We start from the raw sequence: 72089 nt of genomic DNA, 5'->3' as shown, positions 1-72089 counted from the left end.
CTCATTTTTGGAAGAGTTTCCAACAATCTTTGGGCACACGTTTGAACTTTAGTACGGCTTACCATCCTCAGACAGACGGTCAGAGTGAGCGTACTATTCAAACGTTAAAAGACATGCTGCGGGCATGTGCTATCGATTTAGGTGGTAGTTGGGATAAGAACCTACCACTGATCGAGTTCTCCTACAACAATAGCTACCATACCAGCATAAAGGTTGCGCCTTTCGAGGCATTATACGGTAGGAAGTGTAGATCGCCTGTTTGTTGGGCGGAAGTGGGAGAGGTCCAATTATCAGGACCAGAGATAGTTTTCAAAACAACGGACAAGATTGTCCAGATTCGAGAGCGTCTCAAAGCTGCACGTGATAGGCAGAAAAGTTACGCTGATCCGAAGCGTAAGGATTTTCACTTCGAGGTAGGTGAAAAAGTGTTACTAAAAGTATCACCCTGGAAGGGGGTGATGCGCCTCGGTAAGAAGGGCAAGCTGAGCCCGAGATACATAGGACCTTTCGAGGTTATCGAACGGGTCGGGTCAGTTGCCTATAAATTGAACTTACCAGAAGAGCTCAATGGAATTCACAATGTATTCCACATCTGCAATCTAAAGAAGTGCTTCGCTGATGAATCATTGGTGATCCCACACACAGATGTGCATATAGATGAGAGCTTGAAGTTTGTGGAGAAGCCCTTGTCGATTGAAGACCGACAGGTGAAAAAGCTTCGAAGAAAGCATGTACCGATAGTAAAGGTCAAATCGGATGCCCGGAGAGGTCCCGAATTCACGTGGGAAGTTGAATCCACGATGAAAGAGAAATACCCTTATTTGTTCGAGTAAATCTCGGGTCGAGATTTATTTTAAGGGGGTGAGGATGTAACACCTCGAAATTTTGTGTCCAATAATGTATTGATACGTGTCTTGGTTTACACGTGGCATTTAATATTAAATAAAGGACTAAAGTTGACAAACCTTGAAAGTATGTAAAATTCAAGGGTTATAAATGTCAAACAAGGGTAAGTATACTGTATAGTAACCCTAAACGATGCTCGTACCTTCAAACGAATAAATCATGGGTCGTACGGAAGCGAAACGCGGAAGAAAGTGAGAGATTACAAGCTACAGGGGGTTAACTGTGTCAACATGTTTAATTATACCTCTGAGTGACCCTTTGACGTACCCGAGGCTTTGTAACCGTAAAATACGCTCACTAGAATGTACTGTATAAATTCCGCGAAGTTCCGTTTTAAAACGAGAAAGATATGATCAATTTCGTATAAGAGGGGTTAAAGGCGTCAACAATGAAAGTTAAGGCTTTCCGAATAATTAACAAACTAACCGGGGACTTAACAGTGCGGGTAAATAACACGAGGCCCTTAGTTGTAAATAATCGAGGGCCAAATCGCAAAGTTACCCCTTCAAACCCGAAAGGTCAGGTTAATAATTACCAAAGATTTCGTTATTAATTACAAAGATTTAGTCATGATTATAAAAGATTCAAAGAACAGAAAAATTAGACCTAACGCGGGCCGCGTAAAGGTCTTGGGTTAGTTGAAGCGGGCCGCGAGCCTTCTGTTTGCACGCGTCTGGTTTGAAGATCCAGGCGGCCCGCGAACAAGTTGCATGATTCCTTCATGCGGGCCGCGTGAACCGCCCAGATGCAGAAAGTTTGGACTAACTTGCTTTTTGAGCTAGTGAATGACCAAAAGTGCAATAAATGAGGCATGGGTGCCCTCTACTTGCCTCCTAGCACTCTGGGCCACCTGCTGAACATCCATGATGCTTGGTAGGCTGAGTTGTGATGATCCCATGCCAAGTTTTGCACTATAAATAGGCCTATTGTGTGCATAAGTTCACCACACCTCAAAACACATTCTCTTGATCATCTCTGGAGCTTCCAAGCTTTATTCTATCATCCTAAATCGTGCTCAAGCTTCTGTAAGTTGTTTAAATCCTTTGTGGTTTAGTTTTACTTAGTTAAATAGCTAAAAATCAAACCGTCGTAACTACGGTTTGACTTCGAGATAAGTCCTTAATGGCTCAGTCATATCTCGAATCAAAAGTAGTTATAAGTTGGTATTTGTATGGGTAATAAACCCCTAAAAGGGTTCCCTCTGATCACCACTCTAACTAGTTCAAATGTCGAGTCAAACGTATACTTAAAAAGTCAACAGAAAGCCATTTTTGCGATTCTTGCATAATCTGTAATATAGATGATATGAAACCTGTTTGAAAACTTATAAAACATGATATTAAGTATATAAACTTGTCTAAGCTCGTTTGATTCGGCCATTTGACTATATCGACCCGGTTCGGAGCCGAATGTCGCAAAAGTTTGACTTTTGCTTTGACTTCAGTTCTGACCCGTTTTAGTACAATGTAGATATGCCTTAGGACTCTCTTAGGACCAGGTCACGTGATGGTATCACCCTCTGTGACCGGTTCGTTGTTTGTCCGAGTCTTTTACGCATTTCCGTTAATTGCTTAAAAGTTGACCGTAACGCCCTTTTCGAAATAAAACGAGTATTTCGGACGCGTGAAGGGACCATAACCTTGCTTACTAAATTCTAAGCATGTCCCTAAAGTTTCACGCCAATCCGGGGTCTAGAATAGGAGTTATGCTAAATAGCGCAATTAAAAGAAACTTTTGTAATAGACGACGCGATTAGCATAACGCCTACCTAAACCAAGATTTCGACACCAAACCTTTTACTCACTGTTGTAAAATAATATTTTGAGATTTTTAAAGATTTTTAATTAATTTTAACCTGCTCATAACCTACGGTTATGGCTACGGTTCGGTAAATACCGAATATGCCCTTTTCGGCCAAAACTTGAGTTCTATAAGGTCTTTTGACCCGATTCCAGTTGCTACTGATTTTAAATAATAAATAAAGTATTTTGGACTTTATAAACTGAACGGGAAACTCAGATTTCCTGTAGAACTCTAAAACCCTTTTAAAAAGTCTTTAAAATGACCGGAAAACCCCTACGGGGCGTATAATAAACTTAAACTCGTTACGGGCATCACGAAAGGTATCCTACTGATACCACAACCTCTTTAAGGCATATTGACTTAGGAAACAAGTGTAGGACTCTTACGGTTACCCGTTGCGCCTTTTGCGCGCGCGGTTCGGCTTATGTAACTAGTTTACATAAATTAGCCGATACGGGTCAAACCATGTTATTTTGACCCCAAAATCCAGAGTGTGAATATTAAACCCATATAAAACAAGTCTTCGAACTTGTTGGGTCAGAATCACATTCCATTCTCGGTTTTCGCCTTTCACGCGATTAAACCGTATCTATCCCTTGAAACTGACCGGTCTAGGCTACGGCTAATATAAAGACCCGTTAGGATTCTAATAGGTTATTTTAAAACCTTCGTTCCAGAATAGGAGCCCCAGTAAAAGATATCTGTGATTTAATCAATTAAGGACAATACTTGCAAAGGTAAATACTTTTAACTTATATTCCGTATTACGGGCTTGGGTTACGGTATATTAAATACCGCTTGATTGAGCATCAAATCTTCCATCGTTTAGGTGGTTAATTGAATAATTTGATCGGCTCATTTAAACAGTCTTGTTACTTAAAAGCCTTTGGGGGGTTAATGACCATGTCCCGGATATCCTAGGCATCATTTTACGAAGTGGCCACGACCTCGACATCCGGGTGTAGGCGTACACCCGGCATTATGTCTATATTAATAAAAGACGTAACCGTTGGTTTACCCACCTCGGTTTTACGCATTGTGGTGTGTCTATTGATCTTTAACCCGGACTAGATCCGGGCTACTGAACGCAAAGAAGGAACATGTAATTCGTTCACAAGATTATAATATTAAATAATTCTCCCAAGTTATAAAAGAGTTTGTGTCTTGTGCATTCAAATCAATTTTAATAAACATTTTACAAAAGTGTCGGTTGAATGTATTTACCAGTGTAAACTGACGTATTTTCCCAAAAAGATTAAGTGCATGTAACGCCCCAAAACTCGAGTCTAAATATTTTATTTTGACATTTTATTAGGTTGGCATGAGTAAGTAGGATTTATTGTTCAAGTGGGTTATTTCACTAACAACCAAGTTATCTAACTTGGTTTGATAGTGTTGGCCATAGATTGAGAGTGGAAAAACAATGGGGCCAACTATGTTTAATTTACAATCATAAGGGACTAATGTGGGTTAAAAGGGAAGTTGGGATATTATAAGAAAATATCAACACCCACAAACACACATTCGTGTGTGTTCTACGTCGATCAGAAGCTCCCAAAGGAGCCAAACCCTAGCTCAAGCTTATTTGCTCAAATTGAAAGGGGAATTCAACCCAAATCTAATGCATGTACCCGAATTCTTAGTCATCTAGCCCTAAAGATCACTTGGTAAGTTGTAATTTTTGATTTGGTGATTTTGATATGAAGTGGGTTTTGATCAACCCGCGAATTTGTATGAAATTGAGCATGAGAATGTATTAATATCATGATATAAAGCATAGATTACACGTGGTTTAGGTTAATTATATGATTAGAGATGAAAACCCACTTGTGGTAGTGAAGATGATGTTATGGATAATCATGTATGCTTAATCGTTGTGTAAAGTTTATGTATGATATTGTATGTAATGAGTAATTGTTAGTTAATTTGGGTATATTATGAGAATTATATGATTCAAGTGAAATTTGATGATGTTGATATGAACTAGTAAGAATATGCAATGAATGCTTGTACATAATGTTTTGTTAGTAGTACACCCGCCAAGTGTTCGATGAAATGCCTAAGAGAGCAAAATTGTGAAATTATATGAAAGTTGTGGGTAAGTATGTATAGAAGGTGCTTAAGGTGGAGTCCATATGAGAATTCGGATTTGAATGTATGGTTTGGTAAAATTATGCATTAAGAACTTGTACCTTATGCTTCAATGGTGTGATGCTCGCCATGTAATTGATGCGCTTGATTTATGGTGATTAAGAGTGAATGTGTACGAATGTGAAATGAATAGTTTATTGATAAGTGATAATGTTGGAGTTATGTCGTGTACGTATGTAAGATGATAATTTTGATTAAGTGAATGTTGAACAATGCGGTTGTCGAATGTAGAGTTATGAAAACATAAGTATGTGTATATTGTGTATGTGACTTGGTGATCATGTAGTTGTATGTGTTATACAACATTATGTATGAAATTAATATAATGTCACTAATATGGTCTATTATATCAACATAAATGCGTGTTCGAAATTGGAAGTTATATGCTAGAAGGTTGACTTTCTGAAAGTCAACAGAGAATCCATAGCATGGTTAGGCATTTTGACACAAATATAAGAATCGAGAGATCATGGAATATGTGTTAGATCAATTATGTGTTATGTGTGATAACGAATTTAGATTTCAATGATATTGAAACTATGTGGTTGACCAATCATGTCGTATGCGTGTTAGTGAAAGTCAATGTAGATAAGAGTTGGAAAATGTGTGTTAATATGAATGAGCATGAATACTAACATTAATATGGCATGACGGCATGAAAGAATAGGAACTACACTAGCATGGACCAAGCATGGAAGGCTAACGGGTCAAGATGAGGCAAGCAAGCGGGTATGAACACGGATGCACAAGGTAAGTGATTTTCGTAATCACTTCTTAGTTTGTTTAAGTAATATAATGTTTTAATTAATTAAACATGATGTTGAGATCAAATATGTGATGAAGTCCTTCGTCGTAAATGATGAGAATAAAGTTGAACAAAACGCCCTTGATGGGTATATTGGGCAAACGATCTTAAAAGTAGTTTAGAAACAAGCTAATCGATTGGTGTAATGTTTTGGTCAAGTATGAAAGTGAGGAGTATAGGGTTTTGTATGTCGTAGACCTTTTTATGCACGAATACCCATAACGTGTAACACCCCAAAAATAAAAGAATATGTAGTAATATGGTACCTAAATGTGGGATCCTAAAGAATATGTAGTAATATGGTACCTAAATGTGGGATCCTAAAGAATATGTAGTAATATGGTACCTAAATGTGGGATCCTAAAGAATATGTAGTAATATGGTACCTAAATGTGGGATCCTAAAGAATATGTAGTAATATGGTACCTAAATGTGGGATCCTAAAGAATATGTAGTAATATGGTACCTAAATGTGGGATCCTAAAGAATATGTAGTAATATGGTACCTAAATGTGGGATCCTAAAGAATATGTAGTAATATGGTACCTAAATGTGGGATCCTAAAGAATATGTAGTAATATGGTACCTAAATGTGGGATCCTAAAGAATATGTAGTAATATGGTACCTAAATGTGGGATCCTAAAGAATATGTAGTAATATGGTACCTAAATGTGGGATCCTAAAGAATATGTAGTAATATGGTACCTAAATGTGGGATTCTAAGTTAAGAATGTACTTAATCCGGAGGTAGGATTTTAAGTTAATATGATAGAATGTGAATTTACAAGCATGTAGGAAGAAACGAGAGGTTAAACGGATAAACGGTTCAAAAGTTATGCGCGTTTTAGCGCGTACGAACGACAAAACAACATCAGTTTTGCCAGACGCCTTATTTAGCTGTTTACGGGTGTTTCTGGCTACGGGTAAAGGCAAGGCCCGTCGCCGACGCCTCTAGGGCCGTCGCCGACGGCCTCCCCATGTCTCAAAAGCTGAAATCTTGTTATTTAAGTTGATTTATGTATCGTAGGCTTCGGTTTGTTACCCGTGGACTACGGCGGGTTTTCTAAACATGATTTGATCGTTCCTTAGATGTTTATGGGCTATAAATCAAAGTCTAAGTCCCATGTAAATATTGTATGATTATGTAAAGATGTAGGAAAGGTATGTACGTATGTAGTTGTGTATGTATGTATGTGTAAAGATATATATGAGGGTATGCACGTAAGTAAAGTTGTAGGAAAGGCATGTGTGTATGTAGATGTGTATGTATGTTTGTATGTAAGTACGTATGCATGCATGAATTGATATGTTTGAATTTTAACGTTACTAATTATGCGTTTGAGGTCGGTATGTAATGCAGGAATGAGTACATCGGATTCTTATGAAATTTAAGCCCAACCCGGAATAAGAGGATGAGTAAGGATAGTTGGATGAACTAAAGTTAAATTGTCAAACGTTATTCAATCCTTAATTATATGAGTTTTAATGTTATATGATGTTTTCGTTGACTAATGGCTAAGTTGTATGTGACGCCCATAGGTGATACACGGACTTCTTCTGCTACTTAAGAGGTGAAGCGGACGTAAATCGAGTCAAGAGCAAGGATTACACGGATAGATCGACCATATAGTTGAAATATGTAACGTCTAGAAATGTGAAATTTTAGTATGAATGTTGTGAATTCTTTTATAGAACGTTTAACATTTTAGCTTTTGGAACCTTCTCGAAAGTAATGTCGTTAATAAGGAAGGAAATTTTTAAAGCTCTTTTCCGCTGCGTCATTTTTAAGGTAAAACGTGTTAGGGCGTAACAGTGCAGGTACTACACGTAATCGGCTGGTTATAGCTCCTTAGCATCTTAAGAAGTCTCACAAGCTTGATGCCTTGTCTGTTGAACAATATTTTTATTATTATTTTGATCCCCTGTGGATACCATTCGACTATTTGTGATACATTCGATATTACAATCAAAGGTTGAATTATATTTATCTTTATGCTTCCGCTGTGCATTCATATAATTGTGTGGTTTGACTATATTGTTGCCAACTACGTCACGGTAATCCCCCACCGGGCCCACCGGTGATACACGTGGAAATCGGGGTGTGACAGGGTCTCAGGCGAAAATGGTGACGACCTTGTGGTTTAAAGATGGAAATGGACGACCAGTAGTGAAGATGACGAAGATGTTGGACGAGGAAATCCTAACTATGAACTCCAGCAACGGCTGATAGGGTTCCGGCGACATGATTTAAGCTTCGAAGAGAGTGGTGTGGTGGTTGTTATTTTAGGGTGTACATTTTGATCGAAGGGCTTGAAGAGAGTGACGGTGGCGGCCGGAGCTGGTGGTTATGGTTGTTTATATGATTTAACAATGGTTGCAGATATTGAAGTATCTTATTATTGTGGTGGTGATGATGGTGATTCGGTGGTAGACTAGTAGCAGTGGGTGGAAGATGCAAAAGAAGAGTCAGATTGGGGGAGATTGATGATGGTGAGTTAGAGAGAGAGTTTAATACTGTATATTTTTTTTTATTTTTAAGTTTGGTATAAATAGTCCTTAAATATATATATATATTTTTTTTTTTGCAAAATAGCCCTGGAAATGTGCAATGATAAAAATGCCTTCATGTGCAAGGCACATGACCATACTTAACCAAAAAATCTATCTAGGTTTAGCCTAAAGGACATAACGTGCATGATTTTGAAACGTTAAGGACAAACTCGTCAAATTTAAAGGTAAAAGGCACCGCCTGCAAGTTGGTACAAACATAAAGGACAAAACTTGTAATTTAATCTTTGAGTAAAATGCACTTATAGTCCCTATGGTTTTGTAAAATAACACCTATAGTCCCCAACTTTTGGAAATTACACCGGTGCTCCCTGTGGTTTGATAATTTGTTACTCGGATGGTCCCTGGAGTGGATGGGGGTTAGTTTTCCCAGTTACGTCCATCTGAAATTACTTATTAACCCTTCTCTTAAAAAAACAAATAACCCCAAACTTAATAATTTAATACCCATCATCATCATCTTTAATACCCAGTCACCATTGTCAAGAACTTCATAACTATACCCATCATCATCATCTTTAATACTCATCTTCATCATTACACACCCCAAACTCAATAAACACTTCGTATCTTTCTCTCTAAAACAAAACAAACCCTAATTCATAAACTTCAACCGCCAACACCTGCAAATCTAAACCCTAATTCATGTTCTTACTAATGCAAATCGATTCATGGCGTCAATATTGAAGTCCGATTTCGAACTTGACATCAATTTCACAGAAAAAATTGTAGAAAATAACGACTTAGATTTTATGTATACTTTGTAGAATGAAATTGGTTGTAAATCTTGTTATCATAAAAAATAAAGAAGGGGCTGACGATTACAAATCGTCGGAGATGAAAAGGCTGTGGTGGCGACTCGCCGGAGACGAAGAGATAGAGATATAACTTGCCGGAGAAGAAGAGGCAACAATTATATGAAGCGCAGAAAGGGTTTTTATTTTTCCTGCAAACGACAATCCTCATTGATCCGTAATCACAAACCTGAAAACTACAATAAACAAATATCTCTGGCCAACAATTTGCAGATCCCGTCTGAAATCTCTGGTCAACAAACAACCTGCAATTCGCGTCTGCACATCGCCGGAGAGGGTTCTTGTGGTGGTGGCTCGGAGTGAACGGCGGGGTGGTTCGGAGTGAACGTTGGTGATGGTGCGGTTTGTGTTTGAGATCAGAGAAAGAGGGATATGATGTATGGGTTAACAGAGTATGTGTGGGGTTTTTGTGTATTTTTAATATTTTATAAAAGCAAGGGGCAAATAAGTAATTTCAGATGGACTTAACTGAGAAAACTAAACCCCATCCACTCTAGGGACCATCCGAGTAACAAACTGTCAAACCACAGGGAGCACCGGTGTAATTTCCAAAAGTTGGGGACGACAGATGTTATTTTACAAAACCACAAAGTCTATCCGTGCATTTTACTCTTAATCTTAATCTTTAGAATGCTATGTCACTAAGGTTGAATCAGATTTAATTGGACAAAACTACAAATAATAAAGTTCTGAATGCAATGATCCAAAGTTGTAAATGCATAATCTTCTAGAAAGATGGCCCTACTTATAATTAATTAATTATAAATTATTAATGGACCTATTTGTTGACGTCTCAGTGTTGTCTTGTTTCTGGAATCGAACTTTAAGAAAACACAACGTAAATAACATCATTTAATTTGATTAAAGAAGGTTAAAACTTGAAAAAGCTATAAGGGCATACGGAGTGGATGCGGCAAAGGGGCGGTAAAGGAGTTTGCCGCGCGGCAAACACCGCCGCCGACAAACTTTGATCGCGGCAAAAGAACAAGATCGGTGATGGATTACCGATTCAAGAAGCATGAGAGAGAGGGTAGTGAGAGAGAGAGAGGGGTATTGTGGGTGGGGTCCATTCCTATCTCAACCAATCACACCTTTTTCCTTTTTTTTTAAAAAATAGTTTACCACTTCACCAAGTGTTTAAACCATTGCCAACATTTTTCACCAAAGTTTAAACACTTTTGCCTAATTGACATGGCGCGCTCTGATTGGTCGGTTTTTTGTTTTGCCACTTTAAAGTGTTTAACCACTCCTTATACCCTAAGACCATAGGTAATGGTTAATGCCCACTAAGGGGCATTTTTCACCACATCATCATCATAATGCCCTTTTAAAAAAGGTGTAATGGTTAATGCCCATTTCATTTATTACTTTCCATTATTTTTCTTCTCTTTGGGCATTATTATAGAAATGCCCCTCACTCTTCATGCCCCTATAATGCCCATGAGTAATGGTGTAAGGGCATTATCAAATTCTTTCATGCCCTTATAAAGCCTCATTACATATGGTCTAAGGTTGTTGTCACATAACTTGAATTAACGGTTTAAATCATGCAATCAACCTTTTGTAGAATGAAAAATAAACATATGTTGCGTTGACACTCCCCTAAACCCAGGATACACGAAAGTCTTGTGCACCGAGTTTGCTCTAAGTTGCTTAAATAGCTACCGAAATGATGCAGTTTTGCGTGCAATCAAATGGCTTAAGAACGATTAGTAAATCAATGATGATAAATTGAACCAAATATTCCAAGAACAAAGTTCTTTTTATAAAATTCAATCAAAAACCGACTAAAACATAAACCCTAGATCTTAATTTATAATGAATAAAAAAGAGATAAACTAGGAAATTGAAATCCCCACAAAATAGGCAACTAAATAAAAAGACTAAAATTCAAATAATAAAATATTAATATTGTTTGTGCTTGTATCCGGATGCTTATGCATCATACTCCCCATCTTCGAAAAAAACTCGTCCACGAGTTTTGTCTTTGAACCACAGCCACCCGGATCAAAAGGAATCTCAACCCGATTTTTCTGCACAATTATCATGACCCACCTAAAAAGCTCAAGTTCACGGATTGTCTCGTCCGACTCTAGATTTTTACCACGGGGGTCGAACAGGATATTGAACCGTTTACCGTCCGCTATCACATTGTCCTTCTTCAATAATTTTGCTCCAACTGTCATTATTGGTGTTGCATTTTCTAAATACGGCATAGCCTTATTTGCTAAAATAATTTCATTGTAATTAAATGGCCAACGTGGTAAATTATCTTGCATTGGTGGAATCTTAGGTGTAGTCTCTACCACCTCAATATGCTCTTCAAAAGTAATATCCAAATCATGAAGTACACCAACAAATAACATAGATTTTAACCCCACGTGAGTTGCATGTAATTTATCCACCAAAAATTCACCAATTCATGCTTAACCAATATATTATTTAGTTGAATATTCGGTGAATAATGCTTTGTAATTGAAGAGTTATCATCCTCGCAAATATCTTCTGTTTGAATTTTAGAGTGGATAGCGGCTTTTAAATTTATCGATGAAAACTTTGAACTCACCACAATAGTCGGCTTTTTTGTTGGCCTTGGTAGAACCGGATCAGAATGTAGGTATTCTCCAATCATTGTAGCACCACCGTCAGCCATCGTACCACTAACCAAAGCCATTGTGCCACATTTATTATCGTTCAAAAATTCCGCAATATTACTTACAGACACCTTTGAATCTTCTGTCATCTCCTTCGGTAAGAACCTTCTATCCAAATCCATGATTTTCTTTGTACCACATCTATCAAACCCCCACCAATTCCCGTCCCTGAACTTTAGGCTCTTGTCAATAATAGTCCTTGAAGTTTAACTTTTTGCTTATTTTTAGTCCTAATCTACGTTGGATTGTATATTTTCTTGGAATGTCTAAGTATGCGTAGGAAATGCCTAATTCTATATGATTTGAATGCCTAAATCTATGATTTGAATGTCTATTCGGAATGCCTAATGTTGAAATGCCTAAATGAGGAATGTCTATATGTGGGATTGCCTAAATTCTATACGATTAGAATGCCTAAATGTCTATATACTTGGAATGTCTAACTCTATGTGCTTGAAATGTCTAAATCTACGTTGGAATGCCTAAAATCTATTTGGTGCCGGACTCCTTAGACTCGTGAAACTTGATTCTTGGTTGAACGAGAGACTGGAGCCTTGTCACTAGCGGAATCTATTTAACCTTGTAAACTTTTGATATGTATGCTATAATCTGGTCATTCTATTACTCGAATAAAACACAACGTTTAATCTAACTCGCAAAACAAGCCAAAACTGGGAATACGGAAAGGTTGGGTTGGGTTGGCTAGAGTGGCCATCCGATCGGATTGTCACCCTACCGGATGACCACCCGATCGGACAGCTGTCCGATCGGACGGCCGTCCGAACCAAACACACTTCCCTTTTCTCCCCCCTCTCTCAACTATAAATAGACATGTCACATCACCCTTTCAGTGATGTGACAGCTCTGCTCGACCAAGACACGCGCACACGTCTTTTTCCTCATTCTCTCATCGTTTTCGGTACGTTTTAGGCTAGATCTTTGTACTTTCTTGATCTACACATCATTCTCTACGTGATTCTCACTTGAAATCACACTTTTCACCGTGAAATCTCTTAGATCTGAGTTCTTGAGGGTGATGTCATCATGGTGGTTGTACAAACTACCATGTGATGTCATTCTAAGCAAGATTTAGCTCTTATCTAAGGTATTTCATGCGTTTTTACATAAAATTTAACCTAAATCTATGCTTTTCATATAAAATTTGGGACATTCTTCATCTTTTCTTCCACTTTTGCCTCATTTTGGTAGAAACCGGATCTAAACGACTTGATGCATAGTCTAAAGTCAGCTTGGATCTAAGTTTTACCGGAAAAGACGAGCATGAGATGGATTCTGACATGAGTTCGTTAAGGACAGACGACTGAATGGATAGGGGTGATTCCCACCCGATCAGGACGGCCTCGTGCTAACGAATTTACTGTTGTCACAGTACGTAACGTGCCATCACTGATAAACTAGAAACTTAGAGTTTTCGCAAAATTGGTAAACTATCAAAACTGGAAGTCTGATCGAATGGCAACCCGATCGAACAACCGTCCGATCGAGCAGCCGTCCGATTGGGACAACCAGGGATATCTGCACTCGGACCAAGTGGCAATCCGATCGGATTACCATCCGAACGAACAGCCACCTAAGTCCCTTTGTTCATAAACATCACTCGTGTGGCAACCCGATCGGGTGGCCATCCGATCGGGCAGCCCTCTCATTCTCTTCAGCAATGCGTGTCGTCTGATCGACCGACAATCCGTTCGGACGACCATCCGAATGGACAACCATTCGATCCAATGGCCAACTAGAAATTTTAAGCAACCTCGTTATTCTGCCCGACTCTTATCCTATTGTAATCTAATCAGGCTAACTCAAAAAGAGCTCCCTTTGATCCAATAACAGTTGCGACTGTTAAGCAATCACTGTGAGTATACTCGATCCCCTTTTTACTTTAAACTTTTGGGGTGTAACATGTATTCTATTAAACTAAGTACTTTTGGCAATCTATACTCTATCCTATGTGTTTGTGAAAACTTGTGCATTCTAGTATTCTATTTGTGCTATGTGACGTTTAATCCAGGGTGTTTAGTTCCGCCTTAACAATAGTAGCGCTATAGAGGGTGCACCTCTCCCATTATTCTTCGGGGGTATTGTTAGGAGGATTCTAGTTTACCTTGAGTCTTGGGTAAACACTAAAGCATAGTGATACTTGGGCTATCACTGCGTGGACCGCGACACTAGCACGGCTGAAGCTATTTTATTGCTTACACTGTGGATATGAGTTGCTTTAATCTATTATTCTATCATCAAACTTGTATACTCGCCAATACTTTTGTATTGATATTTTAATACATGTTGCAGGTTGATAGGTTGAGATGGATCATGGAAATCAAGCTAGGGGAATGCCTAGAAAACGTCGCCTAGTGAACTAGAAACTTTTGAATGCTTGAACAATCTTGTTATGTTTTGTACTCGATGTCTGATGTTGGGTTTTGATTTAGACAAAATTTATGCATGAAATCAATTAATTTCTATTGTCACAATAGTGTTATGGAGATCTCATGAGCAATCTGAACGCCTAGTGCTCGCACCCCAATGTTTCCGCCATCGGTTGGTGTGTGACATGAAAGAATGGATTACCTTTGTGTAATAGCCCAGCGTAACCGCACCATGATATTGTCCGCTTTGGCAGCCAGCACGCCCTCAGCGTCTGCCCCTCACGGTTTTAAAAACGCGTCATGATGGTGAAGGTATCCAGCCCCTTATAAGGAAGCCTTAGTTTCCCTTCACAACCGATGTGGGATATCACACTTTGATTGTGATTGAGACCCAACACTAGCCGTCGGACCATCTATCACCACCACAGAACCACTAGAAGCTATCACATCACCTCCGTTTTTTACCGCTTTAACACATTCAACATTACGACCTTTGGAACCAGATTCATCATCCGGTAAGTTCCAATCACCACCAGTAACCCAAGAATACCATTCCTCGTCCCCGTATTCATCATATACGGGAGGAGAATCATAGATAGTGTCGCCATTGGTAGGATGCTCCTCATCCCCGACGAATCCTTCCTGTTCCGTTTCCTCCCATGTCGACGGTACCTTAAGATCGTGGATCCGTTGCTTGAGTCGTTGGATCTCATTAAGTAATTCGAGGTCTTGGACTCGTTGCCGTAGTCTTCTGATCTTAAAATCCCGTGGTTCAGCACCAACCCTTCCACTGCCTCGGTCGGCGATTCTGCAGGTAGGATGTCTGCCTTCTCCACGAGCACGTGATTCGGGACCATCTCCGTCGTTGTCTCGGTTGGCGATTCTACAAGCATAAGAGCAATCACTATCACGTCGAGCCATTTGAAAACCAAAGCTCTGATACCAACTGATGCAGTTACGCGTGCAATCAAATGGCTCAAGAACGATTAGTAAATCAATGAAGATAAATTGAACCAAAGGTTCCAAGAATAAAGTTCTTTTTATAAAATTCAATCACAAACTGACTAAAACATAAACCCTAGATCCTAATTTATAATGAATAAAAAAAAGATAAACAAGGAAATTAAAATCCCCACAAAATAGACAACTAAATAAAACGACTAACATTCAAATAATAAAATATTAATATTGTTTGTACTTGTATCCGGATGCTCCTGCATCACGAAACTTTTTATTTTATATACTTTTGCAAAGTAAATAAATGATGCGTTGACAATTAATGATGAGGTGCATCTATTTTTTCCTTACTTTTTTTATAATATATAATTAGATTGTTGTTATGGGTTAAGTGTTACGGTGGCAACGTCTTATTTATTTATAGCCGGAGACATTTTGTGTGATACGTTAATCATATGAAAACATGTGTTTTAACACATGTTAGTGGTGTCCGCTTTTATAGTTTTCGATTGATGTAAAACACGTGTCGATATCTTGTTGAGCATATCTCATATGTCATATGAATGCTATACCAAGCACCAGTATCATAACAAACCAAACCGATACCATTCGAAAACCCGTTACAAAGCGCGAGAAATCCCACGGGTTAATTTTTAATTGGGTGCATAAAATCTTATTATTTCGGGACAGACTCTGCTTGCCCTGTGGTTTGTCAGTTGTCCGCAACTCACAAATCACCATCACACGTTGTCTTATGTGGCTGAACCCCCGTTTGACATCACGGGCATAAAATTGTGACAGATTCAGATGCAACTCAACTCACCAACCCCTACTCATCCTTGTATCTAATCCAATCACTTCCAATCGGAGTTGAGAAAATGTCGTCGTCGTATTTTCTCCCTCTCCTTCAACCGTCTCCGACGTTACACCGCCGATCGCACCTATCTTCTTTCCAAATCAAACTAAAACCAACTTGCCGTTCGATGAATAACTATAATTCTTCTGACGCTACACTTGTGTTTGCTCCTACTTACGGTAACTCCAGTCGTCGATGCGTTAAGGTCAGATCAAATTTCAGTTTCCCGCTAATCTCTCCGTCAGATCACTGGGGTAACTGGACTGCTCTTTTTTCCATTGGCGCGATTGGTAGCTGGTAGTTTTTCATCTCTAGTATCTCAATTATAATCATCGGTTACGTTTTCGGATTAGTTGATGTTATGTTTTCATCTGTAAGGTCAGAGAAGACAACGATTGGGAATATGTTAAGTGGAGCGTTGATGAGCACATTGATTGGACTAGTTGCTAGTAATTTGGGGCTTATTTCTAGTGAAGCCCATGCTTATCCGATTGTGTTGGAGTATCTGTTGCCATTAGCTGTTCCCTTGTTGTTGTTTAGGGCGGATATGTTTCGAGTTTTTCGCTCAACTGGGAAGCTGCTTTTGGCTTTCTTGATTGGATCAGGTGACCTTCTTGTTGAACTATTATTGGTACTTTGGTATTACCTTTTTTATTGACTTGTGAACTTGATTCATCTGTTGTTTTTACAGTGGCAACTACGGTTGGAACGGTTGTGGCTTATTGGATGGTTCCAATGCGGCAACTTGGTGGAGAAGGCTGGAAAATAGCTGCTGCTTTAATGGGTAGACATATTGGTGGAGGTAATGGACCTTCTGTAATCTGTATTGACCATTGACAATCTATATAATTACTGAATAATAGTTTACAGCTTAATTCAACAATTTAACAGCTATTATTCCAACAACCAAATGTGACCAAAATTTAACAGCTGATTCGTTATGCAACACATAGCTTTATTAACAATTGAACACATGTGAAGAAACACTGAACTAATTTTAGGTTTATTAGTTTGGTTTATGTTTCAAACATGAGGGTTAATCTTCTTAAAACTTTCCTGAGCTCCGATGTGATCCAATCCTTCTTGCAAAACAACAACACCGTTAGCTCGTTAAGAGGGGAATATGGGGGTTTCCCTCTTAACCAGACTCCGGCGTGAGAATAAGTAACCGTTTTGAGGAGATAATAGTGTGTGTTAAGAGTGAGAGTAGAGAGAACGGAATGTTTAACCTGAGTATGGAGGTCTCTATTTATAGTCGGAGTGATGTAAGAGGAGATGGGCTGATGGGCCTTGGGCCGGAAGGCAACGACAAGGAATATCCTCTTTGTCTCACTAGCATCGACCGTTGGTGGTTTCTAGAAGATCTCCGGTGCTGGCGCACCTTGATTGGAGCCACGTGTCTTCCTTGTCGTCTCTGTCGCCCTACTGACATCAGTAGGTGAGTGGAGATCACGGGGCAGTTGTCGCCGCCCCCTGATTGGTGCTACGTAGGCGTCCTTGTGTACTCTCTGTCTCCTGCACAACTGTTAGTCGTGGAGCACGATAGAGCACAGCCTGGTGGACGCTGATTGGCTTGCTCTTCTGCCATTCGTACCTTTGGTACTTTCTGAAGTGGCCCTGCGCCGTAACTCTTGCGCGACCCTTGTTGTGCACATAACTATCCCGCACAAGGTTGTAGGAGTTGAGGGCTCTTGTTCAGAATACTAAATGTAAAAATGATGTTATCCCTTCTCTGGGACTCGCGCGCGGCTCAGGTTTTATGTAAGTAGCCCGAACGAGGTCTATCGATTAATCAGCTTTTTGAATAAGGAGTATGGTCCAGCGCGCGCCCTGAATGGTCTGCGCGGCTTTTTAGGACCATACCCCTTCAACATGGAAAACATAAAATCGCGGATACAACACAAGGATCATCACAAGATCAAATCACATCATATTGGTAACAAAAAAATTGCTATCTGCAAAGGAGGCAACATATCAGTTCTACTCTAAAATAGCAAGAGAACTAATTTATACCTGGTTTTGCAATAAGACTGTTAACAAGAAATAAGGAGCCTGAATGGGCTGGCGTATCTTATACACGAGGTGCCTGAAGTGACGCCTCAGGAAATAAGTGTCCGCCTCAGGTCGCTTCATGGAATCGCGTCGCTCCATATCCTTTGAAGCTATTTCCAGAATGTTTCCAATGCCTCACACTGAGGCACACATTTTCTTAAGGAAAAATTACATGTTTTGTCTTTTTATCTACAATTTTTCAGGCGGTGTCCTTTTTAACGAATGTTGACAGGCGGTGTCCTTTACTAGGTATTTTGTTGCAAGTTTAGTCCTTTACACCCAACCCAGTTAAAAAACTCTGTTAATTGTTGACAGGCGGTGTCCTTTACTAGGTATTTTCTTGCAAGTTTAGTCCTTTACCTAGGTATTTTGTTGCAAGTTTAGTCCTTTACCTAGGTATTTTGTTGCAAGTTTAGTACTTTACACCCAACAATTAACAGGGTTTTTTAACTGGGTTGGGTGTAAAGGACTAAACTTGCAACAAAATGCCTAGTAAAGGACACCGCCTGTCAACATTCGTTAAAAAGGACACCGCCTGAAAAATTGTAGATAAAAGGACAAAACTTGTAATTTTTCCTTTTCTTAAAGCTAAGATATTTACATTTTTAAGTAATTAGGGTGTTATGAATATATGGCAATCCAAGTTGTATGCTAAATGTGTTATGTCTTTATTTTGGCTTGCTTTCAGCTTTGCATCTTATTAACGAATTTCTCGTTTCTGAAACTCTGTAGCTGTGAATTATGTTGCCATTGCTGAAGCCCTACAAGTTTCTCCTTCAGTTTTAGCTGCCGGTCTAGCTGCTGATAACGTTATCTGTGCAGTATATTTTGCGACATTGTTCGCACTAGCTGCTAAAATCCCTCCCGAGAGTTCACCAGTAACTACCGGTTTGTTATAATTCCACTTTTAAGCTTGTTATTTGTAATTAGGGCTGCAAACGAACCGAACGACACGAACAAGACCTTGTTCGTGTTCGTTCGTTAAGAAATATATGTGTTCGCGAACCGTTCACGAACACTTATCGAATGAGATTTTAGGTTTGTGTTCGTTTGTTAAGGAAATGAACTTGTTCGTGTTCGTTTGTGTTTGTTTGTTAATTTTAGGCAACGAACAAAAACGAACGTTGGCGAACACAAATGAGCACAAACTAATGTTCATGAACACAAATGGAAATAAACGAACACTAACAATTGTTTCATGAACAAAATATATAATACACTGACACTTATTAGATATTTCATTTGTTGGAATTTTGAAGTATTTAAATAGATATAAAAACTAAAAACACTAATGAACTATCGAACACAAACGGACACGTTACCGAACGTTCACGAACATAAACGAACGAACATGACCTCTGTTCATGTTTGTTCATTTAACTAAACGAACGAAATAACAAACGAACACAAACGAACTTCCCGCCGAACGGTTCACGAACTGTTCGCCGAACATTTGGTTCATTTGCAGCCCTATTTGTAATCTATTTTGTGGACCAAACTGAACGGTCAGTCATCTCTTTATGTTTGCTTTCATTTTGTAATATACTTTTATTTCAAACTGATAGATGCTGAAGAGGAAGTGAAATCAGAATATGGGAACAGACTTCCGTTGCTGCCATCTGCAACGGCCCTAGCCGTATCTTTCGCCATCTGTAAACTTGGCAGTTTTGTGACAAAATATTTTGCAATTCAAGGTGGAAGCCTTCCAGCTGTTACGGCTATTGTTGTTGTGTTAGCAACTGTATTTCCAAAGCAGTTTACTCACCTTGCACCTGCGGGTGAGGTCATGGCCTTGATTCTAATGCAGGTTAAGCGTCCAACTTCTTATTAATCTTCCATAGTTGTAAAGTAGTTTTTCTAACATCAAATGTTTCTTCAGCATGATATGAGTTTTATATTCCGTATGCACTAGGCCATAATGTTGTTAGTATAATCTGCATAAATTGCTCGTTTCTTCACGAAACCTTATCTCTAGACATGACAAGTGTGATTCTAAGGATCGATAATCACAAACACCTATAGGCAATAATAATTGGAATAAGCCAATGATAATAACTATGTGGTTCAACAACAGGCGGGTTGGAAATGGGTTCATGCTGTATTAAGTTTTTTTTTTTTTTTTTTTTTTTTTTTTTTTTTTTTTTTGAGTGTGGGTCAAAATGGCCAATGGGGTTGACATGCAGATACTTTTTTTTTAATTTAATAAATACCTTCTTCTTAAAAATAATTGCAAACAACATATTTTTTAAAATAACAATTTAATGTGATAAAAAAAGAGAAAATTACGAAAATAGCCAAAGATCAGGGTTGACTTACGAAAATAGCCACCTCATGCGTCCTTGGAGTGGCGCATCACGGATTCAAATGCGCGGGATGCGTCTAGAAACAATGGGATGCGTCGTTGGAGCGAAACCCAATAGAAAATGGACACGTGGCGGCAGACTCCTCCAAGGGGTCAGACAGACTCCTCCAATGAGTCAGGCAGACTCCTCCGAGTGTGAGATCCAAGGCGTCAGGCCTGACCCCTTGGAAGAGTCTGCCTGACCCCTTGGAGGAGTCTGCCGCCACGTGTCCATTTTCTATTGGGTTTTGCTCCAAAGACGCATCCCGCGCATTTGAATCCGTGATGCGCCACTCCAAGGACGCATGAGGTGGCTATTTTCGTAATTCAACCATGGTCTTGGCTATTTTCGTAATTTTCTCTAAAAAAAATTGGGTGACTGTAAGCATAGAACCCAGTCCACCTTGGGGGAGTTTTGACCTTTCCGGCTCGTTCAACCTTTTTTCAAATCGAAACTGTAAATTTGAGTATTTTACACATTAGATATAATATGTAACTAAAATGGAGTAAATTTCAGGTATTTTTCACTGTTATTGGTGCAAGTGGGAACTTATGGAATGTGATAAACACAGCACCTAGTATATTCTTATTTGCTCTGGTCCAGCTGGCAGTTCATCTAGCAGTTATTTTGGGTTTAGGAAAGGTGTTTAGATTTGAGCTGAATCTGTTGTTGTTGGCATCAAATGCAAATGTTGGAGGGCCTACAACAGCTTGTGGAATGGCTACAGCCAAAGGATGGAGTTCGTTGGTCGTTCCTGCAATTCTTGCTGGAATTTTTGGTATTGCAATTGCTACTTTTCTAGGTGTCGCGTTTGGAGCTAAAGTCCTTCAGTACATGTAAACTATTTCGAGGTTTGTAGTTTGTACAGTTAAATGTAAGTTTTCTGTTTCAGATCGTGTCCTGGATAACTTTCTGTAGTGTGTCGTCTTACTTTCAATTAAAGTATTTCAAGTGTATAAAATCAGTATTCGAAAGTCTTGCAAAAAACGAGAATGCATTCTCTGTGAAAAACGAAGTACGCAAATCATCGATTCTCAACACAAAAAATCCAAACATGTATCAAACCACCGGGTCAGGTTGGACCCAAACCGGTTTTAGCTAAATTGTATTTTTTTTCTTATATTGTATATATAAATAAATATAACAACTATCGATGTAATCGAGTCGACTCAAGTTAATATAGTGTCATGTTTGAGACCTATGTTTTTTCTTCTTACATGGTATTTGAATCGAAACCTTTTATTTTTTAATATATAGCTCGACTCAAATACCAATGCAAAAATTATAACAAAATAATATTATAGAATATTAATATTAAGTTACTTGACACTTTTAATTTTTGTTTTTTCTCGATTTTATTAGACAATACACTAATTATATAGATGTATGAAAATAGATAAGATCAATAGAACTTACTAATAATTTGATTTAATCTCAACTCGAACTCGTTTAGAAATTTTTTTGACGTCCAACCCTTTGTTGTCTCAACTCTAAAAAAAAAAAAAGATAAGATGATTAACAAATGACAATGAAATACATTTTTAGAAAATCTTACCTTTTATGTTTCTCTATGTAACAATATTTTTCCAACCTGTAATGTATCTTTATTTTTATTTTTATTGTTTAATATGTAGGGAGGTCTAGTATATGTTGTCTTAATCGGGTCCGCGTTAGAGAGCCTTCTCGCACAATAGATCTCCAATTTAAACCTTTTAATAAGAAACCCCTATCATCCAGACTCGAACTTGAGAACTGGAGAGGAAAACTCACCCGGGTCGACCCTAGGTATAAGAAACCCTTGTCACCCAGACTCGAACTTGAAACCTAAAGGAAAAAACTTACTGGTACTGACCGTATGTGAAACTTAAATACCCGTGATAACCGCTAGAGCACCGGTGGTGGTTCTCTTCCTCATCCAGTTGATAACTTATTTGTGAGTTGCGACTTGTGAGGCCACAAGTAAACATTGATAAAAACGGTAACAATCAAACACTCTAAAATCCAACGCGTGTAATACTATGAATAAATAATAATTAAATTGCCCGGCCGTTTGGTGAACATCAACATAAACATCATCGTTGCAAACAAACACTGTCTCACCATCAATGGCACCGCTGCTAACGGCCGCTGCCACGTCATTTCGGCTACCCTCCGTCCCTTGCCGCACACATTCTGAACCGCTACCGTCTCCGTTTCCATCGAGACGTTTGTTCGTCAACACATCTCCATTTTCATCATCACGAATCATACCTGTTAATTCCAATCGGTGTGTTGTAGCTTATAGCTCTAATTTGAACTTCCCTCTGATATCCCCTGATGACAATTGGGGCACGTGGACTGCTCTCTTCGCCACCGGAGCTTTCGGTCTCTGGTAATCTCCTTCTCTCGTTGACTTTGATTATCCTTTTTTAAGTTGTATACACAATTACATGACATGCTTATTATGTGTAATTAAAGGTCAGAGAAAACAAAGATTGGGAGAATGATTAGTGCTGCATTGGTGAGTATCTTGTTAGGACTTGCAGCCAGTAATATTGGGATTATTCCTCATGAAGCAAAGGCTTATTCTGTTGTTATGGAATACCTTCTACCTTTGACTATCCCCTTGATGTTGTTCAGAGCCGATATGCGAGACGTAATCAAATCTACTGGGAATCTCTTCTTGGCTTTTTTGATCGGATCAGGTCTTGTTTCTCATATGAACAAACAATCATCCATTTATAATAATAGTGTCACGTATTAGAATCGAATGCTGAAATTTCGTCGGTCTTTTCAGTTTTTTATAACCAACAATATGAACATGTTTCTAATCGTCTGTAAATCAGCTTTTCGTTGATCCAAATAGTTTGACATGAATGTTTTTGGATCTTATTTTTAAGCTGTCTGCTTGGTGGAATAGGTCTGAATGTTCAGAGTGGTGCAAGAACGAGAGAAATCATTTATAGTTTAAACAATGTAAGTAGCTTTACTTCGCCGTTAGGCGTTTAAATATTTTATTTTTCAGTAAAGCCTCTGCTTTCATTGCCAAAATACCAAATCACTAGTCGCTATGAATCATTAGAAACGAGTTTTTATATTTTCATGTCCTGCAAATCACATATTAACAAATTCTAGACTGGAGAGAAATGTTACTTGAAAGCTTTAAATATTTAGTGAATGAGTTTAAATGATCCACATACACAATCTGCAGAGTCTAGAAGATTTTTTTTTTCCTGTTGAACCTATATATATATATGAGTAAACTGCCATTTTGGTCCCTGAGGTTTGGTCACTTTTGCCATTTTAGTCCAAAACTCAAATCTTTTGCATCTGGGTCCATGTGGTTTCAGTTTTATTGCCATTTTAGTCCAAAAATGAAATCAGGTCATATTTGTGTTATAAAATCCTGCAATTTTGTCATTTTCCTCAGGGGCAAATCAGGTCATATTTTTCTTATAAAATATGGTATTTGTTTATAAAAAAGAAATGATCATTTTACCCCTACGGAAAAGGACAAAATAGTAGGATTTTATAAGACAAATATGAACTGATTTCATTTTTGGACCAAAATGGCAATAAAACTGAAACCACAGGGACCCAGATGCAAAAAGTTTGAGTTTTGGACTAAAGTGGCAAAAGTGACCAAACCACAGGGACCAAAATGGCAGTTTACTCTCTCTCTCTCTCTCTCTCTCTCTATATATATATATATATATATATATATATATATATATATATATATATTTTCTGATATCATGTTTCTTATAATTGGCAGTTGCAACGACGGTTGGAACGCTAGTGGCATTCATGATTGTTCCTATGAGATCACTTGGTCAAGACAGTTGGAAGATTGCTTCCGCTCTTATGGCTAGTTACATAGGAGGAGGTAACTAATCATAAATTAATGCATTACGTTAACAAACATTGTCGAATATTTACAACAAGTAAAGAAAGTAACCAGAGAAAAAAATACAAAAGCGACCAGTTGCTTCTTCATTCAACGGCATTATTGCATGCCACCGTCATATGCTAAGAGCATGACTATGTTTTTGTTTGTATTTTGTAGCTATAAACTATGTCGCAGTTTCAGATGCACTTGCTGTTTCCCCATCCGTTATTGCAGCTGGTGTAGCTGCAGACAACGTTATTTGTGCAATTTATTTTATGGTGCTCTTTGCATTAGGCTCCAAACTTCCTGCAGAGACTTCAACAACAAGCAAGGGTCCGTAATCGTAAATGGTTTTCTTGCTTGCTATTATTTGAAAGAGTTAAATGCCATTTTAGTCCCTGTGGTTTGGACCATTTTGACAGTTTTGTTCAAAGGTTTCATTTTTCACCTGTGGGTCCAAAAAGTTTCATAGTTGTCATTTTAGTCCACTGGGTTAACTTCATCCATTATTTATGTTAACGAGAAAGGCAATTCGGTCATTTTATATGGCCGAATTGCCCTTCTAGTTCATAGAATTACATATAAAATGACCGAATTGCGCTTCTCGTTAACAAAAAAAAATGGATGAAGTTAACCCAGTGGACTAAAATGGCAACGATGAAACATTTTTGGACCCACAGGCGAAAAATGAAACCTTTGGACTAAACTGGCAAAATGGCCCAAACCATAGGGACTAAAATGACATTTAACTCTATTTGAAATTTCCATCCACTTAAATGGTTTTCATGTTATCTTTGCACGTTTAACTTATGTAAAATGGCAGATACGGTTAATAATGTGAACTCTGGTTCTGGAGACAAATCAGGCTTGCTACAGACAGCGACTGCACTTGCTGTTTCTTTTGCGATCTGCAAATGCGCCACACATATAGTTCAAACGTTCAAGATTCAGGGCGGTAGTCTTCCCGCAATTACTGCAATCGTTGTGATTTTGGCAACTTTACTACCCAAACAGATTGGTTACCTTGCACCTGCTGGTGATGCTGTTGCTGCCATTTCGATTCAGGTACTTCAACTCTTTTAGAGAACCTTTCTTTTTGACCTGAACCTGTTCCCGACACATTATCCACCTATATTTTAGAGGTCCAGATTTGCTTGCACAAGTTACGACTCACCAGGGCCGGCCCGTTAGGCTTACCAATCTAGGCACGGGCCTAGGGCCACCAAAAATCAAGGGCCTCCGATTTTTAGTAAAGTTTTATATATATTATATATGTATCAGGCTTAAATATAAAGCAAAACCAGGTTTTTTTAATAAAGTTACTGTGATAAAAATTGTTTACGAAAAAAGGCCCACATTCAAGACCCAGTTTCGAAGTTAAACCACAGACATAACTGCAGTTTGTAGCAACCATCTACCACTCGACCTCATACGAATTCCGTGAATCAGCTCCAAAAATCCCCTAAAATTGAGCTGCAGTCATCGTTCCCACCTCCTATCGCAACATGCTCTTTCGATTTTCTAGGTTATCGGCTATCACTAACGGTAAACACTCATGGTGTCGGGTCTGTCGGGAGTGGAGGAGAATTTATGGGCAAAATTAGGGCTAACTAATAAACGTGAGTTAACTTTAGCAGCTAATTTTTCTATTAATCTCTATATGTTTTGCAAAAGGGTCTCCACTTCGGAGTCCGCTTAAGGTCTACAAAAACGTTGGAACGGCCCTGCGACTCACATATATTGATGACAGGTGTTTTTTGCGGTATTGGGTGCGAGTGGAAGCATATGGAACGTTATGAGGGTGGCGCCTAGCATTTTTATATTTGCATTTATACAAGTAACGGTGCATCTTGTCGTGATACTTGGACTAGGAAAGCTACTCAAGTTGGATCTAAAAGTACTACTTTTAGCTTCAAATGCTAACATTGGAGGCCCCACAACAGCATCAGGAATGGCAACAGCCAAAGGTTGGGACTCTTTAGTAGTTCCTGGAATTCTAGTGGGTATATTTGGAATTTCAATCGCAACATATATTGCATATTTCTTTGGGATTTTTGTTCTCAAAAGAATGTAGTTATGTGGTGTATAATATATTATTCAGTTTACCGGTCATTGGACATACCTGAGTAATTGATTACAAAGAAACTAGGGATATACCATGCTGTTTGCGAAATGAAATTATGTAGAGGTGTGATTGCTCAAAATTATACATATTTTTATATAAATATTCCTACACTTTTAATAGTTTCGGGGGTGGTTTTTATTGAGTATTACTCCTAATTGGTTCATTTTTAAAGTTAGATGGTTTTAAATGAAAACGAGCTAAATTGGAGTATTTTAATTTTAACTAAATTTGAGACTTGCGAGTGAATAGTTTTTTTTATTGTTATTATCAATCTTTTAACTTTAAGTTGATAAAAATAATATTAAAATTCTCTTCAAGATGATAAAAATAATATTAAAATTCAATTTGGACAACGTTGAATCAAGAGCGAAGATAAACACATTTTTTTTTTCATTTTCATTGAACATTCATCTTGTTCGTTCATTTATGTTTGTAAACGTCCATTTATGTTTGTTCATTTAATTAAACATGCATCTTGTTCAATCATTTATATTTGTAAACCTTCATTTATGTTTGTGAACGCTATAGGTTTTGTAGCGCCGGTTAATCGGATTCTGGCAAGCCTTTAGCGACGATTCAGTAGGGGCGATGAAGAGGTATGGTCCCAATTCCCTGCCTACAAGGCAGGGACCACACCACTTTTTGTGCACACAAGGCATCCATGTCACCAGAGCCTTCTAGAAGCTTCCAGAAGACACCTAGGCGGTTCACAGCTGGCACCAAAGATGCTTTGCCCAACATAAAGGACAACACGTGTCACCATTGACCGAAGGCCACATAGACCTGCGGCAATCCAGGGAGCAGGGCTGACACGACCAGTACGAGGTATCCAGCACAAGCGAATACAAGGGCGCCACGTGTACCACTACACCCTTCGCGACAGAGCAGACCAAGAGGATATTCCCCTTGGTCGGACAACTGGCGCGCACCCACAGCTGGCATAGCTGCTTCCTCCTTCTTCACCCTCCGGCTATAAATAGGACCCTTCATCATTCAGGTTCAGGATCTTGGCTCTCTTTACTCACTCTATACACACACTGTTTTATTCATCTCAGAACAGTACTTATTCTCACGCCGGAGCCTGGTTAAGAGGGAAAACCCCCTTCTCCCTCTTAACGAGACTAACGGTGTTTACTGTTTTGCAGATTGCAGGCCATCCGATACGAGCAAGAGAAGAGGTTGAACCCCATAAGTGAAACGATCCTCTTGGTTATCCTTGTGTTAACCATTGTTTCAACATTCGCGCCATCCGCTTTTTTGCAAGACCACTCTCACCTCTTTTTCTCTTCTAGAAAACACTCGTGAAAATGGCAGACCAGAATCATTCACACCCCGCTGACGGAGAAATCTCTTCCTTCGAACTCGTTTCGGACACGGCACACGTCCAACGAGGTCAAAGGAACGAGACCATCCAAGAAGGTCAGCTGAACAACGAGTTTCCATCCATTTTTGGAAGTGCGTCCAGGGCTGCTAGCCAAACCACAACTGGACCCATTTTCCAAACACCAGCAAGAATCATTACTCAAACCACAAACGGAGCTGCTCTCCAACCTCCAACGGGGATATTACACCAAACACCACCGCCGATGCGGACTGTAAGCCATGGACCAGGCCCTTCTGTGCCATCGGAACAAGCACAACTCAACTATTCTGCACTTTTAGGGCTACCCGAAGGAAAAACTCTGGCTTCCTGGTATGCCGAACAGATGGCGTCTATAAACCTCGTTTATACGCAGCTCAGCGCACAACAAGCCTTGCTCCAAGCACAGGCTAACCAATCAGCATTCGTAACTCCACAACCAAGGTCTCTGAGTACACACACGGCTCAGCAGACAAACGCGTGGAACTTACGACCAGAAAGAGAACCAGTGCAACAGGTCAGAAGACCCAGCATACAAGACACGCGCGATACTTATGCTGAAACAGAGAGCAACTTCGTCCAAACTTCCAATCTACAACGAAGGCCGATCCAAACCCGTTTGGGCGCACGCAACATGAATGCAGAATGGGAAGAGGAGGAAGACGACCCAACTTACAAGGCAGAATCCACAGTGTTCAGCAGACTTCCTCCAGAACACGAGGCATACAAACCAACCAAGCGCGCGGGGTACAACCCTAAAGCAGAGCATGATTACACCTTGAGCTATCGTCCTGAGGACATGGCTGAAAATTCGAAATTCATTCCAGAAATCGCGTGCGCGGCCATCGACAAAACGAAGTTACCACACAACGTGGGTAAATACAATGGGTTGACGGACCCAGACGACCACCTCCAGGTGTTTAAAGGTGCGGGAGCAACAGGCGGATGGAACTTACCAACATGGTGCCACCTGTTTGCTCAGACATTCGTTGGCGCGGCGCGCATTTGGTTCGACAACTTACCGGCTGGCAAAATCAAATCATGGGTCGACTTGCGAGAGAAGTTCTTGGCACACTTCTCTCAGCAACGAAGACAAGCCAGAGATCCAGGTGATTGTCTGAACATATGGAGAAAAGACTATGAAAGCGTAGAAGATTTCATTACAAGATATAACAAAGAATGTCTAGAGATCGGAGACATACCAGAGAAAATGATGCGTGCACACTTCATGCGAGCGGTCAGGTGCGACGACCTGGTTAAAAGAATCAAAGGGCGAGATGGAGGACCCAAAGACTGGGAAACCTTCATTGAAGCGGCCAAAACCATTGCGCAGACAGATAGGCAACTGACTGGTGACGATCACCGTCAGCGCGCACACAACCATAACGATCGAAACAACAGAAGGGGCAGAAATCAGCCCTGGAGGGCTTCTGGGAACAGAGAAAGAAGCCCCCCACGGGACGACGCACGCCATACGATCAATCAGATAGCTCATCGAAAAGAAGTAAAACGCGAAAATCGAGAGAAGCAGTGGACTCCACTAACCAAAACACCTTCTGAAGTCTTAGCCACAGAGAACCATCAGTTCAAACCACCCTTGCAGATGCGCAACAAAAGGGGTCAGGACCCAAATCTCTTCTGTGAATTCCACAAAGATACGGGCCACTTGACCGATGATTGCTTTGGCTTAAAGCAAGAAATCGAAAGAGCCCTAAGAGACGGAAAGCTCGGTCACTTAGTCAAAGGAGGAAAGCGCGATTACCGCCAGATACAACGAAGAGATGAAGGTCCAGACAACAAGAAGCTCAGAAAGCTAGAAACCCATATGGTGCAAGGAGGTCCACGGCGACCAAGAAAAAACTACAACAAGCGCGCGCTGGACGATTCATGGCGCGAGAAGCAAGTAGTGTTCCCAGTTGTCAGGGGAGGTCCAAGAGAAAAGCGGCCAATAGTCATTCCAGGGGTGATCGGCCACTACCAAACAGATTACATCTTTATTGATCCCGGAAGCACCGCAGACATCATATATGAACAGTGCTTCAATCAATTCGACCAAGAGGATAAGGCGCGCCTAGAACCAGTCGATTACCCACTAACTGGATTCTGCAACGAGGCCGTCTTTCCCCTAGGACAAATATCGTTCCCAGTGTTGCTTTCCGATGGGAGAAATTCAAGAACCGAAGAAGTCACATTCATGGTGCTACCGGCACATTCAAGACATGACATCCTCTTAGGACGAGAATCCCAAGGAGATTTCAGCATGATCTGTTCCGCACCACACTCTGCCATAGGCTTTCCAACCGAAACAGGCATTGCGTTGATATACGCAAGCAAAGAAGTGCTAGCAACAGATGAAATCAGGCCAGCAAAAGCAAGCAAGCCCGCACCGCGCAAAGAGGCAGAAAAATGGGTATTGAATAGCGTGTACCCAGAACAAACAGTCACTCTGGGACCCGCAATGTCTGATCTAACGCGTGCGGCGCTAAAGAAATTACTGCATGACAACATGGACGTGTTCGCCTGGACACCGGCTGATATGGTTGGTGTTCCACGGCATATAGCGGAACACCAGCTAAATGTCTCAGAGGATGCAAAGCCAGTAGTGCATACTAAACGACATCAAACACGATGCAATGAAAGAACAAGTGTTGGAACTGCTAAACGCAGGAATCATCAGGGAAGTCCGGTACCAAACGTGGGTAGCAAGCCCAGTAATGGTAAAGAAACCGAATGGTAGTTGGAGAATGTGTGTCGACTACAAGGATCTGAACAAAGCATGTCCCCGTGATTGCTATGCTTTGCCAGACATAGACGAGAAAATAGATTCTTTGGCAACGTTTCGGTGGAAATGTTTTCTGGATTGCTACAAAGGATACCACCAGGTCCAGATGGTTGTTCAAGACGAGGATAAAACCGCATTCCGCACGCCAACGGGGCTATATTGCTACACCAAGATGCTGTTCGGCTTAAAGAATGCAGGTGCTACGTATCAACGTCTGATGAACGAAACATTCAGTGACGCCATCGGTAAATACATCGAAGTATACATGGACGATCTGGTGATCATGAGCAAGGAAGAGAGCGCAATGCTGGCAAACATTCAGAAGACCTTCAACACGCTGCGCAGCGTGAGCATAAAACTGAATCCAGCAAAGTGCTCATTCGGAATGGAGGAAGGAAAGTTTTTGGGCTTCATAGTCACTAAAGACGGTTTTAAGGTGAACCCAGAAAAGGTCCAGGCCATAGAGAGGATGCCTTCACCAGCAAACGTTAAAGACATGCAAAAGCTCGCAGGACGATTGGCAGCACTGAATCGATTCCTAGCCAACCACGCAGCAAAATCCTTCCCATTCATCAAGACCTTACGCAACTGCATGAAGAAAAACCAATTCCAATGGACTCCGGAAGCAGAAAATGCGTTCCGCGAGATGAAAGACTGTCTCATCAAGCTGCCAACTCTAACCGCACCAAACAAAGGAGAGCCTTTGGTCTTGTACCTCTCAGCTTCCGACAAGGCCGTCGGAGCCGTATTGCTGGTCGATCGACAAGGTGTCCAAACACCTGTGTACTACGTGTCCAGAACCTTAACCGACCCAGAAACAAGATACGCAATCATGGAAAAGCTTTTCCTTGCACTGATTCACGCGTCAAGAAGGCTGCGCCGATATTTCGCCAATCACGTCATCCACGTGTTAACAAATTACAATATTGGGAATATCCTAGCAAGGCCGGAAATATCAGGAAGGTTGGCCAAATGGGCGATAGAGCTAGGGGGACACAACGTAGTCTTCAGACCACGACCGTCGATAAAAGGCCAAGTTTTGGCAGACTTCATGACGGAAGTCCCGGATGACAAAGACAGAGAGTGTAAGGCGATGGAGAAAGCGGAGAAAAAACAAACCGAAGAGCCATGGCTGCTGTATACAGACGGTGCATCCAACGAAGATGGGGCAGGCGCGGGGCTACGACTAGTAAGCCCTGACAAACACGAGTTCACTTACGCCATACGCCTAGACTTCAAGAGCACAAATAACGAAGCAGAGTACGAAGCCTTTCTGGCCGGCTTGCGTTTGGCAATCAAAATGGGAGTCCGACATATTGAGGCACATGTGGACTCCATGTTAGTGGCAGGCCAAATCAACGGTCAATACGAAGCCAAGGGCGACATAATGGCACTCTATCTCAACCAAGCAAAGACGCTGCTGCAAACCTTCTATTCTTACAAGGTACACCACATAAACCGCAGTGAAAACAAGCCGGCAGACGCCTTAAGCAAGCTTGCGTCGACAAGTTTTCAGCACCTAGCCAAAGACGTACGCATAGAAGTTTTAAGCAACCCGTCTGTGCCACTCCGAGAAGTCAGCGTCATCCAAACAGGAACCACGTCCTGGATGACACCCATAATCATGTACTTACAGTGCGGGATACTTTCAGAAAATAAAGCTGAGGCGCGGAAAATCCAGTATAAATCAGAACATTATCAAATGGCGGACGGGATATTGTACCGAAAGTCATATCTCGGCCCGCTACTAAGATGTGTTGACGCCGACGACGCAAATTATCTGATCCGGGAAGTACATGAAGGCATCTGCGGCATCCACGCCGGGCCGCGCATGGTAGTGGCTAAAGTAATGAACGCCGGTTACTACTGGCCCGGAATGCACCTCGATGCCGTGAAGGAATTAAGAAAATGCAGCGGCTGCCAACGGCATGCACCAAAAACCACGCGTCCAAAAAATGAGTTGGTGCCAGTAACAACCGCATGGCCCTTTCAGCAATGGGGCATAGACATGGTGGGCCCTTTCCCAGAAGCTCCGGGGGCAGTCAAGTTCATCATCGTCGCGGTCGACTACTTCACCAAGTGGGTGGAAGCAAAAGCACTTGCGTCAACCACATCGGCAGTCGTTAAACGATTCATCTGGGAACAAATCATATGCCGTTTCGGCCTGCCACTCCGAATCATCACCGACAATGGTACAAACTTTGCAGCAGATGATCTCGAACGATGGTTCAAGGAACTAAACATTGAACATACCTTCTCGTCGGTCGCACATCCGCAAGGGAATGGTCAAGTTGAAGCAGTCAACAAGAGCATCGTAGATGGCATCAAAGCAAGACTCGGTGAAAAAAGACGAGGATGGGTCGACGAGCTACCAATCATATTATGGGCCCATAGAACAATGCCCAAGACAAGCAATGGAGAAACACCGTTCAGCTTGGTCTACGGGTCCGAAGCTGTGATTCCAGCAGAAATCGGGCTTCCATCTCCAAGAATGCTCTCCATGAATCTGATCAATAACGAAGAAGAAAGGAGGATCGACCTGGACCTCCTAGAAGAACGGAGAGAGATGGCAGCAATCAATGAAGCCAAATACAAGACAAAGCTTGAAAAATATTAAAACTCCCGAGTCCGGATCTGCACCTTCAACCCAGGCGATTATGTCTTAAGGGACAATAAAGCGTCCAACGCAGAAAAACCGGGAAAACTGGCTCCCAAATGGGAAGGCCCGTACATCATTGATGAGGTTCTCGGCAAGGGGGCATACAAGCTACGCACCATGAACGACAAAGAGGTTCCACGAACCTGGAATGCCCAACAGTTACGAAAATGCTACATATAAACATGTAATCGTATAGGGCGAATCGCCGACACATTTACCTAATACAAGAAGTGTTTGGCTATCTTTACTTCACGCAAATTTTTTGTCACAACTGCATTTATTACTTCGGGCGTACACGAAAACATCAATGGCTCGACCATAGGAAACGTTGTAGACCTCCAAGGCTCGTCACAACCAAGTGCACAGCCGGGTCGAAAACACAACCAAAGCCTATAAAACGCCAAAAAACATAACTTTGTGCCCACATAAACACGAAAATATCGATAGCAAGGCAACTAAACATTGTAATGCTCCCAAGGCTGTGATCCCAGCTGAGCTCACACAATAACCTGCAACTCGATCACTTCGTATGTCACATGCCAGCGCGCATACTTAAACGACAGAATAAAAACGTTGTAGTAACACAACATCACCTGTCAGCGCCATTATTCATTCGTGACACCTAATCAAAGTAATTAAAACATGCACATATTATGACGATTTCAAAATTTGCATAATCATAATCAAAGTAACAACACATCTGTCAAATACATAACACCACATGTAAGAAATTTCAAATTGTCTCAAAAAGCAACCATTACAAGCCCATTCAGGGCCACACATGGCACGTAGGCCGGAAACAACCTATCACGCATGGCTGGAGCCAGCACCTCCAGCAGCATCATCGCCATCTTCTCCCAAGGCCTTTTTCAACAAAGCCACCCCATTCGCTTTGTGAGCCAACTTCCCAGAGGCCCGAACAACAGCTAAATCAAGCGTCGAGAACTCTTTTCGCTTCGCAGCATAAGTAGCATCACAATCCTCTTTATACAGCTCGAAGTGAAAATCCTTCTCATTGTTCACCGCCGCAAGTTTACCTTCAGCATACCCAAACTTGCGTCCACTATTATACCCTGCCTTACCCAATTCAAACATATAGCGCGCAAGTTCATCAGAATGTAAGATACGATCAGCAAGCTGCATGAGAACGAGACCGAATAAGAACAAGAATATGCAAACACAAAAACAAAATGAAAACCAAAAACATTACCAAAGGAACGCCGCGGGAAAGCAACCACCTACTATCAGCTGAGGCCTCCTCAGCAAGAAGATCAGAAGCACGACACTCAGCCGCCTTCTCATCAAGAAGGCGCTGAACAGTTTCACACTCCGCAGCCTTCTCCTGCGCAAGAAGCTCCAGCTTATCGATCCGCGCAACGTATTCTTTTTCTTTCTTCTCCGCAGCAAGACGCGCCTGATGAGCCTCATCCGCAAGGGCCGTCTTCTCACCAGACAGCCGCACAATAGCATCACGCTGCGACTGCATCTCCGCGTTCGTGCGAGCACATGCCGACTCCCAATCCTTTTGCTTTTGCTCGTTCAACTGTTTCTGCTCTTCGAGTTTCTGCTCAGCATCAGCAACCCGCCATTGCAAACCTTTTCGTTCTGTGTTAAATTTTTCTCTCTCTTCAGAAAACGCCTTCTTAGCCTCTTCAAACTCCAGAGTTTCTTCTCCCATAGATCGCCATTCGCGAAGAATCTCCTGAGAAGTGGCAAAGAAGTTAACCCCAGCCCTAACATGATCATCTAAAAGAGCAAAGCGGCTGCGGTTTTTCTGAAACATTCTCTCTGCAGGCGGAAGAGACAAAGAGAAAAACTCATGACAATTCTTCAAATCGTCCATGCGAGAACCCTGAGTCAGGCTCCAGCGGGGAACGTGAGGCATATCATCACAAGCTGGATTGCCCCATGAATCATCAGGAACATGTTCAAAGTACGAGTCCCGCACGGCGCCAGATGTGGCCCCACCACCACCAGGAGGACGTTTTGTGTAAATGGTTTGTTGCGGAGTAGTCTCACTAGACTCCATCTCCACTTCAACACCTTTACCCTTATCAACTCCAGCAACATCACCTCCGGCACCGTCGCCTCCACCAGCGTCACCACCAACATCACCACCAGCAGCGTCACCTCCCTCAAATATACCTTCAAACCCTTCCCCGCCCTTCACAGTTACATCAACATCATCTCGAGGAGGGGTCAAGCCAACAATCCTCGAAGGAGGAGAGGTAGGTGGAGTAATCTGAGAAATATCCACCGGCCGCGGCTTCTTGCTAGCCTTAGATTCTGCCATAAGACAACAATTAAAGAGCAATCCCAAGAAAGATACAACAAACATACAATGAAGGAAAAATTACCAGAAAGAGGAGCAGAGGCAGCCCATATCTCCTCCAACAAGTTCCCTCGACCCCCACTAAACACGCCCAAATCAATCTCAGACTCTGAGGGCGCCGGGGGGACCTCTTTTTGAAGCTTTGCCTTCTTGACAGCAAAAACAGCAGCAGCCTGCTCATCAAGGCGTCGTTTGTGATCCTCGAGAGCTTTCTTCTTCATATGCTCAGTCAAAGTGGCCTTATCGTCAGGATCCGACCCCTGACGCACCTCCCCAGGGCCTAGGCCAGACAATGTATCAGACACTACCACATAATCTAGATAAGGAGGAGTAGAAGGTTGCTTACGAGAAGATCCAGCAGCTACGCCCTCCTTCTTCTCTTCCCTTCTTCCAGATTTCTCAGTCCTCGCCTTTTTCCTCGTCTCCAACTGGGCAGACGGATCAACAGATGCCTCCACATCGTCATCATCCTCAGCAAACCCATGTACCGGCTCAGCAACACCACCAGGCGCGGTACCTGCACGCGCGGAATGAGATATTAGATCTTCAACATCCCGGTCAGAACTTCCACTAGAAAGGATGACGACTTCCTCTCGACCAGAGTCGACCAAGTCATCCCCATCATCCTCACCAAGAACTTCATTCGCGTATCTGCTCAAACTAGCATCGGTAGGATGCATAAAACGGTCTCGTATTTGCTCCAACCACGTTGTATTCCCATCAGCCTGAATAGCTTCAACCATGGCACCCGCTGATTTAGGGTCCAAGGCATTCAACAAACTATAACCAACTGCACAATGGAAACAAAAATAAGGACACATAGTAAGCATAAAGGAAAATAATCAAGCGTTAAGACATGAAAGAACAATACATTTGCCCTTATGGCTATACGCAGGCTGACACAGCGGATGTTTGGGAACCCACAGCAAACTCATCCCTGCACCAACCAAAGCCATCTCATCCAGTTGAGAAATAGCCGTCGGCTTCGCAGTTATCTTCTTAAACCAGTCTTGATCACCATAGTTGGGAAGAACATCCACCCTAGGGATCCCTTGATCCACTTGCCGATATGACATATCCGCCGGAATCACACCCCGACGAATGTAAAAGAACTTCTGCTTCCAATCATGAATGCCCTTTAACGGAACCGAACACACCTGAGCAACTCCCATCCTAGCCTGAAAGGAGTAAAACCCGTTGGCATACGTAACGCTGTAGAGAGCGTTGAACATCTCAAACGTAGGCTCAACACGGTAAGACCTACAGACAAATTCGAAATGGGTAATCCGAGGGAGCCCAATCGCATTTATCTGAGAAATATGGAGCCCATAACCCCCCAAAACAGCAACAGTGAACTTTGTAATCGGCAACCTAAAATTGCCTTCCCGGAAAAAAGCAGCATATAACGTGATGAAACCTGGAGGGGCATCTAGTGCAGTGGATCCAGAGGGAGGGTAACGAGCACCCCACTCAGGACGGAAGTTATGTCCCCTCACAAGCATCTGAAATTCCTCCTCCTTCCAGTTAATCACAGCCTGGTCGGGACCAGGAGGAGCCCTACCTCTATGCTTCCTTTTCTTCTGAGTTGGATTCTTATCAGCCAGCCATGATAAGGGTCAAGAAGAAGATGATTTGAGAATATGGAAGATAGAACAAGCAAGAAGAAGATAGAGAGAAATCGCACTTAGAATTCGAAAGTGAAGGAAGAAAGAGAACCGCCCCATATTTATACCCATCGCATTTAATGCGATGGGTAGTGAAACGTCAGGGAACAGAAAAAGCGCCCAATAGATGGCTGACACGTCACAAGAGAGAGAAGACGTCGGCTCGTTTTTCGGGAAGCATGGGCGACAGGGTCTGCTGATGTGACAGAAAGTCACTGCAAAAGCAACTGTTCGCCTCCGAAAAGACAGGGACGTCAGACGGTCACACCAAACGCTTCCCCATAACCACCAAACTTCCAACAGAAGAAAACACAAGAGAGCCAAAACCCATGCGGCATGCGTCCATTTGGCTCACTTTTTCAAGAGAGTCAAAACCCATGCGGCATGCGTCCATTTGGCTCATTTTTTGCAAAGGGCCAAAACCCATGCGGCATGCGTCCATTTGGCTCACTTTTTCAAGAGAGTCAAATCCCATGCGGCATGCGTCCATTTGGCTCATTTTTTCAAAGGGCCAAAACCCATGCGGCATGCGTCCATTTGGCTCACTTTTTCAAGAGAGTCAAAACCCATGCGGCATGCGTCCATTTGGCTCATTTTTTCAAAGGGCCAAAACCCATGCGGCATGCGTCCATTTGGCTCACTTTTTCAAGAGAGTCAAAACCCATGCGGCATGCGTCCATTTGGCTCATTTTTTCAAAGGGTGAAAACCCATGCGGCATGCGTCCATTTGGCTCACTTTTTCAAGAGAGTCAAAATGCGGCATGCGGCCATTTGGCTCATTCTTTCAAAAGGCCAAAACCCATGCGGCACGCGTCCATTTGGCTCACTTTTTCAAGGGAGCCAAAACCCATGCGGCATGCGTCCATTTGGCTCACCTTTTTCAAAAGAGCCAATAACCATACGGCATGCGTCCACTTGGCTCACTTTATATTCACCAACTTCAACGCGATGCATAGAAATCACAACTCTCATAAGTCCAGAATCCCTCCTAGACGATCAACTCAACTAGAAGGCACACTGGACTGGGGGGACTTGAAGAGGTATGGTCCCAATTCCCTGCCTACAAGGCAGGGACCACACCACTTTTTGTGCACACAAGGCATCCATGTCACCAGAGCCTTCTAGAAGCTTCCAGAAGACACCTAGGCGGTTCACAGCTGGCACCAAAGATGCTTTGCCCAACATAAAGGACAACACGTGTCACCATTGACCGAAGGCCACATAGACCTGCGGCAATCCAGGGAGCAGGGCTGACACGACCAGTACGAGGTATCCAGCACAAGCGAATACAAGGGCGCCACGTGTACCACTACACCCTTCGCGACAGAGCAGACCAAGAGGATATTCCCCTTGTTCGGACAGCTGGCGCGCACCCACAGCTGGCATAGCTGCTTCCTCCTTCTTCACCCTCCGGCTATAAATAGGACCCTTCATCATTCAGGTTCAGGATCTTGGCTCTCTTTACTCACTCTATACACACACTGTTTTATTCATCTCAGAACAGTACTTATTCTCACGCCGGAGCCTGGTTAAGAGGGAAAACCCCCTTCTCCCTCTTAACGAGACTAACGGTGTTTACTGTTTTGCAGATTGCAGGCCATCCGATACGAGCAAGAGAAGAGGTTGAACCCCATAAGTGAAACGATCCTCTTGGTTATCCTTGTGTTAACCATTGTTTCAACAGGCGATTTTTGACCTCTAGGGGCGACATCAATTGCGGCGGCCTCATTAACGGCAATCCTTGACCAATAGCGAGAAGTTATTAGCAGCGACAAGTTGACACTTGCAGTATTAGAGGCGACATATTGGATCATTAGCGGCGACATTTAGCTACAGCTCCCATTCTTTGTAATGGTTATTCATCTATGTATGTTAGTAGTCTTGTGATTGTATATAATCAAACCAAAGCATAAAATGCGTACTTTTTTTAGCCTTAAATCAACTGTTATTGAACGTTTTTAATAAATAAAATTGTTTTGTCATTTCACTAGCAACTAATATCAGCTTGCTGCTTGCCTATAATAGTAACGACTCAACCAAATGTATAGAAAATGTATGTTTCATTTAAGAACTTATGGTTCCTTTTAGTTATATAACTGGTTCTTTTTTTTTTTTTTTCAGATTCTCTTGTATATATAAAGATGTGATTAAGCACATTAGGTTCTAAAATACCCTCCTAATTACAGTATGTGCCTACAAAAATTTCACTCCATAATCATCTATCAGGAAATGATCGAAAATATTAATTTAATTAAATATAAAAATAAAGACGTGATTAAGAACATTAGGTTCTTTAAAAAAACCTCCTAATTACAGTATGTATGTATGTATGTATAAAAAAAAAAAATCACTCCATCATCATCTATCAGGAAATGAAATATTATTCTAATTTAATATAAAACAAGATTTTCGTCAAAGATGTTACTAAGGGTACGATTACTATAATGTAATTTATAAATTACCTTCTTAATTTGAATGTGAAGGTTGAACAAATTCTCAATCAAAGTGGTGAACTATTAAGTCACAATAAGCACTCTAGATATTCCGTAAATACATTAGTTCTAGAGAAATTATCATAATTTTCATCTCTATCAAAATGAATTATGGTAATAAGGAATCACCATGCAATTTCATCATTTATAACTATCTAAAAAATATGAAGGTGTTGGATAAAGCTTATATTTCAATCAGTTAACACAAATGGTTGTAATGTAAGGATTGATGAATAGATACTTAGATTTGAAAAAAAGAATTAATTTCAAATTCCCAAATTACTTCCACACTAGCTAATTAGATCTCGTTGATCCTAAAGGTTCGATGGCCTAGCAACATAGTTATATCCATTATATTGTTTAAATTATTACAAAAGGTTTTTAAAGAATCATCTACACATTTTTTTTTTAATAAGAGGGCCCTAATATATTAGAGGCCCTAGGCTGATGTCTAAAATTTTATGTAGTAAAGTTGGCATCTTTCTTTAAACGGCTAACTAAATCACCGGATAAATATCCTTAAATGCCTTCAATCGAACAAATACATCCCCTCCTTCACAACGGTCAGAGTTGGATGCATACCCGAGCCACCAAGCCCCCAGTTCCGGGAAAACCCGCCTGCTCGAAAGCCCACTGTGGTAAAACCCGGTTCGGCTCGGTTTCGAATTGGCTACCTCCAGAGAGGCGTAGTTCTAAACTTCATTGTCACACCAGTGTCCATCAAAATGATACCAGTGAAAGTTGAACTTGAGACCTCAAACAGATATAAGAAGCGACTAATCACTACACAAACTTGTCAGGACAGAGTTGACCCTAAGTATAACCAATTACCATGCTAGATGGATATATACTTTTACCCTATAAATACGCTTAACATCGTACTTGGCGCAAAAATATGTTAGGTTTTGCTATGTAATTTAGATCACTAATGCTTATCGATGAAATTAAATAGAAAATAATAAAGTGATTATTATTCCATATATTAATTAGCAACTTTTTAGTGCATCAAGACTTGTACTCCATGCTTAGGGAGTGTTTCAAAAAAAAATTTGATTTTTCACTTTCAACCTTCAAGTTTTTTCTTTTACATTTTAACCCATTTGAAAAAAAAATATTGATTTTTCACTTTCAACCTTCAAGTTTTTTCTTTTACATTTTAACCCATTTAAAAAAATTTGATTTTTCACTTTCAACCTTCAAGTTTTTTCTTTTACATTTTAACCCATTTGAAAAAAAAATTTGATTTTTCACTTTCAACCTTCAAGTTTTTTCTTTTACATTTTAACCCATTTGAAAAAACTTGATTTTTCACTTTCAACCTTAAAGTTTTTTCTTTTACATTTTAATCCATTTGAATTTTCACTTTTAACTCAAAGTTTTTCATCTTTTGTAATTTAACACAACACTTTATTATTATCTTTCGCAAGTTTTTCGTTTTACGTTTCGTTCTAAATTTTGTGAGTTAACATGTCATAGCGTGCATGTGAAGTTCAACGTTTTTGCTCTATTTTTTCATATTTGACAGACCCGTCGCAACGCGTCCATTTTTTCCCTTTTGAAAACTTCCCCGCAATGGGCGGGTCCTAGATCGACTAAGTTATTATTTTGTACGTTTTACGTTTCTGGTTAATTTCTTCGCATCAAGACACTGTAACGGGTGTATGTGGTTCAACGATTGTAGTCTCCTTTTCGTTCAGTTTAATTTTTACCATTTTATCTATTTTATTTTTACGATGTTGAGAGTCGATGTCGTTGTGGCATTGGTGCTACTTGGCACGGTTTTACGAACGTTTTTAACCTATTAATTTTTTTACTAATATTTTGTTTCGGTTTACCCCTATATTTCCTTTACTTAAAAACTATTTTTTTACGTGCATATTTATGTACGAGTATGTATAAATATGATTTGTTCTACATTCTGACGTAAACTTTTTTTATAGACGAGTTAGGTAAAATATAATACGTTTTCATTTAAAGAAACAATTTTTAAGTGCATATTTTTATGTACGTTTTGGTATAAATTCAAGTTGTTCTACGTTTCGACGTAAACTTTTTTGAGAAATGATTCAGGTCAAATATAATATGTTTTCGTGTTTATTTTATGTATGTTTCGTAAAGTTTTCTTCGAACCGAGTTGAGTCAAATTATGGTTTCTTTTTCTCCCCTTTTTCCGAAAGCTCTAATTAATCCCTTTCGATTACATGTGCATATTTTCCTTCATACCCGTTACGTTTTCTATGTATGAGTTGAGTCACATATAATACGTTATGATTGTTCGATATGAATTCCATTTACTTTACGTTTGATCCAATCATAATGCTTATACAGGTTACACTGAATTCAACTGGATACGTCGAAATATGTATTTTCATATGGTTAATGCATCATATAACGTTTGGACTAATTCATTTCATGTTTACGATGTACCCGCGCCGCAACGCGGGCGGGTATTAACCCTAGTTAGTAACTATAATATATCCTATTTTTGGGGTATACCACATGTTAGTACAAAATGGGAGTGTTTTTTTATTGCCATCATCGGTCAATGTGATAACATACGAAGTACAAGCATCTTACATTGCTAGTACATGGAATTCTCTATCTTCCGTTGCTCCCAATTAGGGTTTTCAAGTGTACTACACTTGGTTTTGAAGTGTACTATACGTTCATCATTTTTTTTCGAAATATACCAGCTTATTCTCTATTTCTAAAATATATACGAAATTAATTTTATGTTTCAAGAATAACATGACGTATTTGAAAAATAGCTTGATAGTTAAGATAATTTAAAGTCAACGATTGCTAAATTCGTGTAGTTTAAACAGACAGCTGTCATAAGACTTCTCGAGTTTATCTCCAATAAGAAGCACTTCTTGATGTACTTGTGAAAATAGATTGGCTAAGATAACGCAAGTCAACGATCGCTAAGATTGTGTGGTTACAATAACACAAGGAATAAACGAGATTAAACTTATAATTTTTATATAATATCCACTTCTGTTACGTACTTGTTTTGTTTTTTTATGTTGTAACGGGGATAACACGCTACCTTCTCGAGATATAAAAATGTCAAGTATATAGATGGCCTGCTATGAACCTAGAAGGTATTTGTGAATCCAGAATACCCGAAGATTATTACAATAAAATGTTAAACATCAATTATTATTGAGTAAACTGCCAAAATGGTCCCTGAGGTTTGGTCACTTTTGCCACTTTAGTCCAAAACTCAAACCTTTTGAATCTGGGTCCCTGTGGTTTGAATTTTGTTGCCATTTTCATCCAAAAGCAAAATCTGGTCAGATTTTTCAGTTAATATCCAGTTTTTTCTGTGTTTTTCCTCCCTTTTAATGAAGGGGCAAAATAGTCTGATTTTTTTAATTTGTTATAATATAACCTTAAAAAACCATTTTGCCCTTCATTAAAAGGGAGGAAAAAGACAGAAAAGCTGGATGTTAACTGAAAAATCTGACCAGATTTTGATTTTGGATGAAAATGGCAACAAAATTGAAACCATAGGGACCCAGATTCAAAGGTTTGAGTTTTGGACTAATGTGGCAAAAGTGACCAAACCTCAGGGACCATTTTGACAGTTTACTCATTATTATTTTTATTTTTTATTTCTGAACAATACATTTTTACTACTATAGCCTAATCAGTCTACACTTGTAAGGATTTTTGAACACACATACCATATTTGTAGTGGACTATCACTAATATCACTAGACCACATCTCTGTTAGTTATAGTTATACAAACTGACTTGAAGATAGGACTGTAATCGAACCGAACGAACACGAATAAGGTCATGTTTGTCCGTTCGTTAAGGAAATTAACCTGTTAACGAACGCATACCGAACACAAGTTTATGTCCTTGATCGTTCTTTAAGGAAATTTAGTTGTTCGTGAACACTGGTCTCGAACACAAACGAAATAAAATAAACGTAAACAAACATTTAACTTGAAAATAAAAAATAAAAACATTGTTAACCTCAAACATTGGACATAAGTAGTTAAATACTACAATCAAATCAAATAATAAATCAAAACACAAGAAGTCTACTACAACTACCAAATTATGAATCAAGTTTAACTAATTTAGACATAAATATTCAAAGTTTAACTAACTTAGACATAATTATCAAAAAAAATGTCTTGAATGTCCAAATTTTAGCTAACGTAGCAAAATAGTGTTTTAGGTTTTCAATATGTTTAGATAAAAGATTTATTATTTTTTTTTTAATTTAATCAAACGAACATGAACGAAGATAAACGGACGAACATGAATGAACGTAACCGAATATTCTACTGAATATTCACGAACGCAGTTGAACGAACGAGACATTTGTTCGTGTTCGTTCGCTAAGCTAACCAAACGGAATTTTTTGTTCGTGTTCGTTCGTTAAGCTAATCGAATCGAACGAACATAAACGAACTTCTCACCAGACGGTTTACAAACTGTTCGCTGAACGTCTGATTCGTCTACAGCCCTACTTGAATATGATCACACCTACTATCCCCTTCGTACCTCTACATCTAACTGGCCTTATAAAACATAATAATATTTGATGTCAACTCACACTATACAAGGTATTATCATTTCGTTGGACAACATCCATTGATTGAAAAATAAGCTTTTAACTAAACCCATAAAAAACCTTAAACTATATATGTCTACATCAACGATAGAGGATCACCAATAGAGGTGTTTTTTGGTGCTAATGTGACACCTGCCCAAACAATGAGAGCATTTCTCTCTCTTGACTCACTCAGACTAGAAGGTATGGGGGCCGGCTAAGGCCCGGCTAGGACCGGCGCCGGTCCCCCACACCGCCCCCCTGGGCTCGGCTCGGCACAACCGGCCACCCACAGCCGGGGTAGCCGGACCTTCTTTCTTCTCTTGCCTCTCACATATACCTATACATACATACATATATATATATATAAAGGGGTTCATCCCCCACCCCCCTAGGTCCATCCCCTCCAAGCCGAGCCTACGTGGCGCCTACGTGGCGGCTCATCCCCTCCAAGCCCATCATCTCCATACCCTTTAGTCTCACATACACAAAAAAAAATACCATTTCTCTCTTCTCTCTCCTCTCTCCTACATCACACTCACATAACTTTATTCCCTCCATTTTTCTCATTTTTCCCCACAAACATAACTACACTCTCTCTCCTCCACCTCACACCCTCTCTCCTCCACCTTACCTCACTTTCTCTCTCTTTAAAAACACCAAAAAACATGTCTATTGTGGATGTTCTTAGGTTGGACGGTACGATATCGGTAAACTCTTCGGGATTTAGATTCACCGAGCGGTGATTGAATGCCGGCCGTATTCACCGAGCGGTGATTAAAACAGGAACATGTGAAATCGTTGAATACTCACCGAACCAATTTCTGAATGTAGGCTCACTATTGGACCGTTGCACCCACCTAAAATTAATCTTTTAATTTATTACCGTTTGTAATTTTTGAACGTTGCTTAATTTATTGAACCCAATTATGACCGTTTGTAATTTTTTTATTTAACCCACAATTTTTAATGTTTTTAGCACACCACTCTTCCTAAATAGGAAGTGGTTTACCCAAGATGTTGCCGTTTATTCTAGCGCGGAAACGGGATATCGCAAAAAAATATGATTGGCCATGCAACTTCTAAATTTTAGGTTTATTATTTTATGGTTTAATTTTCTAGTTTTAAATATGTAATGTGTTTTTTTAATTACAAGTACTTTTATTTAGTTTAATATATGTTTTATTTATTTATTTATAATTTATAATTTCTAGAAATAAAAAATATATAACTCAAACACCCTGATAGTGTTTGAATCATTGCCAGTGTTTGAGTAAAAAATAGGAAGTGAATGAGGGAGTTGACATGTCATGAAATTATTCGCTGGACAATGACTCAAACACTCTAAACTGTTTGAATCATACCCTCCACCCTTAGATTAACATGCATTGAAATTTATTTAGCTGGCGGTATTGTAGTTGGAAATCAATGTCGGCCTTAGATGCATATAGTTGTTACAAGTAATGAGATGCAATTGGATTCCCAATATTTTGCAATGCAATTATTTCTTAGATTATATATACAATTTTGGTAGCTTCTTAGCTATAGCGTGTATACTAGCCTCATTTTTCAACTTAAATACAACACTATCATATCCTTATTTTCCAGCATTATTATTATTGTTTTTTTAAACTCTTTTTTGTTATTCTTTTGCCAACCACCGCCGTCTACAAGACCGGCAATACTACCACCATCTGCCGAAAGCGTCTTGATTTAACTATCGCTGTTACACATCGGAACCATCTCCGGCCAGCTAGAGAATGTTTGTAGCCACTCAGATCTCAACGATGATCTTCTTGCGGTGATGTTAGGGCCATGGTAGTGGTGTTCTTCGTTACGACTGTTAGATCCACACCGACAAAACAGAAACAGGGAGGTGGTGGTAGACGGTGGCAACAACCCACCGGGAGCTTTCCGGCAAGTAGCGTCCGAGCACGCATTGATACTCCGACGATGAGGTTTTCAGTGGGTGTGGTTGGTTATAAACTTCCGAATAGAAAAGAATAGAAAACAGGGATTTAGAGGTATAGTGTTTTGGTCGGGTGGAGGCTGGACGGCGGTGATAATAATTAACGGGATGTGGTAATTAATACTTATGACCATTTAAATTACTTTTTTTTAAACATAAAAGGGTGCTTTTGTTCAAGTTATGCCCATAGATTTGAATTTGATCGAGAAAAGCAATATAAAAGGAACTGGTAAATAATAATTATTCACTTTTCTTTAAAGGAAAACCATCGGGGTGGTGGTCTATTGTCAAAGACAAAGCTTTTAAACAACTTGGGACTTGGGAGAGGGCAGTGGCGGATCTTGACCTAAAACTCAGCATGGGCCGATGTTTTTTGGAGATAAAATCAGCCTGGGCCGAACCAATACACATTTAAAAAAATTCTCAAAAGCCTGAAATTTAACACTACTGGGTGAAAAAACCGCACGAGACAGGGCCCGGTCCGGCCTCCTCTAAGCTCCTCCCCTGGGAGAGGGAGGTCTTTGATTTAAGTCTCACAGACGAGAAAAATAAAAGAAATTTGCCGTTCAGAAAAAAAAAAGGAAAACCATTTAAAGCTTTCCAAATACTAATATTCAAATTTCGTTTATTATGAAATTTAAAATTTAACACATTAAATACGAAATTAATAAAAACAATAATGTTGATATATAAAAGTTAACTAAACAAGCCATAATATAAAAAAAAATAACTAATAAAAAAAACTTTCACCTGTTTTAGTCATATTACTCTTACAATGTTATATTATTGTACCATTCTTTGGAACAATATATGTCATAACATATTTTATGTTGCAATTATTTTGCTATGTTTTGATTATATATGTTAAACAATTTGTGTATTATATTTACTATACTTTTAAAGTTATAGAATAATCATAATTTTTTCTGATTTGTTTATTAAAGTTACTTATTCATTATAACAATTTTGGATAGGTAATAGTTTTACTCGAGTTTAATTCAGAGCGTAGCTTTTTCATGATTTGCGAATATACCATTACGGGTGTTTTTATTTACATTTTGATGGTATTACTCATCAAGTTTATGTTACGGCGTAACTGTCACACCCCAACCGATAGCGGAAACATCGGGGCGCGGACTGAGCGAAACAGATTGTCCAGGAGAATCCATAACAACTAAAATTACCAAATATTTAATGTTACGTCCCATACCAAAACATATAAAGTAAAACAGTTATTACAGACATAGTGTTCTCAAAGACAAATATTGTTCCGACAACTCATAATTTGTTTCTAGACTCCCCTAGCTTGATTCCACAGAGTTCTGCAAACATAGCAAGCATCCTAAACACCTGTCACATATGTTAAAATACAGTCACTACACATAGTGTAAAGGTGAGCATACAAGTTTAATAGCATAATAGTAGCGAAAGCGATTTACGCAAAACCAGCATGTAACACGTAGAAATGTGAAGCAAGTAGGTCATCGACAATGAAATATGCACAGGCATGACTGCGAGTCGTATAATGCGCAACACATATCACCACTGTGACACGTGAAGAAAAGCCCTTAACAACCCCTGTCCACGGCAGGTGCTGAGTCCAAACTATAGTACTATCGTTGCTAAGGTGTCAGGCAACAATCACTGTGTAAACATAACATACAAGCATTCATCATATGACACGTATAACATGCGGGAGCGGTTAGCATATAAAATGTGTTTGCGTTGTGTGATCGATGTGATTTGATACAGGTAACGTATGTAACACCCAAAAGTGCGTATAGCAAAAAGGGATCGAGTATACTCACAGATCGTGTTTAATAAAGAAACACAGCCTTGGATTGAAGGGAGCGCTGGAGAGTTAGCCTGATCAGTGAACGATAGTGTAAGCGTTGAACAGCGTGTTAAACAGTGTCGAGTGAGATGAGGGACGGATAGTGATCCGATTGGATGACCATTCGGTCGGAGGGTCATTCGTTGGGAAGGATGTATTTGTGTATTGTTTGAACTTTGAAGTTTTCGTTGTAGCATTTTAAAAGACGGGAAATGTTTCTACTTGTCAGGTCGTCCGGTCGGACGGTCATTCGGACGGATGGCCGTTCGCTCAGATGGTGATTCGTCCAAGTGAAACGTTACAAAGATTCAAGTCTCTCGGTAGGATAGTCATTCGATCGGATGGTCATCCGATAGGATGACTATTCGTTTGGAACTGATATTCTTTGAAGTTTTGTAAAATGTTTAAGTGTTGAAAATCACAAGTCACCTGGTCGGATCGTCGTTCGATCGGATGGTGATCCGATCGGACGGCGGTTCGTTCGGGCAACTGTTGGTTTGAACTTGTAAAAATCAGTTAGGTTTTAGAAAAGTTTTGCGGTTGAACCGAGACGATATGATAACGTGTCAAACAACGGAAACCTCATCAGGCCCAACTCATCCGGTCGGACGGGAATTACCCCGTTCGATCCAAACCAGCTGTTCATAACGGTGTTTCATGTCCAACCCGTGAATCGGTCCTCTCTTTGATAGAAATCCATTCTTAACTCGGTCCTCTACCAGAGGATGAGTAGAACACCCGAATGAGTCCAGTTTCTAATGGTTTTGAGTGAAAAGAGAAGAATGTTTGAAGAAAAGTTTGAAACACTTTGATTATGCTTAGATTTAGTAAAATTTGTGTAAAAATCATGTAGAAATCTGTTATATTCGGATCGTTCTTGCTGGAATGAAGTCATTCTCCGAAGTTCATGCGAACCTGGGATGACGTCATCATTGAACAGCCCGAAATCAGGTGATTTCATGGTTAAAAGTTGTGATTTGATGGTGAAATTGATGAGAAAGTGTGTGTAGATGATAGAAGTACAAGATTTGGAGTGAAAACTTACAAGAATCGCGAGGAATCGAAAGAAAAGTAGCTTGAGAATGCGTGGGTCGGAGGGAGCTGTCACATGTGTATCAACTTCATCAATAAGTTGAACTTAAACTTAGTTGTAAGTGAAATGCATTCATGTGTATCAACTTCATCAACAAGCAATGTAAATGTCATTAGCTAACATTACGTGCCAGATTTGCATCTTTACATATGTGATACTGAATACACGACTACATGGATCTATATGTCAACTTTACGGTCCTGTAACTTATGACCCGTGTATAAACAGATGACAGTAAACAACCAAAACAAATCAAACACTTGTTACCTACCTTCGTTGGTCAACAATTGTGAAAAAACTAGGTTTGTTTTTGAGCCCGAAAGTGAAACATCAACATTGCTCGATCCATCACCGGATACAGTAACGTACCGCCGCAATGCGGCGCATTTTGCTCAACATTGCTTTGACTTCAAAAAGTCGGGTTGTTATAGTAACGTACCGCCGCAACGCGGCGCATTTTGTACTAGTTAGTAATAAAAAGTACCTTTGTTGTCAACAGTAAATTATTCTTTTTTCAGTTTAATAATGGAAAGTATTTCATCTTCTAGTTTTCAGTTGACGCCACGTTTACTGGTGATAGCCGGTAAACAGCCAAAGGAAAAACACATGCGTCACTTATGGTCACACGATGTCATTTCGACCATACCAATGGTTTGGTTTTTGGTGGTTTTTAAAGAATAGGGGGAGAGGTGGAGATTAGAGAGGGCGGAGAAGTTCATGGTGAAAATGCTTAAAATCAGTGACGGGTTCATGATTCTTTTTCTTATCGGGTCATCTTTATTTATTTATTTATTTTTTGAAAATTAGGTCATCTTTATTTGGTAGTTGAATTTCTTACGACTAAACATTAATATTTTCAAGTTGAGTTGGGTTGGGAAACATAAACAAATACGATATCATGATCAAAGTAAAGATCCTTAGAAAACATACAGTCTGCAATGAAAAGAAAAGATGCTTAAACAAAATCACCATATAATGACGATTTTAGATCGATGAAAAGAAGAGCCGCTTAAACAAAAATCACCATGTAATGACGATTTTAGAAAAAATCACCATATTAAGTGCAATTTTCAAAATTACTTGTGGGAATGCTCGTGCATTGTGGTGGTTTATCTGTTTTTCGCCTCTTATTTGTTGGGGGTTTGATGTGTGTATGGCGTTTGTGGTTTATTCGTTATGGTGACATGCGAAATAAGTAGGATGGAACAACCTAGTAGTAAACTCTAACTCATCCAATTATGGCGTTTGTGGGTTATTAAAATTTGAAATTCATATGAATAAGTTACGAAAATTTTAAAAGGGAACATCACAGTTATTACAAAGTAGGAGAGAGTTATTTAATAACAATGAATTAAAGATCCGGGTGTGGCAATTTGCGTGCTCTAAAGAATAGGTTTTGTCATAGTGCATGCACATCTCGATTATCTCATCCATATGCTTTGCCTGCCATTCCTCCTCCGAAAAGGGCATTACTACAAAAACGATTATCAGACATTGTGAGCATAAAATGGGTTGTTTTTCACACACGGTCAAGGAACACCATGTCTTAAAACCACTGCAACCGCGTCTAAAAAGGAGGCAACAAGAAAAAAACACACGCTCTGACGTTTCGCCAGAGCATCATCGTCGATCCAAGTAATGTTTCAAAATAATCAAAATATTAAACAAAACAAGAGGAAATTACACTACATAACACTAAACATCTTCAACCCAAATATTTTATTAGTATAAATAAGCAACAAAAATATGCAATACAATTTTTACCTTGTGCTTTGAGACTTTTTCAAAAAAAAAAAAACTTTGATTTTTTACTTTTAATCCAAAGGTTTTTACCTTTTACAATTTTAACCCTACATAATTTGTTTTTTTAACTTTAACCCAAAACTTTTCATTATTTGCAATTTAACTTCACAACTTTTGTTACTTATCTTTTTCATCTTTCGCAAATTTTCGTTTTACGTATAGTTCTAAATTTTTCGAGTTAATACGACGCAACGTAGACTGTGGTTCAACTTTTATATGATTTGTTTCAAATTTGGCAAGTTAAAACGGCGCAACGTGCATGTGTGGTTCAACGTTTTTACCTCTATTTTTCCATGTTTGACAGGTTCGTCGCAACACGCAGATCCTAGTTCGAGTCAGTGTTGGTGGTCGATGACGGTTGTGTGGCATTAGTACTATTTGACACCGTTTTACGCCCCGCCGCAACGTAGGGTGTGCTTTGGGGGTTTCTCAAAGAAAAAATGGTTATGCATATGGTTGTTGTAACCTTGGCTTTGGGGTTTTTCCAAAAAAAATTGATTTTTTTTACATTTCACCCAAAAAATTTTCATAAATTACTTTTAACCCAAAACTATTTGTTTTTTTACTTTTAACCCAAAACTTTTTATCTTTTGCAATCTATGCTCACAACTTTTTTTACTTTCAACTTTGGTCATTTATAATTTTCATTTTCCGTAAATTTTTCGCTTTATGCTTGGTTCTAAATTTTGTGACTTAACATATCGCAACGTGCGTCTTTGGTTTAAAGTTTTTATGTTTCGTTCTAAATTTTGCGAGTTAGGGTGGGCGGTATGATGTGCGGGGAGTGGGTGTCACCGATCGACGACCACACCATCATGATTGAGTTAGGATGTTTGAGTAAGAGAGAGGGTGAGAAATCGGTGAATAGTCACCAAAGGTGGAGAAGAGTGATGGAAGAAAGAGAGAGATGAGAGAGGAGAGAAGAACCAATTAAAAAATATATAACTCAAACACCCTAGAGTGATTAACCATATCTAGTGATTGAGTGCAAAATGGGGAGTGGAATTAGGAGTTGACATGACATAATATTATTGGGTAGAGAATCACTCAATCAACCTAGAGTGATTAACCATACCCCCACCCTTAACACGACGCAACGTGCGTGTGTGGGTGAACGTTTTTACATCGTCTATTTTTTTCCGGTTTGATAGGTTTAACATAACGTTCAGGTCCTAGATCGACTTAGTTATAACTAAATAATTCCCGCCGCATTGCGGCGGGTCGCAATTCAAGTTACTTTTAAATCACTTATATCTTTTAGAACACCTTCTATACTTCTATTAAACACATATACCTTACCTATACTTTATAGGATCAGAATCCTTCACCTCTAAGATAGGATGCATCTTAATTACCACTGGAATGTCCTTTGGGGACTTAAACCACATAGATATACTAATTAATGTTAAGTCTTCGAATTATATATTTGTGAAAAACGTAGCTTATTCTTAGATATTACAAAAGGAAGTTAATTAGCAATTGAAATGCAACCGATGAAATTGTACAAGTTACAAGGTTTACGTGAAACACGTATACGCATATGTATTTATCCTTCGATTCTCAATATATTACTAGTTTACTTTGAATGCTCAAATATAAATATCTATATGTGTGCGTGCGTGTCTATATATATATATATCATAAGGGTCATGGTATCTAGACACCCCCCAAAAATTAGTGTACATCCCTTAATATGAAGTGTATAGCCCAATACACTTCTTATAGGGTTCAAAAGCAATAAATGCCACACCAATAGGAACCGTATAGGCCAATACGCTTCCCATTCATACACTGAACCCTGACACTCTCTGTCATGCAGGCATTTCAGACATAGAAAAGCACTGAAAAGTGAAAAGGACTAAAAAGTGAGGCCAACAGGAAGTGTATTGGACAATACGATTCCTTACAGTTACCAGGAAGTGTATTCAGCAATACGCTTCCTATAAAGCTTTGGTTGGTATAAGGCAACACGATTCCTATTGGTACGATGTACCACCTCGCTATGACATACACGCAGTTCATAACTTAAAAGATCTGAAAAGTGCCCCCAACAGGAAGTGTACAAGGCAATATGGTTCCGTTGTTAGTAAAGTATATGAAGCGTATAGGGCAATACGTTTCCCATGTCAGTAAAGTAAGTAAAGTATAGAAAGCGTATAAGGCAATATTGTCACGGCTCCCCGACCCACCCTGGACGGAGTCGGGGCCCGCGAGGCAGTTCCCGTGGTATTTAATTTATGCGGCAGCGGAAGTCTTTTTACAACAGGATCTTTTCACCGTAAAATGCTCGTTTAATATATTACACCAAGTTTAAGGGATAAATCCCATAATTTACAATAAGTTGATTTCACACAGAAATCTTTATTTTTCAAAACACGTTTTATTGGTTTATTTACACTGAGCCACTTCTCTGAGCTTGATAGTGCTTTACTGCACTTTTCCTGGATCACACAGATCACCTGAAACATGTTTGAAAAAGGTTTTGTCAGCGGGGAAATACTGAGTGAATCATTCTGTTTTCTAAAACGACCCGTTGGTTATAATTTGCAGTATTAAGAGCGATTACAATGTTTCTATCAACCAATTATCAAGAATGGGTATTTGTCACTCGATTCATTTCTGTGACTGTGGTCATACCACTATTGGGTCCCGTTGCCCTAATAGTGACGGTGTACTCACACAGAGTAATAATAACTCACATAGAGTAATATTCACTCACATAGAGTGATAATAACAGTAATGTGCACAATACCCCACATACCAGCTGTAATTTGGTGATTACAAAGACTTAATCCCTGTAATTTATAACCTTGAAAATAATTTGAGGTATTGTAATACTTACTCACAAACGGTGAGAAAACAATTTAAAAAGAAGAATGACTCACATTGCAGATTAACGACCAATAGATATAAGCCTACTGATTAGCCTTGCTTAAACCTAATTTAACACAATGCACACACACAGGTTAGTAACTAATACAGCAATTACGTCAATTCACGAGATTAAACCTTCACAACGATTAATCAGTGCAATACTCGATAATTCAATCGGATTCACAACGAATAACAAAGCATAGTCCGAATTCGAACAGCACTCTAATATTCAAGTCGAAATCACGACGAATAATCAAAGTACTAGCTCAATTGAGCAGCACCTGGACTATCGTTGGATAGTTATAATCGATCGGACGTTGAATCGTAATAGCGATCGAGTTATTACCCTGATTGCGGCAGCGTTTCGATAATTGTGTGTGTGTGTTGGACTGTTTCTGTGATAACTTGATCTACGTAACTCGGATTTACGTCGTTCCAAAGACAGAATTCAAGTCCCAACCCCCTCTATTTATACCCGAAATTTGACACCGTCGCGTAGCGCGAGGGGTACCCCCTATAGGCGTCGCGCTACGCGAGTGGTAACCTATGTTCATAGGGTAGCTACGTGTGTAACTAGGCTTGCTGTGTTGACAGTTTTATCAAATTTGATTTTGATTGAAAGTTATGAAGATAATCGTTGGCTAGGGTTTATCCCCCCCTGAGTTTTAGGGGCCCTGATCCTGATTCCGATTGTTCTGGAAATTTTAGGGTTAGTGCAGAATTACTTGGGTTTCTTAATTAGGGTTTCCTTAATAGCTAATTACCATCCTAATTATGGATTTTAGTGACAGTTGTTACAAATATGGTTCATCTTGGATGGGAGGCGAGGTTTTACCGATTATTCCACTGCCATTCCTTCGGACGGGTAGAGGTCGGGTTTCCACGTATTTGGGAGAGCCAAGAGGCTGGTGGCGGTTGAGTAGTCGACCTTGGCCACAGCGCCCGGTGTCACGGTGGTTGTTACTCGTTTCTTTCCGTTAAAAAAAAATAATAATAAGAGCCATATGCTGCTTTTGAAAAAAAAAATCTATAGGAAGCGTATAGGGCTATACGGTTCCTCTGGTCCCATAATCATTGCATGAAAAGTGTCTGAAAAGTTGTACTTCAAGTACACGTATAGGAAGCGTATAGTTCAATACGCTTTGACCTACAGGAACCGTATAGCCCAATACACTTCCTGTAGGGTTAGGGATGTGCAAATAAAAAGAGAGGATGTGTGGATACCGAGAGCCTATCATAATCCATCTTCGTTTAGTAGGTTGTGAATCAGTATTAATAACCGCTAATAATTAAATTTTATTGCGTTAAAGTTTATGCGGAATACCGTTTTTTAGAGTTTTTACTAAAATCTTTTTTTATGTTATCCTATAATCCTAATATAAATGTAAATACACCACACATAAATACATATATTTACGATGACATGAGAAATGTTCATTTCTCAATAAGTATAAGAACTACATACAGGGTTAATTTGGAAACTCACTATCCATAACATTTTTTTTCATTTTTTCAGGTTAGTTTTATATATTTAATTTCGTTACTTTTGAAAAAAAAATCAGAAAAACGCTGATGGGTTCTTTGCGTTACATGTAACAAAAACTCGTTTTTGTACCATACTCTAGCATGTTTCATACATAATATACATGTTTTGTAACATATATACATGTATGTAAATACATATGTTTACGATGGCGTGAGAAATTTTAATTTCTATAGAAGCATAAGAACTGGTATACACGAGGTTAATTTGGAAACTCGCTAAACTCACTTTCAGTGAGAAAACTCTATACGCCAATTTTTATCTTTTATTTTCATTTTTTCAGGTTACCTTTTATATTTAATTTCGTAACTTTAAAAAATAAAAGCGTTGACAGGATCTTTGTTTTGCATATGTGTAACAAAAAAATCTTTTTTGTATCATACATCAACATCCTAATATAAATGTAAATACACCACACATAAATACATATATTTACGGTGACATGAGAAATGTTCATTTCTCAATAAGTATAAGAACTACATACAGGGTTAATTTGGAAACTCACTATCCATAACATTTTTTTTCATTTTTTCAGGTTAGTTTTATATATTTAATTTCGTTACTTTTGAAAAAAAAATCAGAAAAACGCTGATGGGTTCTTTGCGTTACATGTAACAAAAACTCGTTTTTTACCATACTCTAGCATGTTTCATACATAATATACATGTTTTGTAACATATATACATGTATGTAAATACATATGTTTACGATGGCGTGAGAAATTTTAATTTCTATAGAAGCATAAGAACTGGTATACACGAGGTTAATTTGGAAACTCGCTAAACTCACTTTCAGTGAGAAAACTCTATACGCCAATTTTTATCTTTTATTTTCATTTTTTCAGGTTACCTTTTATATTTAATTTCGTAACTTTAAAAAATAAAAGCGTTGACAGGATCTTTGTTTTGCATATGTGTAACAAAAAAATCTTTTTTGTATCATACATCAACATCCTAATATAAATGTAAATACACCACACATAAATACATATATTTACGGTGACATGAGAAATGTTCATTTCTCAATAAGTATAAGAACTACATACAGGGTTAATTTGGAAACTCACTATCCATAACATTTTTTTTCATTTTTTCAGGTTAGTTTTATATATTTAATTTCGTTACTTTTGAAAAAAAAATCAGAAAAACGCTGATGGGTTCTTTGCGTTACATGTAACAAAAACTCGTTTTTTACCATACTCTAGCATGTTTCATACATAATATACATGTTTTGTAACATATATACATGTATGTAAATACATATGTTTACGATGGCGTGAGAAATTTTAATTTCTATAGAAGCATAAGAACTGGTATACACGAGGTTAATTTGGAAACTCGCTAAACTCACTTTCAGTGAGAAAACTCTATACGCCAATTTTTATCTTTTATTTTCATTTTTTCAGGTTACCTTTTATATTTAATTTCGTAACCTTAAAAAATAAAAGCGTTGATAGGATCTTTGTTTTGCATATGTGTAACAAAAAATCTTTTTTGTATCATACATCAACATGTTACATGCGTAACACATGTTTTGTTACATATATACATGCATGTAAAAACATATATTTACGATGACCATGAAAATTTTTCATTTTTCCATAAGCATAAGATATACAAGCTTAAAACCAATCAACAATCCTCTTCAATTGTTGGAAGCTTTTCGCATATTTGGTTAACAACGAGGTGCATTGATTTATGACCGTTAAAATCAAGCATAATCAGTAACAAATATCCTTTAGCAACAATCTCAACCATTTTAACTTTTTTTTAACAGTGTTTGGAACTAACCCAATACCTGAGTGAGCCTTCCTGAGACGGGATGTCAACCGTCCATACTTAGTTTGACGCTCTAGACTTGACTCACTAAGGAACACCATTAAGGGGAAGAAGGCCCTTGGCAACCGTCTTAACTTTTAACTATGACAAATGCTCTGAATCATCAAAAATCCATTTTCTCTTGCAAAAATTTTATTGTTAAGAAGCAAAAACCTTCAAATAGGAAAAAGACGTGTATTCACCTTGGAAAAGAATGCACAAAACTAAATGAAGAAACTTTATCTGTGAAATAACAACCGTGTATTTGGGAAAATTACGAAAATGTCAGTTGACCAAACATGTTTTCAAATTTGTCACGCTCCTGCGTCCTTGAGCGGGGCATCATGCGCGGGATGCGTCCTTCAAGCACGGGATGCGTCCTTAGAGCGAAATCCAATAAAAAATGGACACGTGGCCACGGGATGCGTCCTTCAAGCACGGGATGCGTCCTTGGAGCACGGGATGAGTCGGGCAAGTTTCTGAAGAGTCCAACGAGGTTTCCGGCGAGTTGCAGATTTCCGACGAGTTTTCCGGCAAGTTATTTCATTGAAACGAGCCTCCGTTGTCTCCTTCCAACATCATCACCACTTCGTTTTCAACTAACCAGTTAACTGCTATATTATGACAGGCAAAAGAGTGCATTAAACGAAAAAGTTTGCAACTTTTTTATGTTAACAATTAACTCGCCGGAAAACTTGTCGGAAATCGATATGCAACTCGCCGGACGCTTCAGAAACTTGCCCGACTCATTCCGTGCTTGAAGGACGCATCCCGTGGCCACGTGTCCATTTTTTATTGGGTTTCGCTCTAAGGACGCATCCCGCGCATGAAGCCCCGCTCCAAGGACGCAGGAGCGTGACAAATTTGAAAACAGGTTTGGTCAACTGACATTTTCGTAATTTTCCCAATATATAATACATTCATAAATCATGATAGTGATGATACACTGATTACTGGAGGGAAAAAAGAAAGTGGTGACAATTGTTGGGTGTGTGTGTGGGGGGGGGGGGGTGGGGGGGAGATGGGGACTGAAGTTAGTTGTTCATGTTTTGTTGATGGAACAAAAAAAAACCTAGCTAGACTCAGTTAATTAATTAATAATATCAGCTTGTAATTTTTTAGAACTTGATATATATCAGCAGCATGTAACATGCTGTCTTACACTCTTGCGTTAGAAGAACTATATAAAATTAGTAATAAAACATTTGTATAACATATCAAAAGTTACAAATTTTGTTACGGTTAAAACTAAATAAAAAAAATCAAAGGGTTAAGGATCGTGATTAGTTTATGTTATCCTATTAATTAGTTATATCATATCATATTATATATAGTTTAACCCTTGAAAATGACACTTTTGCTGTAAACACATGGTGGTATAATGTCAACTGCCAAAGAGCGCTTTGTTATATTTGTCTTACTCATTTTGGAGGGTATATATTTAAGTGTACGCCTTGGTAGAAACACACACCACATTAATTCCCTTAAATTCTTTTTTGAGAAATATCTCCTGATCGAGTTCTCAATTAAGAAAGATAGGATGGAGCACACAGGTGCACTAGTAAGAATGGTGATGCTTCTTGTGTTCGTTGGGTGGCTCTTTATGTGGATTATGCTGCCAACAAAAACCTACAAATACACATGGAGCCTCTCCCTCTCGAAACACCTAAACTCCACTTATTTCCGCGAACAAGGTTAGCTTTCCTTATGTTTGAATCTTCGAAATGGATAATATATGTATATATGATTTACCATATGTTGTTGTGTTAATATGCAGGAACTAATCTTGTGCTTTTCTCATTTCCAATAATGTTTTTGGCATCTTTGGGCTGTCTTTACCTCCATTTTCAAGCGAAAAATGCCCCGAAAAGGTAAATGTAACGTTCAAATATTGCGAAAAAAGCTTGCTAGAACTAACATATATATATAAGTTAATTGAATACTTTGTATGTATATTGGTGCAGAAATTTTACTAGAAGAAGATGGTTAGACTTTTGGAAACGGCCATTGATCGTGATGAATCCTCTAGGGATCGTGAGCACAATGGCCGTCGTGTTTTCAGTCTTATCCGTTGCGTTACTAGGATGGTCTTTATATAATTACTTGCACGTGAGCTTTGGCCACCTTATGATGCACGGGGTCGGGGAAAAAGTGTAAGTAGCCGTTACTACTAATAGTTAACACCTTAATTCTAGAGTACTTTTATATAACTTGTTTTATATCGTGACGCATAAATACATGTATATATATATATATCTGACTTTAGGACATACATATGTACGTTTGATAAAATTATGCAGGTGGCAGGCGAGGTTCCGTAGCGTGTCATTGAGGCTTGGGTATATCGGGAACATAACATGGGCGTTTTTGTTCTTTCCAGTGACTCGTGGATCATCGCTATTACGATTGGTTGGGCTTACTTCAGAATCGAGTATCAAGTATCACATATGGCTGGGGCATATATCCATGGTTCTCTTCGCTCTACATAGCGTTGGCTTCATTATCTACTGGGGTATCACTGATCAAATGGAGTTGGTACTACTCCTACTCCTACTCATGCATTATCCTTTTAATTCTTTGATTTCCAGTTATCGAATTAGGTTCTAATTTTAACTTCTACTTATAATATTGATCGTTAAACATAATAATGATACATATAATAATGAAAAGTTAATACAAAAAAGAGTGTACTGATTATTAGATCATGATTGTTTTGCTTGTCAAAGTAAAAAGCCATTGAAAATAGATTACGAAAGAGAAAACAGATCATAACCACATATATATACACGTAAATCATTTTATATGTGTGGATTAGGGGACTAGGGGTGGTTCACTAGTGATAGAATTTATCACTCACAAGCACCAATCAAGTTTCGCCATGTCATTGACCATTTTTCCATCACTCACAAGCATTTTTAGTAGGGGTGGTCATCACTCACCACCACACCCAACAATTTCCCCCCAACCAACAAATACCCTCACAAACCAAAATCATAACGCGTGAAGGAAATAACGGAAAATGGATTTCGTTAATGTATAACGCGTTACCGCATGTACCGGCGGCCGGCCATCACGCGTCAAACTTTGTTCCCGTGATAATATCACGGAGTGCCCCGGGTTCCCTTATAACTAGTTTTTGTTTATGACTATCTTGGGTTGTTTTTAATTCATAATAATCAATTTCTTAGATACGATTTGCCTATCTGCCGTCAGCCCTAAGGGCACTTATTAAAAGTCAAACTTTCATTTATATATTGTAATGTAAAAAAAATATAGAGTAAATTACAAAAATCGTCCTTTATGTATGTCACTTATTGAAAACTGTGTCTTTTGTCTTCAATAATTACAGAAAACGTACAAGATGTTTGCAAACTCTTGCAAGTTATGTCCTTTAGCCCTAACTCAGTTAATTTTTGTGGTTAAATATGATCAAATGGACCCCACATGAGGGTATTTTTGTGGTTAAATCTTACCAAATAGACCCCACATAAGAGTAAAATGACCAAAATACCCTCACGTGAGGTCCATTTGGTCAGATTTAACCACAAAAAATTAACTGAGTTAGGGCTAAAAGGCATAACTTGTAAAGATTTGCAAACATCGAATACGTTTTCTGTAATTATTAAAGACAAAGGATATAGTTTGCAATATATAAGTGAAATACATAAAGGACGATTTTGTAATTTACAAAAATATATTTTGACAAATTGTGTTGAGTCAATTTCTCCCCTGAAAAATATTTTGTTTTAAATTTATATTAATTTATTAAATGATCAAATTTATCAAAATACTCAAATAACTAATTATTCGGTTATTAAACTTAGAAAACCATATTTTTATAATGCAAGTTCATTATATTATTATGACATATAATATTCTTTACGTATGAAACAAAAATACTGGTTAAGATGGTGGATGCTGATAATTGAAGTGAGTGGGGTGGTGGGGGAGGGAGAATTGACAAAAAGAAAAAATTGTTGTTTTATGTTATTGGAATTATCAGTTGTCTAGAATATTAAATATTTCAACCCCTTTTCTTTTTGGACAAAATTGAAAAGGTGAGACTTCTGCTTTGCTTGGAAATATGGATGTATCTTGCTTCAATAGTATGGTTTATGACTAAAAAAATTAGTTTATTTATGTAAGGAAAATTATAACATAAATGAATCAAATCTTAGATAAAATCATATGAAGTTTGAAAAATGTGTTTTGATGTCGTTTATATTGACGAATCAAATGGTTAGAGTGTAAGACTATGGTTCACGAGCTGCGGTGTCAGTTAACGATGAAATGTTTTGGAACTGTTGACGCTGATTATGGTCCCTCTTTGAGTTAGGAAAGTTTCAAAAGTGTCAATGTCAAACATGTTTTCTTTTTGAAATGTTGCAATTAGTGGCTTGACAAAACCATCACTAATTTGTCTATATATGCAGCTGTAATAGAATCTGTATTTTTTGTGACCATTAAACCCTTTAATACATTCATAATTGAAAAAAAAAATCTCTTATAACAAAATACTAGATATCATGTTTGGTACCAAGCATGGATTATGGTTAACTGAAATTCTTGAAAATTTTTAATCAGCTTATCATAGCCCAAGTAGTGAATTTGAAAGGTATGGCATTAGGTGATTTAGGTCCTTAGTTATATCTTAGCCATGTTGTCAAAAGTCCTTCAGGCGCACGCCTAGGCCCTCAGGCTAGGCGAGGCGCAAGGAAAACGCCTTACTCTTATCTAGGCGCTCTGGCGACCTTCGGGTGAGATTCTGGTCCTATTACGGCTAGATTTGTCGAGATTCCACCAAATCCTGAAAACTCTCGCGCAAAATTCTAGCAAATTCCGGGCAAACTAATCAGAACCATCCCAAAATGGACTACCTGCCATTGCTTTGTAATTGCCCTTTTTCGTGTGAAATGATATCGGACATGATTAGTATAAAAAATGAACTGGAACCAGCCTGAAAAGCCTAAAACGCGTCTAAAACCCCCCAAAAATGACATGTTTATGCTATACACCTTGTTTATCTCGAGCCCTCTCTTTGTAAGGGCCTTGAGCCTAGGCCCAAGCAAGGCTCACCCTTTGCGCCTTGCGCCTTTGACAACTATGTATCTTGGTAACCGAAACAAGTTAAACAACTCGATGTTGAATTATGAAACGTCTTAAGTCGACGGTCTTAACAAAACCGAATCATATTCATGTTAGAACGATCTTTTAAAACTCTTATTCATAAACTAATAGATATGTAACATGTTTACATCATGTTCAATGGACTACTTAACAAGAAAAAAACATGCAATTTTGTGATGATGCAGATGAAGGAATGGAGCAAAACTTACCTTTCCAACGTAGCCGGAGAAATCGCATTCGTGCTCGCAATAATTATGTGGGTTACAAGCATCCGTAGAGTGAGGCAGAAGATGTTCGAGATTTTCTTCTACGTCCATCAAACCTACCTTCTATACGTCTTCTTTTACATCATTCATGTTGGAGTGGCCTACTTCTGCTTAATTCTTCCCGGCATTTTCCTCTTTTTAATCGATAGATACCTGAGATTCTTACAATCACAAACAAGAATTCGGCTTATCGCTGCCCGTCTCCTGCCTTGTAATGTCATTGAACTTAACTTCTCCAAGCTTGCCGGTATGATTGATTGTCCCCCTCAAAATCTTTGTTAAAACTCATGTATCTACTTATTGTCTTTTTAACACAGCGATCAGTTGTTTGTTTCAAAAATACATTTAATAATTAAATTTGTTGCAGGATTGGAGTATACTCCAACAAGCATCTTGTTCGTGAACGTGCCGTCAATCTCCACGTTGCAGTGGCATCCTTTTACAGTGACGTCCAACGCTAATACCGAGCCTGAAATGTTAAGCATTGTAATCAAGTGTGAGGGAACTTGGTCCCACAAGCTTTACAAACAGCTTTCTGGCTCACCGATCGATAGTCTTCAAGTCTCTGTTGAAGGGCCCTATGGACCTGCTGCACCACATTTTCTAAGGTTAACTCTTGGTTTAGTTATTTATAATGCATAAACTTAGCGAGGATAGCATCATATGTAACGCAACGGTTCTATATTTTTGTGTGTAGCTATGAGAATCTGGTGTTGATCAGTGGAGGCAGTGGCATCACCCCGTTTATCTCCATAATCCGTGAGCTTACTTTCCAACAACTCAATGATAACCGCAAGATTCCAACGAATGTTCTCCTCGTTTGCGCCTTTAAACACTCGACAGATCTCTCAATGCTTAAGCTCTTGCTACCATTAACATCAAACACTAGTACCACTTCAAATATTTCTCAAACAAATCTGAAAATACAAGCCTACATCACTAGAGAAACTGAGCAGCAACAACCCCTTGAAAACACTGACAGCTCTCTTCGAACCATATGGTTCAAACCCATGCCAAACGACATGCCCGTTTCGGCACCACTTGGACCCGACAGCTGGCTATGGTTATGCGTGATAATCTCATCATCGTTCGTCTTGTTTCTTATTTTCTTAGGGATTCTTATTCGATACCACATCTATCCTAAAGAGCTCGCTGGAGGACCTTCGGCTTATAATTACACTTATAAAACTCTATGGGACATGTTCTTTGTATGTGCTAGCGTCTTCTTGGCTACTAGCTTCGTGTTCTTTTGGCGAAAGAAGGAGAACGATAAAAAAGAAACAATGAAGGTGCAAAATTTGGAACTTGGTGAGACCGGAGAAATTGAAAGCTGTGCTGATCTGTCTGTTGTTGAAACTACTTCGATCCATTTCGGACACAGGCCTGATCTAAAGAGTAAAATTCAATTCCCTTTGCACTAAATGTTGTATAATAGAAGATATATACATTTATCCATGTTTGTTTTTTTATGGTGACAGAGATACTGATGGAGAACAACAAGAAAAGCTCAGATGTGGGAGTTGTAGTTTGTGGGCCAAGAAAAATGAGACATGAAGTTGCTAAGATATGTTCTTCAAAACAAGCTAATAATCTTCATCTAGAATCGATGAGCTTTAACTGGTGATGACGATAAGAACATACCGTGTGGCTTTTTAAACGTATATGTTTGATAAATGTATATTTTTTATCAAGAAAAGTTCCCCAGCTGTTTATATTTTGGTTGTAAATCAAGTACAGTGTGTAATAATTGTTCTGGGATTTGAAGGTTTGATTCTCAATCTTGGTTTTAAAATGCGCGCATTATGCGTGATGCGCCCGATGCGCTAATGAGAGCGCATCGCAACAGTTGATGCGAGGCGTTTACGTGATGCGAGAATATTGCGCGCTCATCGCATAATGCGCTATGATGCACGCAACATTGTTTCTTATGCTTTTTTCCAGATTTTATGAACTGTGTTCGGTTTTTTCTATAATTAACATCTTAGTATGCTTGATTTGAACCAAAAAACACAACTCTTACCTTCTAATTACGTCAGTTGTTTTACTTTAAGTATGTTTTTATAAGTTTTTATGTATAAATAATTTTTAACTATTTTTAATAAAGAACGCATCACATACGTGATGCGCTCGCATCGCGCATCAGATTTTTGGACTAAACGCATCGGAGCGCATAACGCAATTTTAAAACCAAAATCTCACTCATAACGAGTAGAGACCGATCCCACGATCAAAGTGTTAATTTCTTGATTATAAACAATTGTTGTCTGTGCAGCGCGTGTTATTATTAAATCAACAACTGATCCAAACCATGATTGAAAACAGAATGCAGATCTGCATTCAAAAATTTTTAATCTAGCTTTTTTTTCTTCTTACAGAGGAGATGATGGCCAAAGAGAACCATTCGATCAAAATGGTGATTGACCAAACAAAAAACAGGACAAGAAACATACAATGAAATTGTCCTAAATACCCCTCATGACAAAAAAGACTCTTAGCACTTTGGTCCAAGGCCTGGCTTGGTTTTATATATAACTACCCTCCAGACTGTATGAAAAGAAACGAAAAAACAAAAAGAATAAGAGATTCAGTACTCCACTGTGAGCCCGAACTAGAACCTGTAAACTACAACTTTTTACTCTCGATTATGAGCATGCCTAAACCGCCTCACACCATCATCAACAGATCGGCCCACACGGTTCACCTTTTCATGGTAACCATCATGTTTCCTGATATCATCGCTGTTATCCTTGTATTTGTAACCAGTCGTATGTGAAAACCTTGCAGAACGTTGATTAAACCGCAAATAATCATCTGGCTTCAATCTTTCAGGATATCCAGTTGGTTCATATCGTTGTTTTTGCTGAATCGTTGTGATGGATGCCCGTCTTGTGTCTCTAAATTGGTCATCCCTGAATCTATGGCGGTCATCAATACATTTAGACGAGCGCTCAGGAGACACATGACCGCCCCTGGTTCCGGTTTTAATCTCACCAGATTTACTTGTATCAAAACTTTTGCGTTTTTGAAAATTCCAAGCAATCGGAGGGGACCCAGATCTGGATCGAGATCGAGTACCGGGCCGATTTAAACCAGAGGAAAGATGTGGTTTTACTTCTGAATAACAAGGTTTAAGATCATTGTATTCTTGTGAATGATATCTGTATCTATCACCGCCATGGCCTCTAGCTGGTGCTGGTCCTCTATAGCTACCATAACCGTTGTTTCTGTCGGACGGTGATGGTCTTCTGTCTTGGGTCCTGTAACCACCACCACCTCTTGAATTATAGTTTCTAGAATAGTTTCTGCCGAGACACCTGTGGCTCTTCAAGTCCCATACTCTCATCGACGAATCTCCAATATTACTAGACCTGCATTCAATAGAACCGTTAGAACGTAGGAATAAAAACATCAGGTTACGTATGTAAAAAATGGTACGGTCATAGAGCATATAAAATCACCTGCTTCGATGTATAAATTCACCATTCCTACACTCATCAAAAGATGTTGATTCATCAATATGCAACCCGCCTTTCCTTTCACGGATATCCTTTCCTGGTTCACCAGCATGCAGTCTTTCAAAAGTATCTACTTGCACACCTTGCTCGGTTTCATTGTTAGGTACAACTTCTTTCACCGACAATGAATGTGGATTGTCCATGGTTTGACCATGGTTGACTTTTCCTGTCACGGGGTTTTCAATAGTGCCAAAGTTATCGGTGTATATGTTATCAGGCTTGTTACATACAGTCTCCTTTCCTGATTTTGCAACTGGCTCTCGTAACTCGCCATCTTCAAAGGGTGAATCATAACCAACCTGATTTTTTTCCTCTAAATCTCCCTCAGCCATGTGACCCTGTTCTTCTTGAGTAACATTTGAGCAACAGCACTCACTCACATGATCATCTGTAGTAACTTTGTTGTTACAACCAACTTGAATTACTTTCTCAAAAACAGGCTGCTCGTCGAACTTGAGACCATCTATGGTGCCTGATTCACATTTTGCAATGACTTGTTCTTTTAAAACTGATGTGGTTGAAGCGTAAAGATCTTCACACTTGGCTGGATGAGTCAAAGAGTCAACCACCTCTGATTTGCTTGCAGAACTCTCGCCATCTGACATCTTAGTAGCAGTCTTGGCGCCCGTCACCTCCAAACCTTCAACAAATTCATATGTTTCTTTACAAGAATTAACATTACAGCTATCAATGACTGGAACAACTGAGATAGAAGCATCAGCACGCTTCACGGGTTCAATCAGCTTATCATCACAAGGATCCACCCACTCGTCCATTACAGTATTCAAGTCCCAATGTAACCTTAACTCTTTGGAAGGAGCAACCTTTTTCTCCTCAACTCCATGAACAGTTTGTTGAACTACCGAACAATTTGATCCAGGTGATACGCTATCTTCGTTTTTATCAATGCTGCATGTTTTAACCTCAGGTGTTGTGTGTTCTTTGGACATAGAGAAATCCTCAACACGATCTGCAGTTTCATGAATGAAACTACTGCATGCAACATCAGCAAGAAGTTCAATACCTGAAAAGTCATCCAGATTTAAAACCTCTTTTTTCGTCTTCTTCATCTTACTGTTTCTCAACCGAGTTTTGGATTTTGTTTTCTGGCTCTTTGATACCCAACACCGTTGACCAGAATCTTCACGATAAAGAGAGGGAGTTTGAGGTCCAGGCGACACACCTTCTTCACCCTTAATACACCGCGTTTGACCAGGTGGTGATGCCGATTGATGCGAAAGTCTTCTTTTCTTTGAAGAAGCATCAACAATCTTCAGTGTACCGCCAGACTGTCAAAAAAACATATACAGGTAAAACTCCATGCCAAACCAAACCAAACCAAACCAAACACAGAACTCTCATAACCAAATAAATACCTTCTTGCTTTCAAAGGCGGGCGCTTCCTGTATATTGTAGACCAATAAACCGTCTGCCCCTGGCTTCCTTGGGCGTCTAGTCATGCTGGTTCGACCTTTTCTCATAACGTTCCACTTCATACCCACATTGATATAGTTCAAAAGTTCCAGATCCATTCTGGTATGTGTTAGTTGAGACACTTTCAATGTCATAAATTATAGCTTGCAGAGTGACCTGCAACAAAATAGAAATCGATATGTTTAGTACTTTATTTTAGCCGCGAGACATTAAACAGGATTACATATATTAGTTATGCAATCATAGATCTAGCCAGAAACATAGAAGTAAGTCCTTCATACAGATCTGAACCTATACAGGGTACGTTTTTTTTAAAAATTCTTAATAAGATCTAAAGGTATTGAGTATTATTAGATCTAGAAACCTCAAAAGTTCCAAGAACCTGACGATTTCCCAAACGACTTCTCGGATGTTTTAATATATATATTACCAGATTCAGAATGAAAAAAAGTCGCTATCTCATCAGAGATCGAGAATTTGCCCTAATCCAGTTTTTCAACAGAAAATTTGGGGCAAATACTCAATTTTCAGATCCTGTTCGTTAATCATTCTCCATAACATGAACGAGACCAGAAAAAAACCTAAATCGAAAGCAGGAAGAATGTTCGCTCATCTTCACGATAACCGATAAACTTAGTTTCTTCGGATCTACCGATTATCGGAATCATTCCTCCACACATCAACTTAGATGTGAAACAGCAAATCGAAGTCAATATAAAAGGTACAACCACAGTGTGATTTTAAGATTTCTGTGTGGCAGAGATGAGTTACACACGGTAACATGATTAGGTTATCGTTCTGTACTTCTCTTCAAACCATACATCTTCGATTAGAAAATTGGGACTCGTTGAACAAAAACTCCGGAGATCTAAATCGTTTCTGACAGCCGATGTGCAAAATCAAAATAAACTTACGGTGTTTCCGTACCTGCGTTTAATCTTCTACTGGACCTCAATCAACAACAAATGGCCGGTGTTTCTCTAGCAATCCAAACGAAAGTTAACCTCCATCCTTGGAATCAATCATACACATAAAGTCTTCGATGTTAGAGATGCATCAATCATGAACCAATCGTGGTGTTGATTAACGGATGCTGTTGAAGCTGATAATGAATCCTTGAGGAGAAGAGAGAAAATGGTTGGCAGAGGAGAAGGGGTATTTATGGCCTAAAGATAGATGATAATAGCGCTTCGCTAGGTCAAACGTGTAGATTCATTTGGCAGCTAGTTTAGTATAGACGAGATGTGTGCGGCCGATCATCCAGGGTTTTCATCGTGTGGCTTACTTTTTGCCCTAACATCCAACGGTTCATATGCTTTTCTCCCACCCTTCTCTTTTTGAAAAATATAAAAACACTATTTTGATTTTCAATTATAAATATTAAGTCTGTTACATTCACGTAAGTTTAAAACTTTTGTTATCATTTTCATCGACCAACGAATATTGCTCTACGTGGGTTAAACATATGATTGAAAAAGAAGGGAGATTTTATAGCATCTTAACCAAAAGAAATCCTACCATTACCTCCCGAAGGACGTTCCCGGATCATCATTTAGGTAAATAGGTTACCGTTAATTAGGCCCGACCCTATATGTTTGGGCTCAACACATACAAATCCATAAGAAAGGCTGGGGCACTCGGCAGGTAGCAGCCAACGGGTTCCAACCTGTGCCAGCACACCGCCGCCACCCTCACTGGTTGGTGAGGCTAGGAGGGATACCGCATGAGATGATGATGGTTTCGAAATTCCGACCGTTGAGCAATGGTCAAAATCAATAAAAAAAACCTATTTTTAATACTATATATATTATTATTCTTTCACCACATAATTTAAACACACACTTTCAAAATCCTTTATTACCAAAACCCTATTAACTCTCCACAATGGATTGACAAAAAAATCAAGAAGTGTCGGTTCGGGCAAACGAGGAACCGGTTCAAGCAAAAGAGGCGTCGGTTCAAGTAAACGACCATCTGGTTCGAGCCAAGGTCTTGTTTTTGGTGGTGAAGGGTGTATGACACAACCTTCTACTACTCAACCCATTCGAGCCGAGGTCTTGTTTTTTCACAACCGAGGCCACAAACGAGAACTTGCGGAAAATGGGGTTGGCCGATGAGTAATTTACCAGATTTTTAGGTTTTTTTTTTATTTTCTCACATTGTCGTTTTTTTAATTTATTTTCTGGTTTTTAGTTAAATTTCATTTATATGTTTTTTTTTATTTTAGTGATGTTTGTTTTTTTATATTTACATTTGACTTTCTTTGAATTGGATTTTAAAAAAATAGTTTGCAGTATGGGTAGGCGTCGTCACCACTTACTAGTTAATGGATACTTAGAGCACTTTTTGATGTGGCGAGTGATAGTTGGTCGGGCTAGAGTACTTACCCTTGAGTACCCTTTCCTCCTCAAGAGTTTTAGCTCACCCCATCTTCTATATATGTAGAGTTTAAATTCCATTGGTGGGATAATTTTTTCTCTTCTGACTTCACTCGCCAAGAGACTTGTTTCATATCTTCCTCTCAATTTACTTTCATAACTCTCGTATTAATTATCACATTCCTCACCATCTTGGTCACTCTTCCATTGTTGGCACCATCTATCAGTCACTGTCAGATGCCCACCGACCACCATCACCACCTATCGGCCATCAACGTTCTCATTGGACATCATAAAACCAATATATCTATCGAACCCGTTGTGACCCAACTTTTTTTAATCCTTACTCATTTGACATGTGTTTATAAGGTGATGTAGTTTAAACAAGCCTATTTGACTTGTTACACAACTAGGTCAGAGGCCAGACGACGTAACTTATTAAATTGATTCACTAATACTAGTGCAGACACAATATGTTACTGATGAAACAGTGGTTAACCAAGGGGGGTTAATTCACTGGTCTCGTCAAGTAGGGTTAATCCCTTCTTTCCGAGGATCGGTGGCTGGATCGTCCGCTGATCTGTCTCCTGCACAAGGAAAACACACCGTGACTCGTAACAAGGAGGATGGGGTGGGTGGTGCTCCTTGTTACCACTCTCCGGCGTGAGAATTAGTAATTTGCTTGAGAGCAAAGTGTGTGATAGTAGTAAGAGTGAGATAGTTTGATAAGCGATACCTCAAACCTGGTTCGGGATGGGTATTTATAGTCGAGGAGTGAAGGAGAGTAATTGAGTGGCTAGAGTGACAACGCGCAGCCCCTTGCAGGTGTGTCAGGCTTGTCGGTCACGGAGGTGATGCCACGTCCCACTGTGGTGTCAGTCTGTGCGCCAGTGTCGTTTACGTATAGGCTGACATATGACTGTCATCAGTGCCACTTGATGTTTTGGCTACCTAAGTCAAGGTGTCAGTCCCACTTGCATCGTCAATAGGATGCGGTGCTAGGCCGCATCGCTGCCTGCGGTAACCGTGGTTGTTTCCGCGTCCCTTTGCTTGACGTAGACGTTTATGGGATGCGGTGCAGAGCCACATCGCTATACTTGGTAACTGTTTTTTCTATATCCCTTGCCATGACGAAAATGTTCATAGGACGCAGTGCTAAGCCGCATCGTTATGTGCAACACCCATTTTCATACACAAGGTAAGTCTTCTCATCACTTGACATATTGGATTCGACCGCTACGTTCGCGCGTGCCCGCACGGACTCAAATAACTTCTTGCCGTTGGGAGTATTTGATAAGGGTAATGGTCACTAGCGACCATGTTGGTGCGAGATTTGAGACCATACCCCTTCACTTACCTAAAATAAGACGTAATCATATTTTACAGAATGTAAACAATAATAACAATTACCTAGACTAACATGTATTTTACATGCAGTAAAAAGTTACTCATTTTAACCGGATGAACCAAAACAAGCACACAAACGTACTCGGTAAAATCTTACTCGTTTTAATAAAATTACTAGCAAGTTCATGTATTGTGACTTGGGTGAAGGGGGCGTGAAGCCCTACCACGGTGGCAATGGGGCACAAAACGGTTGGCACGCTAAACGGACGCAAATTGGCAAGGGCGTAGAGGCAGAATTCCTTTAACTTTTTAAAAAACTATTAAATAATTAACACATCAACCCACCATCACATTCACATTTCAGCACTTTATAACACATGTTGATAGGGTGAAAAGTGAAACCCTAAGGCTTAAGGCTGGAGGGTGTGGTTGGAGCTCCCAGGGGCTTTATTAGACTACGTCAGCGTCACCTAGGATCCACCTCGGTCATCGAGCCCCCTTTAATTTGCATGGTGTGGATGGAGCCCCCTATTAAATAAAATTAAAAAAAATCATTGGTTTAAATCAAGTGGGTCCCTCTATAGCGCCCCTTCTCAATCTTTACCATGAAGGAGCTCCTCCTATAGCGCCCCCTTTAATTCGGACGTTGTGGTCGTATAGCGCCCCGGGACGCTATAGTTGCTGAGTTGGCGGGGGTGACGCCCCCACACCCTCCAGCCTAAGTACCTACGTCACATTTCACATTCATTGTAATACATAATTTAAAAGGTTATTTATTTTAACCTAATTACTTTGAGACAAATCATTCATTGCCACATCCATGAATTCCTTTTCTTCCATTTGCCTTTATTGTTTCATTTCCCTCTTAAAATCACCTCCTTTGAGGGTTCGTTGAAATTCAATTGAATTGAATTGGAATATCAGTATTCATAACAAG

General features: G+C 39.3%; 5 protein-coding genes across 5 annotated transcripts; 4 read left to right on the top strand and 1 right to left on the bottom strand.

Annotated features, from left to right (window-relative positions):
- The first annotated feature begins 15751 nt into the window (after positions 1-15751).
- LOC110905124 (uncharacterized membrane protein YjcL) lies at positions 15752-21284 on the top strand. Its single transcript, XM_022151007.2, has 6 exons — positions 15752-16200; positions 16282-16508; positions 16595-16705; positions 18688-18843; positions 19521-19762; positions 20814-21284. Exons 1-6 carry the CDS (start codon positions 15926-15928, stop codon positions 21135-21137), a joined length of 1335 nt encoding a protein of 444 aa, XP_022006699.1. The 5' UTR covers positions 15752-15925; the 3' UTR covers positions 21138-21284.
- Positions 21285-21925: 641 nt separating this feature from the next.
- On the top strand, positions 21926-26349 carry LOC110905123 (uncharacterized membrane protein YjcL). The gene is made up of 6 exons (XM_022151006.2): positions 21926-22668; positions 22755-22981; positions 24052-24162; positions 24343-24498; positions 24989-25230; positions 25916-26349. The coding sequence occupies exons 1-6, from the start codon at positions 22403-22405 to the stop codon at positions 26237-26239; spliced, it is 1326 nt and encodes a 441-aa protein (XP_022006698.1). The 5' UTR covers positions 21926-22402; the 3' UTR covers positions 26240-26349.
- A 3934-nt stretch (positions 26350-30283) lies between these two features.
- On the top strand, positions 30284-33212 carry LOC110907899. The gene is made up of 3 exons (XM_035983182.1): positions 30284-31022; positions 31155-32887; positions 33123-33212. Exons 1-3 carry the CDS (start codon positions 30284-30286, stop codon positions 33210-33212), a joined length of 2562 nt encoding a protein of 853 aa, XP_035839075.1.
- A 25341-nt stretch (positions 33213-58553) lies between these two features.
- LOC110905122 (ferric reduction oxidase 4) lies at positions 58554-64256 on the top strand. The gene is made up of 8 exons (XM_022151005.2): positions 58554-58779; positions 58863-58956; positions 59050-59238; positions 59386-59620; positions 62398-62725; positions 62846-63086; positions 63176-63873; positions 63957-64256. Exons 1-8 carry the CDS (start codon positions 58626-58628, stop codon positions 64100-64102), a joined length of 2085 nt encoding a protein of 694 aa, XP_022006697.1. The 5' UTR covers positions 58554-58625; the 3' UTR covers positions 64103-64256.
- A 531-nt stretch (positions 64257-64787) lies between these two features.
- LOC110905121 lies at positions 64788-68642 on the bottom strand. Its single transcript, XM_022151004.2, has 4 exons — positions 68355-68642; positions 67370-67583; positions 65937-67282; positions 64788-65846 (listed from the first exon to the last, which is right to left on the bottom strand). Exons 2-4 carry the CDS (start codon positions 67559-67561, stop codon positions 65111-65113), a joined length of 2274 nt encoding a protein of 757 aa, XP_022006696.1. The 5' UTR covers positions 67562-67583; positions 68355-68642; the 3' UTR covers positions 64788-65110.
- Positions 68643-72089: the final 3447 nt, after the last annotated feature.

The sequence above is a fragment of the Helianthus annuus genome, chromosome 14 (assembly GCF_002127325.2).
Source record: "Helianthus annuus cultivar XRQ/B chromosome 14, HanXRQr2.0-SUNRISE, whole genome shotgun sequence".
Classification (NCBI taxonomy): Eukaryota; Viridiplantae; Streptophyta; class Magnoliopsida; order Asterales; family Asteraceae; genus Helianthus; species Helianthus annuus.
Note: the sequence above shows the minus strand (reverse complement) of the source record. Positions and strands in the feature narration are given on the sequence as shown.

Coding starts and splice junctions, on each gene's coding strand:
- LOC110905124 (XM_022151007.2), top strand. CDS start 15,926: ATGTCGTCGTCGTATTTTCTCCCTCTCCTTCAACCGTCTCCGACGTTA. Junction 16,706..18,687: donor GGGTAGACATATTGGTGGAG/GTAATGGACCTT, acceptor GAAACTCTGTAG/CTGTGAATTATGTTGCCATT. Junction 19,763..20,813: donor TGGCCTTGATTCTAATGCAG/GTTAAGCGTCCA, acceptor AGTAAATTTCAG/GTATTTTTCACTGTTATTGG.
- LOC110905123 (XM_022151006.2), top strand. CDS start 22,403: ATGGCACCGCTGCTAACGGCCGCTGCCACGTCATTTCGGCTACCCTCC. Junction 24,163..24,342: donor GGCTAGTTACATAGGAGGAG/GTAACTAATCAT, acceptor TGTATTTTGTAG/CTATAAACTATGTCGCAGTT. Junction 24,499..24,988: donor GACTTCAACAACAAGCAAGG/GTCCGTAATCGT, acceptor GTAAAATGGCAG/ATACGGTTAATAATGTGAAC.
- LOC110907899 (XM_035983182.1), top strand. CDS start 30,284: ATGAAAGAACAAGTGTTGGAACTGCTAAACGCAGGAATCATCAGGGAA. Junction 31,023..31,154: donor CATCAAGACCTTACGCAACT/GCATGAAGAAAA, acceptor TGTACCTCTCAG/CTTCCGACAAGGCCGTCGGA. Junction 32,888..33,122: donor TGGTCTACGGGTCCGAAGCT/GTGATTCCAGCA, acceptor CGTCCAACGCAG/AAAAACCGGGAAAACTGGCT.
- LOC110905122 (XM_022151005.2), top strand. CDS start 58,626: ATGGAGCACACAGGTGCACTAGTAAGAATGGTGATGCTTCTTGTGTTC. Junction 59,621..62,397: donor TCACTGATCAAATGGAGTTG/GTACTACTCCTA, acceptor GTGATGATGCAG/ATGAAGGAATGGAGCAAAAC. Junction 63,087..63,175: donor GCTGCACCACATTTTCTAAG/GTTAACTCTTGG, acceptor TTTTGTGTGTAG/CTATGAGAATCTGGTGTTGA.
- LOC110905121 (XM_022151004.2), bottom strand. CDS start 67,561: ATGACATTGAAAGTGTCTCAACTAACACATACCAGAATGGATCTGGAA. Junction 67,283..67,369: donor CCGCCTTTGAAAGCAAGAAG/GTATTTATTTGG, acceptor TTTTTTTGACAG/TCTGGCGGTACACTGAAGAT. Junction 65,847..65,936: donor GAATTTATACATCGAAGCAG/GTGATTTTATAT, acceptor TATTGAATGCAG/GTCTAGTAATATTGGAGATT.